The 72,089-nt window shown below is 38.8% G+C and overlaps 1 protein-coding gene and 2 long non-coding RNA genes across 3 annotated transcripts; all 3 read right to left on the bottom strand.

The window, feature by feature from the left end:
* Nucleotides 1-443: 443 nt before the first annotated feature.
* On the bottom strand, nucleotides 444-20,644 carry LOC128579615 (uncharacterized). The gene is made up of 3 exons (XR_008378220.1): nucleotides 20,513-20,644; nucleotides 9,979-10,121; nucleotides 444-575 (listed from the first exon to the last, which is right to left on the bottom strand). It is a non-coding gene; the product is annotated as an uncharacterized LOC128579615 (long non-coding RNA).
* Nucleotides 20,645-30,518: 9,874 nt separating this feature from the next.
* On the bottom strand, nucleotides 30,519-43,819 carry LOC128579614 (band 4.1-like protein 2). Its single transcript, XM_053581601.1, has 7 exons — nucleotides 43,789-43,819; nucleotides 40,914-40,989; nucleotides 39,199-39,423; nucleotides 36,844-36,931; nucleotides 31,896-32,033; nucleotides 31,254-31,351; nucleotides 30,519-30,562 (listed from the first exon to the last, which is right to left on the bottom strand). Exons 1-7 carry the CDS (start codon nucleotides 43,793-43,795, stop codon nucleotides 30,544-30,546), a joined length of 651 nt encoding a protein of 216 aa, XP_053437576.1. The 5' UTR covers nucleotides 43,796-43,819; the 3' UTR covers nucleotides 30,519-30,543.
* Nucleotides 43,820-52,395: 8,576 nt separating this feature from the next.
* LOC128579616 (uncharacterized) lies at nucleotides 52,396-56,310 on the bottom strand. The gene is made up of 3 exons (XR_008378221.1): nucleotides 56,201-56,310; nucleotides 52,850-52,954; nucleotides 52,396-52,523 (listed from the first exon to the last, which is right to left on the bottom strand). It is a non-coding gene; the product is annotated as an uncharacterized LOC128579616 (long non-coding RNA).
* Nucleotides 56,311-72,089: the final 15,779 nt, after the last annotated feature.

Here is a 72,089-nt window from a genome sequence, read left to right as displayed (position 1 = left end):
CTGACCCACTTTCTGATTTATATGCCCCTGAATTAAGAATGATTTTACATTTTTAAATGATTGATAAAAATCAAAAGAAAAATATTTTGTGATTTGTGAAAATTACAGGAAATTCAAATTTCCATAAATAAAAGTTATATTGAAACACAGTCTCCACCATTCTTTTACATATCTATAGCTATTTTCATGCTACTAAAGCAAAATTGGGTAGTTACCAGAAATATTATATGGTCTGTGAAGGCTAAAATATTTACTATCTCTCCCTTTAAAGAAAAAGTTTGTTTACCTCAGGAGCAAACACACTTCTTTATTGATGTTTTAATTGCATTCCTTTTAACTTGAATGAAATTCAAGATCAACAGTTTTCTTAAGGATATCAAATAACTGCATAAATTAATTATGAAACGTGCAAAAAAGGAAGTAAGTGATGCCCATGCAGTCAGCTCAGCTCAGACAGATCACATGTTCACATTGCCCCTTTTCTCTCAGTGTCTGCAGCCAAAGACTCTGGAGCAGCTGGGGATCTTCTGCTCCTCCCGCCACAGCACAGAGGATAAAAGCACAATGCTCTGGAACTATTAAAAAGAGGTTAATAAAGATATGCACAGAACAGAAAATAAAGAAGATACTTCAAAATTTCCTCTTATTTTGTTTCTCTGTGTGCTAAAAACATAATTTTTCAAGTGTACACTTCTAAAATGTGCACAAGTTTTTTGCACTCTGTCTGACATTGCTTCATTTTCTAATTCTGAGAGGCTCAAATAACTAGAATATCTGTACCTCCTAGGGCCTGGCTGTAGTTTTGGGTGCCCCTGTCGCAGTGGAAATATGCATATGCCCTAATGTCATTTGTTCTGGTTATATGCAAATGTAGGTAACTAACTAGGGGAAAAGAAAATAATTATTATATCTCCAAATTAAGGGTAGTGGGCAGCAACTGTGGTTCAGTGGGTAGAGTGCTGGCCCCATATACCGAGGGTGTTGGGTTCCAACCCAGCTCCAGCCAGCTAAAACAGCAGTGACAATTGCAACAAAAAATAGCTGGGCATTGTGGCGGGTGTCGTAGTACCCGCTTCTCGGGAGGCTGAGGCAGGAGAATCACCTAAGCCGAAGAGTTAGAGGTTTCTGTGAGCTGTGATGCCACAGCCCTCTACCCAGGGTAATGAAGTGAGACTCTGTCTCAAAAAACAACAAAGAAACAAAGAAACAAAAAAAAACAACAAATTAAGGGTAGCCAAATATAGACAAAGGTAGATTTTGAAAACTCATACAGTATTACTTAATGTGGTTTCGGAAAACTCGAGATTGCTTAGGTTTTCACAAGTATGGGGTCAGAAAAAGAAGGAAACTAACTTCCCAATTTTAACAAGCAAGATTTACTTGGGGTTATCTGTCCCAAACCCAGAACATGTTGAGGTCTTCAGAGCATTGATTTTCAACTGCTGGGCACACTGGTCAAGAAGGATCTTAGGTGCGTTGTGAAAATTTTTAATGATCATTAAATTATTTTCAATAGAATTTGAAAGCACAGTGTATTCTTTTTTTTTAATCTTTTTTTTCAACACAATTTAAGTGTGTTATATGAGTTTAGCTATAGATTCTAGTGTACTGTGACTTAAAAAGGTTGAAAAGCACTGCTTTCAAGGTTCAGGGGACGGTGAACATACAAAGTACAAAGAACCAGAGAAGGAGCTTTGATCTTGGGTTGGGGCAGTATTCATTCTCAACAGTAGAAAAATTCTGGTATATCACTAAAACAATTCAAGGTTAATTATCATTGTATCATTTTATCCTGATAGCATGCCTGATAGGGGAGAATGTGGTAACCCTTACTGCAGCAGAGAAAAATGTGGTAATTCTGAAATGACTTCCTAAAATGCATAAAAGAAATAACGGATATGGCCAGATGTAAGACCAAGTCTTCTGACTTTAGAGTCATATCTTTTAGAAATATTCTTCCAAAAAATAATACCTAGAATTCAAGAAAAGTAGGAATGCTTTTAGGACTTTAGATCATCTAATTTAAAGGACATATTATTTGGCCTATCAAAATCTAGAATACAGATGTACTTTCTCTTACCTTCTGGAAAAATCTCTTCTCCTCATGTTTAACATGGAATGCATTAGGAATTCAATGAATGTGCTCTTTTTAATAAACGTATGTGCTACTACAGTAGTGTCAGGGGGATACTTGTTTCAAAAACTAGTAATGAAAAGATAAAAATATAAACAATATTTCAAAACTGGCATGATTTCCTTCTGTTTTCTTTTGTGTATATGTTTCAGTGGTTTGGCATTTTTTCTTTCGTATTAGATTTGAAAAATGCAAAATTACTGTACATCTGTTTGCAATCTCATTTTGAAGTTTATTCCATTTGTAAGCCACACCTAAAGAATATTTCTTACTTTGTTTCTTCACGATATTGTGTGTGTAGGACTAGGTATATATAATCCTCTTCTCTAAGATTACCAAGTGATAAAGAATACTATTTGGGGGCGGCGCCTGTGGCTCAAAGGAGTAGGCTGCTGGCCCCATATACTGGAGGTGGTGGGTTCAAACCTGACCCTGGCCAAAAACTGTTTTGCAAAACTGAAGTGTGAAATAGTAGTAGCTCTCTTCTTGGTACTCAAGACATCCTGATTTGATGATTTCATTTTAGAAACTTTACTGGAAAAGGGTCTGAATTTACACAGCAGGCTTAATTTCTTTCTCGAGAATAGGCCCTAAAATGCTGTTTAATTTTATTGATTTACTCTGAGAATCACTGCACTGCCCTTCAGAAAATCTGAGCTGAATTGAGAGGACACAGTGCGGTTGCTTTGTCAGAGTTAGAGCTGTTTGTCTCACATTACACAGTATATATCGAGACTGCAGACACAGTTTGCTGGTCAAAAATACAGCTTTTATATTTAAGTCATTTTAATGGCAAGCGAGCATAAAAACTGATGATGAGATCTTCTGATGTAGATTTTATTGTGACAGGTTTATAATTTGCTTGGCATCCAAAATTTGATTCCTTACACAGATAGCCCTTGAGAGAGTGTTATTTGGTTATCCAAATCAGTGCTCATACGTTTTCAAGAAATCTTCTTAAAAAACCCAGTTCCACGCAGTGTGCCGTATCCCATACTCCTAACTTCCTTTAGCTTGGATACTTCTTTCTAACGTTTCCAAATTGCATAGTTTCCCTGCTCCCCTGGTTTGGGCCTGTTAGAGAGACTGAGTCTACTTAGAGGTCACAGCTTCTGATGTGAGCTTGGCCTTCCCACGGGGATGGAGAGACACTTGACAGGCCCATGTCTTCACTTCCCTACTCACTGGTGAGAATTTAAGAATTGATGTGAAAATAACTGAACTTTGGCACTGATAATATGATTTTTAAGAGAGTTTATGTGAGAATAAAGAAAATGTAATATCCCAAAGTTATAGGTCAGCTTGGTCAAGCTGATTTCAGATAGCTAAATTTTATTAAAAAAAAAAAAAAGAAAGAAAAGCATAGCGGGCTAGAGACACAAAAGAGGGACTCTTTGCACTTTATGCGAACAGCTGGTAGGCTGTGCTTTCTGCTGGGGACACCCGCAACCCCACAGCTCACATGCTCCCTCCAGGAAGTCCCCTCTGAGCCCTCAGCACATCTGGCTCCACCTCCCTTGCTGGCTCCACCCCAAGCTCAGTGCTGCCTCTTGGCTGCTTGTTACTCAAGCTTTTCAGCACCTGGCAGGGACCTGGCACACAGCTCTGCCTAAAGCTTGGTGAATCAGGACCCTGGGGCCAGACAGGGAGCCTCAAGATAAATCAGATGTATGCTGAGAACTACCCCTTGAAGGCTACCACACATCCTGAATTCCAAATGCTGAGGGCCTGGAGACCTGCATTTTGTCTCTCCTATTGGATGGTTCTTATTTATTCCCAGGCACTGGGGAAATGCAGGGTAAAGGGCACACACCCAGGACCTTCTGCTACTGGACCTCTCAGCAGCAAAATCTCTAAAGGGGACAAGAGGACTGGGCCATCCTCCACTACTGAAACTTCCAGGATTCCTCAGAGCTCCTTGTTAGTCCCCTGGGCTCCTTCAAACCCTTAGACCCTTACTGCTTTGGGGTTTACTTCTGATTTTTGTTCTCTGGCCACCTGTCAGTTAAATAGTTATTCAAAAATAAAGAGAAATGCATGCCAAATATTTAACACGTCCCAGGATATAGTTGTAGGGTGGCTGTACCTTCTTAAGCATAGAGCCGGTGGAAGAACACATGATTTATTCTTCCATACAGAAGAAAGGGTGGAGTGACGGTCTAGGCCTCAAATCCCACTGCAAGATGGCCATTCAATAAAAGCTCAGGTCTTTCTTTATTCATTCATTGGCCTTATTTTTTTATTTTTGAAAATTAATACATCCACGGGGTGGGTTATCAATAGCTCTTCTCCTTAACCACTGCTCCATAAATGTCTCTGAAAAAAGAATGATTTCACAGCCACAGCTAGATTACTGAGTGAGGCCCAGGGTGATGAAGAGAAAGAGAGCAGGCAGAAGTGTGTTTATTGGCTGCTGCAGGGACCAGGGTAACTAGGGAGGGAGACCAGGAAAGCCTTGGGCTGGAGGCCCCAGGTGTTTGTGCCCAGAATGAGTGTTGCTCCTGCAAAAACACTCCCGCCCTGAATGGGGGAGGCTGAGCGCTTTCCAAGGGGGTGCCGGTAGGCCCGGGATTGTGAAGTGGCTGTAGAAGGCTATCTCAGCAGGAAAGCCAAGGGCAGGTGTATGTCCACTGCTAACAATCTGCAGACTTGATTGGCTTGACTCACCCAGAGCCTCTGAAAGCCTGGAATTGCTGGTTGATGTTTAGAACTCCAGGGATTTCACATAAAAATATGTTTCTGGCTTCTTGGGAAGTTTCAAAAGGCTTTGGGCTCTCAAGCTGTTTGGCTGACGAGCCATGGTCAGCCAGAGCTGCTGGCCTTCTGACAAAAAGGGTCTGGCTCTAGGTGCCCAGTTCCACCCAGACCAGGTCAGGAATCGGAGTTACATGCTATATGCTCAGGTGGGTGGGCTTCCTGCCACCTGAACATCTGGTCTTTCTTCACCCACTGGGAAAGACTCAGACTAAGGGGAGGCAGGGAAAGCCAGGGAACATGGGACAAGGCAGGGGTGGATGCTGTCTGGTGGAGTAAAGGAGACACTCGCAGGTCTGAAGGCTCAGGTGACCATCCTGGCTCTGCTCTGTTATGCCAGGAGCAAGAGGGGAGAAGGCGAAGACCCATCTGTAGACTCAGCTGTCCCTCAATAGGCCCATTTGACAAATGTCTTTCTACAATCCTTACAGATCCCTAGCCTGCTGGGGGGGCTCTCCACCCCATCCCAGCTGTGCAAACCCCAAGGCAACCTTAGTAGATCTGGGACAAATAGGCCTGTATCCTTTATGGACAGGCAACATCTACTTTAAGGAAGTGAGTGCCCAGGAGGGTCATTACTTGGTTTTTCTGAAGAAAAGGAACCCAGAAAGGTCCTGATTCACCAAGCTTTAGGCACATCTGTGTGCTAGGTTTCTGCCAGCTGCTGAGAAGCTTGAGTTACAAGCAGCCAAGAGGCAGCACTGAGCTCGGGGTGGAGCCAGCAAGGGATGTGGAGCCGGATGTGCTGAGGACTCAGAGAGGACATCCTGGAGGGAGCATGTGAGCTGTGGATATGCAGGTGTCCCCAGCAGAAAGCACAGCCTAACAGCTGTTAACATAAAGTGCAAAGAGTACCTCTTTGGTGTCTCTAGCCCGCTATTCTTTTCTTTCTTTTAATAATTTTTTTATTTCAAATTAATATGAGGGCACAAATTTTTAGGTTATATTGTTCTCACTTCCAAACTAAAGTTCAAGATGTAGAGGAACCTCTCACCAAGGGGGCTTGCTAAACACTCTATCATTGTGCACATTAGGTGGGATCCACCAAATACCTTCTCTCCTCCCATCAACTGCCCTTCCCACATCCCCCTCCCATTTCCTTCCTCACCTCTCCCCCTTTCTAAACCATATTTTTCTTTTGTCATTTATACAAGGATGTAATTGTTTATATATTGGTTTCATATTGGTACTGAGTACATAGGACTTATTTTTTTGAGATACTTTACTAAGAAGAATGTATCTCCATCCAGGTAAACATAAAAGATGTTAAGTCTCTATCTTTTTATGGCTGAATAGTATTCTATGGTATGCATATACCACAATTTGTTAATCTGTTCATGGGTTGATGAGTGTGTGGGTTGCTTCCATGACTTGGCAATGATGAATTGAATTTCAGTAAACACTCTGGTGAAAATGTCTTTGTGGTAAAATGATTTCATAGATGCCTAATAAGGGGATTGTGAGATCAATGTGAACCTCCATAGAGTTTATATTAATTTGCAATCCCACCAGCACTGTAAAAGTGTTTCCTTTTCTCCACATCCACACCAGCATCTGCAGTTTTGGGAGTTAGTGATGTAGGCTAATTTTACTGGAGTTAGGTAATATCTCACCTGAGTGGTTTTGATTTGCATTTCTCTTATGATTAAAGACGATGAGCATTTCTTCATGTGTTTGTTGGCTATTCATCTGTCTTCTTTAGAGACGTTTTTGTTCAAGTCTCTTGACCACATAGAAGTGGGGTTGTTTGCTCTTTTTTGTGGTGTATGATTTGAGTTCTCTATAAATTATAGTTATCAGGATTTTGTCAGATTCATCACAGGAGAAATTTCCTTCCATTCCTAAGGCTATCTGTTTGCTTTGTTTGTGGTACCCTTAGCTGCACAGAAACTTTTAGCGTGATCAAATCCCATTTATTTATTTGTAGTGTTGCTAGATTTGCCATGGGTATATTCCTCATATAGTTTTTCCCAAGGCCAATATCTTGAAGTGTTTTTACCTCAAAATCTCTTCTAGAATTTCTATTGTTTTATGTCTTAAATTTAAATCTTTTATCCAGCGAGAATAAATCTTTTTCAGTGGTAAGAGGTGCTGGTCCAGTTTCAGTCTTTCACATGTGGCTGACACGTTCTCCCAGCATCATTGGTTAAACAAGAATTATTTTTCCTAGTGGGTCCTTTTTTTAGGCTTATCAAGATCATATGGCTGTATGTGGCTGGGTTCCTCTTTAGATTCTCTAATCTATTCCATAGATCTGAAGGCCTCTTCCTTGCAGGTTTTAGGGCAGCACTCTGCCTGGTAGATGCTGGTGGTGTTAAATGGTTTTCTTGAGCTTCTATCTCCTATTGTCATCATTAGGATTCCGAAAAGCCAGCCTGTTGTCTGGTTTAGGAGGCTGGAGACTCCTGCAAACTTTTCTCATTTGATGGCTCCTAATTACTCAGGAGCAGAAGTGGCTAAGTCTTCAAGGTCCCTTTCCATCCTATAGTCGCTTGGTACCCACCCCCGACGGCATTTCCACTGTGTGAAAAAGAATAGCACCCTGGGAATCCACAGTGGTGTCAGCCTAGCCAATATGGACTCTGACAGTCATTAACTGTGTCCTAGAGGAGGCTTTCCTGAAGATGGGGTCACTCCACTGTGTCTTCTGTAAGTGATTTATTCATAATTGACCATGAAAAGAAAATGGAAAATGGCAGGGCAGTCCCAGAAAAGTAGAGTGGAGGGAAGACAAAAGAGCCTGTGTGGCCTTTTGTGGCCTGCTGAGAAAACCAGGAGGAAGGAGCTTGAGGACCACCCAATGCAGAGAAGCCACATCTTCAAATCCCCAAGTCATGGGTCTCACCTACTCCTAACCTGGGCAGTCAGGGGATCAAATAATAATTGGAACTCTTAGAACACTCCCAAGTTTTGGGGTTGCCCATGATCCCACCATGAACTGAGGACTGGAGGCAAAGGTGTGTTTCCCCAGTTTAGAAGGATGTATCGAGTGATTATAAGATGTACTGAGAGTTGCAGAGACAGGTGGCTTTAGTTCCATCTTTTCTCCCTTATTTGTAAAATACTAATTACATTACATCATGTCTTTTGATTACTGAAACTTATTTGGAGTAGTCTATCTGATCCTTCCCATCTCAGGAGGGCAAGTCAGTCCTTCCCACTGACTTTTGAGAATTCAGAGATTTCACTTAAAGCAGAAAAATAGGCCCTTCAGCCAGGAAATTGTGAGTCTGTGATTCTGTGGGAAAGGAGGACTTCACAGAGCTGAGTATTAAAAAAGACAGGCTTCCACCCAGGCCATGCAAACACTGGGCTGCTAATAATGCAATGATCAGATCCTGCAACTTCTTTTCATTCTTCATTTTGTCCCATTTTTGAAAAATCTTACACATATTCCTGACTTGCAAAAGAGTATGTGAAACAAAATTTAATTGAAATAAATTACACATTGCCACATTCCCACATAAAGGTTGTGAGAAGCCAGTGAAATCCACACTTTGATGAATTCCAGCTCTCGCTATGCCAGGAGCCTTTTGCCATGTACAGGACAGGGCATCAAATGGGTGTTTTGCCGTCCTCATCCACCATGAGGAGGTGTTTGTCCTTGAATGCTGAATTAGCAGCCAATATCATGGCCATAGCCACAGATAACGGTGTTGGTCTGTCGGACCTGGCCTCTGTTTCTGAGAAATATGCAAGCATTAGTACCTTTGACAGATGAGAAAACTGAAGTCTTGGCATTAGGAGCTTGCTCAAGAGCATGCAGCTGTTAAGTGCTGGAATTGGAGCTGTCTCCCAAGCTGAGAACCAGGTGCTCTCCTTGCTCCTGGGAATCCACAATGGTGGCAGCCTAGCCAGTTCAATCATTTGAATCTGTTTGAAGTAATTTGGGGCTTCAAGCTAATGCTGGACATGACATTAACCTGTTGTTTTGAGATGTTTATCCATGATGCATAGTATGCTGAAAACTTGTCTGTGTTTGCAGAGAGAGGAGATATGATAGACCTTGCCCAGCCAAAAAAAGCCTTTTTTTTTTGTTTTTTTGGAGGGATGCTCATTTCTCTTTACCCATTCCAGTTTTCTAAACTTCTTTGATAGGGGTGAGGGGGAGGAGTTTAGAGAGTTTAACCATTTGGGTAAGATTTCTGAATGGTTGTGGTCAATGCTGCAACAATATGGCTGTCAGATAGGAAATAAAAAAAGGACAGCCTGGGCCTTGGTCAGGTACATGGATACACTTGTGTGTTTGGAGTGACCATCAATGACCAAGATCAGACTTCCTGAGGCTGCATCCCTGTGCATCATGCAGAAGAGTGTGTGCAAAAGCTCTTAGCAAGTGAGACAGCCGGGTGCTAATAGTGATGGTGAAAGGAAAAAGAGATAGAAAACAAAAAAGAAAGGCTGACATGCTTTTTTATTCAGGGCTTCAAGGAACAGAATTGGGTTTTATTTCTAGATACTAGAAAGTGAAAATTTCAGTGTGGCTTTTTGTTTCGCATGTATTTAAAAAATAAACTACTGGTTGTTTGAAAGCAAATGAGGCTCCATCTGTCCTTCCTGAAACATTTCCCCATCCCCAATTTTAGCCAAACCGTGTGTGTAAACAGTGTCTTAATTGACTTCAGGTTAAGGAAGTCTGGAAAATAAGTTAAAATTTATAAAACCATAATGGACATCCTTGAGACCTCTTCACAAATCCAACTACAGGGATTTATTTACCAACCACAAACTGGGTGCAGGATGTTTGCTACATATTCAGTGGGTGGAAACAAATAGCAGAAAGATTGGACTAGTGTGCTAGAGGACTACATTTGGGGAGAAAAGATTCTCCCTGCAAAGCAGAGGGCCTGTCCCAGATGATCAACAGATGGTCCCAGATGATCAACCCTCACAATGAAGTTGGTAATGGAAGCTCATTTAGATCTCTTTCATCTCTAATCTCTCTCTGTGTTTAGCGTTGTGTCTATTTTGAGATTCAGAAAAGAAATATTTGAATTTGCAAAGTAAATTGTCTTTTGGTTGTTTATTAATGATCATGTACATTTTTCTGTTTGATCCCTTGGAACTAAATCTCAGCCTTTAGGTTTCACCTGTAAAGCGGGATCATGGACTTCTTTGGTAGTTCAGAGAGGCAGCATCTGGAGCCACAATGCCTGGTTTCAAACAACAGCTGCCCCAGTTCCTGCTTCACCTGGGCACATTACTCACTGTCTTTCCTCCTCAGTTTTTGCACCTGAAAAAGGGGAGGATCATAATGGGACTTACCTTTAGGGTGGTGTGAGGGCTGAATGACACACAATCTCTCATTCCATTCTTAAAAGAAACAGATAGTATCTGATTAAAAATAATCTCTCACCCATGAATGATTTTTTCCCCCTTTTGGCAATGTTGTATCTTCTTTCCTTTTCATTTTAGTAAATCATTTTGAAGGATTTCCATAGATGACTGAATATACTGGCTGGCTACTAGGAGTTTTATGACCTGGGGGTGGGGGTCAGTGAGGCTGCTTCTAACAGTCTGAGTTACAAAAGGTAGAAGAACATGTTTGCAGAGGAGTTTAGGGGGCAGGTAGAGGAGATCAATTTGTGTAGACTAGATGCCTCCTGAACAAAATCCCCAGTATCTTAGAAAAGCAAACTAATCCACATGGCTGACTGGCTGGACAGGCAGAGTTTAGCAGCCTCTTTCTGTAATAGGAGGTCACGTCTACTTTCCCCTACTTCAAATACACATGCCAAAAAAGACAGACTTAGCATCTGGGCCATTTATCCCAAAATTTAACATTTGTAGTGCTCCATCACGACTGCACATTGAAAAGTTTAGGCTTCCCCATCATCCCTTTTTATTTTGTAATTGTCTGTTGTTCACAGTACTGATTTGTAGAATTGGACATGATAAAGAGTAGCTATTTTAAATTTATCCAACATGCCCATCTGTATGGATATAGACTGAGGGTATGGACCAAAGTGTCTCATTTCTTTATGAAAGGAGAGATGTGCCATTCCCTCTCACACATTCTAGACTGACGTTAAAACAATACAATGGCCCTGAATGTTGATAAATGTGACTGCTCTTGTGATACTGTTTTTGGTGAGATGAGTACAACCCATATGGGCTCCAAGAAATACATTAATGTTTTCATGAAAGATGTTCACAGGTAGTAAATTATCTGCAAATAACCTTGGGTATCAGCTTTCAGTGGACTGGATATTTATTTACTTAAAGCATTTCGTGTTGGTTTTTTCATAGGTCTGCTCCTACCTCACATGTCATTTTTTAGGAGGCAGTGCACAGCAAAACCTTGGCAAAAGCCAAGTTACAATATTGGCTCCCCTCCCATTTTAAAATTGTATGATGAAACAAACTACAATTAAGGGTTGGTGTGTTCATTTTAAGTGACACAATGCAAAACAGGAAATGACTGAACCAGTAGAGATCACTCACTGGTTTATTTAACTGGGTGTGTACGGGCAGGCAACTCCTCTGCTGAGAGAAAAAGCACACAAAACATCACCCAGTCCTCCTGACATTGGTATTTAGACAAGGGTGCTACAAAGCAGAGATTGGAAACACTTAACACAACAGATGCCTGGCTGCTGAAGACCAGCAGAGATGCCTCTTGGATGCCAGGCAGCACTTATCACTAGGACCTGGCACTGAGGTGGCTGTTTCCAGAAAGTTCTTGACAGACCTTTTCATTTCTCAGGAGAAAATGGACATCCATTTGGTTATGTAATTTTTTTTTAAGTTAATTTGGGCCATTCATTACTTTTTTTTTCTTTAATAGTTTTGGGGACAGAAAAGTAAAATTAAATGTGTGTGTGTCTCCAGCTTATAACCTTTGGGAAGGATGGATGCATTAATGTGTACAGGAGTGATGGGATCTATGATACTGCCACTGGGCCACCATGGGGAAAAGAATGTGGACTTTGGGGACTCATAGTCAGATTGGGCAGACATATCCCTGCCCCATGAGGAAGCGTTAAGGTGGAGGGAGAAAGTAGGGAATGAAAAGGCAAACAGACCCTGATTTGCATTCTCTTCCCCATCCTCTTCAGCACCCCCGTGAGCACATAGGCCTTGCAGAAATGAGCTATTAAATAAACATATCCTGCTGAGACAGGGGATTAGTCCAAAGTTACAGCAGATCATTGTAAAAGGACATTCCTATCCTCAGTTCCCCTGGTAACTAACCAACACCCAACCCTGTAAATCTAACCTGGCAAAGGCTTGCTTTTCTTCCCCACCCCAACTGAAAGAAAGGTATAAAAACTCTCTTCTTTTGTCATGCAGGTGCAGAGAATTTTCAGATGTGAACCTTTCTTGGTCGTCCAGCTGATAAAAGACCTAATACTCAATTGAAACAGTGTGTTGGGTTTTTCTCTACAATTCCACTTACATTGGGTACAGTATTTGGAGGCCCCAGTGAGATCTCGCTAGCTGGAGTGTCCGAATACATGTGACGCCCCCTGGAGATGGCAAAAATTAAGGTGAGGCACATCCCTAGATATTCCAGGCCCTGTAATTTCCTGAAATCCTCTTGAGGGCTCTGAGGAAACTCAGATGGATTCCACCAAAATCCTGGGTCTGAAACTCTCTCTCAAGAGGTAAGTGTTCTTATTCTAAGTGTAGTTTATTTATGTTCAGGAAGTAACCTTACATTACCAAGAACAGGCCACCGAATAGTCACAGAGACTCCAGTGCCGTGGTAATGCTGCTAAGTGCCCCAGGGAGCCACGTTAGTGCACAGGAAGAATGACAGGCACCCAAGAAGGAGGCACAGGGACTCCTGAATACTGCCCAGGAGAGACCCATGAGGGAGAGACAGGAGCTCCTGAGAGTTGGCTCATGCTGGATAGACCTGTCCCAGGTTCCTGAAAACAGCAGGATGCCAGTGGGGAGACTCAGCCTCAGAGGCACATTTGATTTGTTCTTTGTTCATGAGTTTGTTTGTCATTATTGTCATCAGTGTGCTGACTATTCTTAGTGTCTGTTCTGATTTCTATTCTTTTTGATTGGGTTCACAATTGTGGGAACTCAATAAAGTGAACCCCTGACACCCCTCCAGTGCATGTTAAAGAACTCAGTGCTGGCTTCTCTGATGATTATGGAGTCCACTATTCTAAGAACCATCTCTGAGTCCTCTGTGAAGTTCAATGGCCCAGATTCAATGTAGGGTGGCCTTCTAATGGCTCCCTTGACCCAACTCTCATGACTGTGGTCCATCAAGTGGTCACTGGGAAGCCAGGTCATCTGGACCAGTTCCCATACATTGATCAGTAATTGATTTTAGTCCATAATCCCCTTCCCTGGCTTTGTGTATGTGCAGTGGGTACAACAAAGCGAGACCACTCAAGGAGAGAATAGGCTCAGATGCACCGGGTAGCTACCAACTGGCCGGAGGAAACTGGCATCTGCCCTGGGAAATATCTAAGACAAAGTAGAATCGATGCAGGGTCCCCACTATTTTAATGGAATTAGGTGTCTGATCAACCCCTGGATGTAAGATTGCTGGCAGGACTGGTGAGAGGTGTAGGAGAGTGTGTGTGTTTGGTGGGACTGAGACTGGACACGAAATGTAGATTTCCCCATTTCCCCTCACAAATCCTAGGAGAGTGTTGGTTTACCTTCTGTGGCTAAGTGACAGTTTGTGTAAGAAATCGAGGGTACCAAGGTTAAGAAATGTGTTGGAATTGTGTGCATGTGAATGCTTGGAAACTAACTGAGATGGGTAATAATAGGCAGGAGGAGTTCATGCCCCCTTCCCCTTTTCATAGGGAAAATAACTGTGTGCTGGCTGCTGTCTGTATCCCTGTATATAAAGTGTTTGCAGTTTGTCTGAGGGAAAGGGATGAGAAGCATGTGGAGAAAGGCTGCCCTGTTAATAACTGTGCTGAAATATTTTGGAAAAGGGCTTGTGGAGAGACTACTGCAACATGTCTCCGGGAAGACTGAGAACTTTAAACAAGAATAACTTACATGCCCTGATGTTCAGGTGATTGTGGCATTGTTTAAGATAGAATTTGTTTTGAACCTGTTACTAAACTTAAAATGTTCAAAGTTTATAGAACTGCTACCTCTATAATATTTCTAAGTATGCTGGATTTGACCTTGAGCTTGTGTTCTTGATTTTATTTTTTATTTTTTTTTTTATGTTTCTTTTTTTTTTTTTTTTTTATTGTTGGGGATTCATTGAGGGTACAATAAGCCAGTTACACTGATTAAAATTGTTAGGTAAAGTCCCTCTTGTTCTTGATTTTAAATCTCTGAATTGGGTGAGCTCATTCCCCTACTTAGGCCAGCAACTGCAGGGCGCAGATTAGCCCACATGACTCCTTTCTTCCCTGCTCCAACTTTTCCCACTGGCTATTCTGAAAGAAACTGGATGTTCCAGGTTTTCTGCTTTCTGTTTTGGATGCAGATCCTGTCCTTGATGGCCATCTTTACTATGTGGCCGTGTTTGACTTAAGGGAACAATGAAAAGACATCAGACAGAATACTTATGTTATGGTAATGTTGCTGGAGTTTCTTTCTTAAGTGAATACTTAGTCTCATGGTCTAAAAGTTGAGCCTATGGGACACAGATGAATGATAAATTGTGATTTTGTTGGACGGAGGTGCAGGCAGACAGAGTGAAAAATGCCAGAGATTCTGGTCGTAGGGAAGAGGCCCAAGTCAGAGGTCTCCTGTATGGGTCTATTTCTAGGATTAATATTGACACTAAGAGAAATTTTGACCAGGCTTGTTAGATGGGAAGAAGCCTTTAAAGCTGATTGAGTGTTTTAATAAATGAATGAATGCAGTCCCTTCACTGGGGCAAGGTTATTAGGTTTTTGTCATAGGGAGGGGATTAGGATATTTACTCTTTGTTCAGGCTGCTTTAATCCTGGATTTGCTTAGTTCAGAGGGTGTAGTCTGCAGGGTGCAACCTGTTTGTGCCTAGAAATGGGAATGTGATTTCTGAGCTCATCTGAGCCTAAAAAATGGGGTGTCCCTGTCTAGCTCTGAGTGGAAAAATCCTGTATCAATATTATATTCCACAAAATGTCTCTCTTTTGTAAAACATAATAATTTGATTATTTTATTTATTTGGGAAACTGAGTCTTTTTCAAGAATAAGATTCTTGCCTTCTAAATCTTCTAATTATTAGTTTTGCCAAGTGAATAATTAACTTCATAGTAAACTGTGATCTTGTTTTCTATTAAGTAGTTTTTTTGAGTGTAAAAAACAAATAGGCAGAAAGGAAAATAGCATTGTGTAAGAAAAGGATCTTATGTGGTAAATTTTCTCCTGAAACAGAATGATTATTTAAGAAAGTAATAGGCAGGAAAATTTAGAACATTTAGAATGTTTTCAATTGTCTGTGCTGGACTGAATACAGTTCATAAAATTATTATTGAAAGAATTTACATATAATCCAGATGACTATCCAGTACTGCCCTTAAAATCTTTTGACTTGTCATCTTGTTAAAGAAATGTTTTCAGCCTGTAATATTTGACAAACCTTCCAAAATAAAAAGTCTAAATTTGTTCTTTTTGAAATATCAAGACCATTGAAAATCTGAGAAAGACATATTAAACTTACTCAATGTACCAAAAATGTATAGAAAATATTGTCAATTATGAAATAATTTTATATAGATTATATTTGTATGTATATTATAATATATGAAAAATTAGTCTGTCTTAATATATATTATCATTAATAATTTTAATTCATCACAAAAAGTATGTTTTGTAACTGACTGAGTTTAAAGTTTATCCTTCAAGAGAAATTATTAAAAAAGAATGAGGAATTCTCTCCAATTCAAATTTTTGGTGTCTTTGATAATTAAATAGCATTGGGCTAAAGGCAAACTTCTAAGACTTTAATTAGAAAACTAACCTGTCTGTAAGTGTTCTTAACCTAACTTCAAATGGAACAAAAATCAGTTACATGGAACTCAGCTGGTTTGTTATGTTTTTTTGTTTTTAACATTGCTGATTCTTTCTGTGTTCTGTTTTCCAGAAGTCAAGAAAACCATTTTCTGTCTTTTGAGCTTCAGGAATGTATATACTTATAGGCAGAATGTGAAACATTTGTTTTTCCTCTCTCCTTGATTTCTCTTGAATTTGAAAGCCATCTGTAAGTATTCCTAATTTCTGACAATACAATTATTTGCATAAGTTCAATAAGAATATATTCGGTTCTATAGGATATTATAAAAACACTGGTATTTTACCAAGGCTTTGACTGGAATAGCATTTTCAGAGGTGTCCAGACTGCCTTAAGGAATTAAAGTTGAGTTTATAAGGCCAATAAAAGATAAGTTCATTGAAAAAACTGGAAAGATACCCATCAATAACATTTCCTGGTCTGTATTAAATAAAGAATGTCACTTTTTGACAGGTCTGGGAACCAAAATTTGCTTGGGGATCTCAAAAGACAAAGAATTTATCCAATGCATGTAGGTATCTAATTACACATATGAAATCTGGGCTCATGGAAGGCTTTCAACTCTAACCTGAGATTCCTTATAAAAAGTTTCAGCAAAGGCAATTTTAAAGGGAAGAAAGGCCTAGGTAACTAACAATTATTTTGATGCACTTTATGCAAATGATCACACCCAGTATACTGAAAGTACAGCTTATTTTGGCAATTGAATTAGTTCTGCTATCATTTGTTTTTAGTAAGGTGAGAAATTAGAAAGAGAAAAGTAGTTCAAAGAAAAAAAAGAAACTGTAGCCCACCTGTATTAGATTCCAGCCTTGTCTGCAATGCCAGCTCATAAAATGAGACATAGCTGTTTTACTAAACTGATCTGTTCAATTGGGACTAAGAGACGGGCCAAAGAATAAAAAGCTATATACAGTAATTATATTTACTCTGAAGACTTAAGTGTCAACAGAGGTCACCTGTTGGTCACACTGAAAACAATTGTGTATTATTAAACGTTATCTGTTTTGTCTATATAGATACATTGAGAAAAAAAAACTGGAACTTGAATGAGAATTTCCCAGTAAATGATGTGAATGTAACATGGCCTCATAAAAGGCCCAATATTCAACTGATGTGCAAGAATATTCACTTGAATTGTCCAGAACTTTGGATCAGTTCCATAGGAACTCTTAAACCTAGGTATTACTTTAAAAACTGTGCTAAGTCTGTAGATAAGAATACTAATGTTCTCACTGTGAATTTCCAGGTGAATCTTAGCCTTGAAATCCAGAACTTGCTGATATTTATACTTAACTGCTAAATGGTTTCGTTCTCTTCTACTGAACGCAACCTTGACTATGGCCTTGTCAGTATAACAAAGCCAGAGAGCCGCAAACATATCCAAGGTGGCTGCAGGTCAGGCAGAAGCCACATAAAAGCCCTGAGAATTTCTGTGAAAGACTAAATGAAACATACAAACTGGCCAACCATTATATGAAATTAGTAAGGGAGGAGAGAAAGGGTCAATTGAGTAAAAATCAGCCAACCAAAAGCCTTTAAGCTGCTAAAGGAAAAACTATGAACAGCCCTGGTGTCAGGCCTCCCTGACCTGGCCAAGCCCTTTTGAACTATGCATATTAGAGAGAAATAGAACAGCTGAGGAAGTGCTCAACCCAAATGTATTATCCTTGGCAAGACCAGTTGCTTATCTCTCTAAGCAACTTGCCAAGGGCCCGAAGAGATGGCCTCCATACCTAAGAACACATGTAGCCCCTGCCATACTACTGCTGGAGGCTGATAAATTCACTTTGAGACAAAACTTAAGAGTCCAAGTACCATATGAAATGGTCACTGTTATGAACACCAAGGGTATCATTGGTTGATCAACTCATGCTTCACCAAATACCAAAGCTTTCTGTATGAAAATCAGAGGTTGGTTATAGAGGTTGCATATATGAGGCCATACACTTAGGAAAGAAGCAAAAAGAGAATTAAGAGACTTCTTGAGAGACACTTTTACATTCCCCTACGTGCATTTGCTTGATTGTAAGCAAGGAAAAAAATCAATGAAGAAAACACAAACTCTTTTTACAGGATAGCAACTATAAAAAGGAAAGTGGTGGATGCTGAGGGGAAATGGATAAAACTACTGATCAAATTGGATTTGGCAGTTACATGAGACCTTCAGTCCTCCTGCCTGTTCCTGTTCTTTGAAAGGTGGTATCTGTGCTTCTCTGCTCAGTGAATGTGCAGCATTTGTTGAACACAGCTTCCATTTCCCCAGCCTAGATGATGTCATAGAAAATAAACCCCTGATATTACCAGGACCTGAAAACCTACAGGGAGAACAATGTGGAGGGATATATTCTCTGACTGTTACTTTAGTTCTTTGAATTTGCTTTTATCAGATAAACATTTCATTTTTTAAAGAGTCATAAATTTGTAAGGAAAAGCTAAAATTAAACTCCCTTTAGAATTATTGTAGGAATCCAGCAATATACAAAAATTGAAAGAAATGGATCTTGATCTTTAAAAACTTTCTTTACAACAAATGGTGCTGGCACAACTAGATAAACACATGTAAAAGACTGAAACTCAATGCACAACTTTCACCACTTACAAAAATTGATGCAAGATGGAAAAGAGACTTAAATATAAGACACAAAATGATAAAAATCTTGGAAGGAACTGTGGGGAAAACTCTTGACGATGTTGGACTGGGGAATGATTTTATGCACAAAGACTTCAGCGGTCATTGCAACAACAAAACACAAAGACAACTTCAGAACAGGAAAAGATATTTCTAATGTATGTATCTGACAAAGGGTTGATAACTAGAATCTACAGAGAACTCATATTAATCAACACAACATAAACAATCCCATCTACCGCTGGGCAAGAGATATGAACGGAACCTTCTCTGATGATGACAAATGCCTAACATTTGAAAAAAATGCTCATCATCCCTGATCATCAGAGAAATATAAATCAAAACCACCCTGAGACATCACCTAACCCCAGTGAGAAGGGCCCACATCACAAAGTCTCAAAGCTGCAGATGCCGGTGTGGATGTTGAAAGAAGGAAACACTTTTACACTGCTGTTGTGACTGCAAGCTAATAAAACCTTTGTGGAAAATAGTATGGAGAATCCTCAAAGAACTCAAACTAGACCTCCCAGTTGATCCTGCAATCCCATTACTAGGCATCTACCCAAAAGAAAAAACATCCTTTTATCATAAAGACATTTGCACTAGACTGTTCACTGCAGCTCAATTTACAATCACCAACATATGCAAACAACCTAAATGCCCAAACACACAGGAATGGATTAAGAAGCTGTGGTACATGTATACCATGGAATATTATGCAGCCATAGTATTCTTTTGTATTAATTAATTATTATATTAATCTTTTGTATTAACCTGGATTGAGTTGGAACACATTCTTCTTAGTAAAGCCTCACAAGAATGGGGAAGCAAGAATCCAATGTACTCAATTCTCATATGAAGGGAGTAGATGACCTAATACAAGGTGGAGGTGCTTTAAATTAAGTAGGCAAAGTGAAAAAGATACTTCATGATACGCTGTGCTCTTCTGTTTCACATCTAAGGAGTTACTCTACTGGGTGCCTTGTTGGAATGATTACAAAAACATGTTTCTGACAGTGTCTCAGAAGTTGAAGGATACCACCTTATTGGACAGAATTTCTATTGTTTCAAATCTAATGTTTAAACAAATAATATTTCAAGATTAAAGTCAAAAATTCTTTTACAATGAAATGCAAACAATTTAATGTCTCAGGCTATATGAAGCCCTTGTACTTGTGGCATGAGCCAAGGCCCACATGGTCCTTGAGACCTCCTCCATGCTGCATACTAGGGGCTACTGGTATAAGATTCCTCAGGCACTGGCAGCTACTTTATCTGGCAGGTTCACTATAAATTCATGTTGCATGTCTTTGAAATTTTCAAAGTTAGTTTTAGAAAACATTATAAATGCACAGGCTGATTTCATTTTTTTTTTTTTGTGAGTATGCTTACTTCCCATGTTATGTTTAAAAATAAAAGTTACTTTGTGCAGACACGGGAAAGAGATCTGAAGAAATCCAAGACTCTTCAAATCAATATTCCAGTGATTTTAGTCGTAGTTGAAAAACACTTTATAGGTTACTTGTCCTTTCACTATGGTGTATGCACAAAATAAAGCCAATGGCAACACACCTTCTTCTACTCACTCTTCACAAAACAGTTACATTTCTTTAAGGATGACTTGATCAGTTATAGTTTAAAATTTTTCATAAAGAACATCTTTGTTGTTGTTGAAAATTGAAGTCAACATAATTAAAATCACCAAGTCATAGGGTCCACTTTAAAATGTACTTGTAACAAAAAAAAGCTACATTTTGAATCATTTTAGCTTTCATAATTTAGGAATCTTGCCAGATGATTATGAAGACAGTTGAAAAGTCCAGTAAATTACTTACTGGAATTAATACAATTTGCATGAAAATATCTTGCTAAAAAGTTTAGAGACCACAGTGAAAGCCAGCAAGAGCCTACACATATTTGAAAGTGGGAAAATTTTATCAGTTAGAGAAAATACATGGCTAATTTTGAATATTTGATTTCTGAAACAGAAAATGCCACAGATAACCTTGAGTCTAGGCAAACACTTAAAACCACATATGGTACTAATGTTCTGTACCTTTCAAAAAGTGCAGGACTTTAGTCCTCTTGGTGTCTTTCTGCTGGCCCTGTGTCATACGATGGCAATGATGATGACGCCAGGGCCATTTGATGTTATCTCTCCAGGAACGTCCTTCATAGCACTTGTCCAAAGGACCGATTTCATCTAGTAAGGAAGGGAAATTTTCAATTACTTTAGAATATATAAATGTTAACATTTTATGGAAATCCCCATTAAACAGATCAACAGACAGCATGTAAACAATTAACAGGAATGGAAATACTGACTGAGTTCTTTGAAAATGAGACTATATACAAGAAACTTAAGTTTTAGATTTTTACCAAAGTCTGAAAGTACTCTGCATTGTAACCCACTGAACTACATAAGGGTCTCGAATCACAGATTTTTAAAGGATATACCCTTATCATGGAGCAGGACAGTGGGAGGGTCTGTAAAATCAGCTGAAATACCACAATCTTGGCAAAACTTCAGAATTACAATTGTAGATTACAATTCTTTGGAGTTCCTTTGATCTTGCCTGGATACACTTCTGAATCTATCTAGTGCAACAAATAGTTATATATTAAAATGATTCCCTTCAATAAATATTAAAAATTACTCCATAAGGCCATTTTTAATGTGAACACCATTCAAAAGATAAGAAAACCAGGGTGAATTTGAGGAATTTAACTATGTTCATCTTTAACAGTTTTCTTTTTTTAAATCTATGTCTTCCGTGCCTCAATACAATGGACAGTAAATCTAATATATAGCCACCTCCCCCGCCTAGCATCCCTGGCACTCGTGTGGTCTCTCTTCATCTCTCTTACTCGATGACACCATAGGGAAGCTACTCTCATCTTTCCACTGAAGTATTTTCTTAGGCCAGGGACCTGGACATTTTCTAGGCCTCTTCTTCATCCCTCATTACCATCATACCCAACAGGGTCCTTGGATACATTTCTGAATGTGAACCATTAGCCCTTTTCTAGTTCCACTTCACCTTTCAAAAACTCACCAACCCTTAACAAATTTTCAGAGGTTTTCTTTTTAACTTTAATAATATTTTAATAATTTTCCTTTGGAAATTATGTGTACGGCCATGATTAACTCCTTAACTTATGGTTATGATTGCAAAGCACCTATTACAAACACTCAGGAATCTTGGATAATGAAAAAATATGCCATACACAGCAGTTCTCAACGTTTGTGGTCATGACCCCTTTGTTCAATTTGTAACAACGTGGCCTTTAGGAAGGTTGAGAACCACCGCCATAAAGAGAGGGACAAGATGGCTGACCAGATACACTAATGCTGGATCATCTGAGAAAGTATTTTAGATAAAAAAGAAAGAATCAATCACAGATTGGGTATAATTTCTATAGAAAAGCATCAGAACCTATAGATGATTCCATGACAAAGTTTCAGAGTAGAACACAAAGGAGGAAGACATCCTAGTGTACAGTGAGAAGGGTAGAGAGAGCAATTTCTTCTCTTTCCCCCACATCTCTGGCAGTTGATGGGCTCTGTACCTGCTGGAGAGACTTTCTCCCCACATGAGCACACAGGCTGCTGCCACCAGTGAGCTGGGAACTGCTTGTGGACAGGTCAAGGGCCTCCCAACCCACAGAGAGCACTTTCTGCCCCCAGAGACTCAAAAGGGGATGGCAGGTGCCATACTGCTTCTCTACCTAACTTGGGCAATTGTCCTTCTCAGAGCTCTTCAATTCTTCAGGTTTTGTTCTGTTTATTTCCACACACAGATTTCTCCAGCCCAGACTGTGAAATCCACAGGGTTCTAGGTGATTTGCTTGACTCCAGAACAAGGACCTTCTGCCCAGGGTGGGCATCTATTTGTACTCATGCAAACAGACTCTTTTCCTGCCCTTCTCACACATGTCACTGCCAAGAGCAACCCAAAGGCAACTCAACACCAGCCCGTTGTCTCAGAGACATGCCCATAAACAAGCACTAACAGTCAGTAAGTTCTTCAAAAGGACACTTGCAACATGAATGTTTATAGCACCACAGTCCACAACTGGAAAGATGTCAAAACAACCCAAGTGCCTATCAATTTATCAGTGGATAAATAAAATATGATATATGTGTACTATAGAGTAGTGATCATTCATTAAAAAAATGGTGATCATCTATGTTTTTTAATAACCTGGGTAAAACTGGAGGCCATTCCATGTGGTATATCACAAGATTGGGAAAAACAGCACATATACTTCACATTAAATTGCAACTAGTAGATCGATAGTTATGTGCACATCTGGAACTAAATAGAAATCAGTAGGAGGGAGGGGAAAAAGACGTTGAGTAAATTCAACCTAACTGGTCTAATGCACACATTCTGGGTGAAGGGCACACTTACAACTTTGACTTAAAATGTATAAAAGCAAATTATGTAACTAAAACATGTGTACCCCTGTAATATAGTGAAATAATAAAAAAGACCTAATACAGGTTCAAATGTAACATACTAAAATTTGTAGCAATGTCAAAATGAAAGCTGACAAAATGCTGACTCTGCATCCTTTAAGCACTCAGCTCTCCCTCACTTACTCCCTTAGTCCTGCCACCTCTGCTTCCTACAATGCTTTAGAAACTCCGGCCGTTCCACTGGCTGCCTCCTTCTCAGCTGACTTGCTTCTTCCTCAGTAGGCCTCCCTTCCTCTGTGATCCAGTCTAAGTAGCGTCCCTGCTCATACTTTCTACTTTCAGAAAATTATTTCCCTCGCACACCCCATCGGTCACCATGCAGCTTGGTGATTTGTTCTCTTAAATGGTTGACTTGCCTTCTTTTTAGTTCAATTTTCTAATTATGGAGGATTTGCCATTTTAAATTGCTGATCTACATTGATTTGTATTTTGATATTTGTTCTTTAGATAGTACATTTATTTTTACTTTCTATGTAATTACTAGAGGATTTATTTTACCTTGCCAAACTTCAGTCGGAGGATTATTTATATACTTAAATTATTCTAGTGAAGAAAATAATGCTCAGTTCCAGGCTACTGCCTAGCATTTCATGGGGTAAAAAAAGAACACAGCCCTAAACCAAAAGTTCACTGATTGTTTGGTCATGTGTTGGCATCAAAGCCTTCCTTTTCTTTTGCAGACAGATTCTCACTATGATGCCCTGGTCAGAGTGCTGCGGCGTCACAGCTCATAATAACCTTAAAGCCCTAAAGTCTTAGACTTAAACCATTCTCTTGCCTCAGCCTCCCAAGTAGCTGGGACTATACGCACCCGCCACAATGCCGGGTATTTTTTTGCTGCAGATGTCATTGTTTAGCTGGCCAGGGCTGGGCTCGAATCCACCAGCCCTGGCGTCTGTGGCTGACGCCATAACCACTGTGCTACAGGCGCCGAGCCAAACGTATGGGAGGGGGCACCTGAATTTGACTTCCTATTTTTTACAGTAACAATAATGCTTTTGATGACTTGCTCATCAGAAAAATTACAGTGTCCCAAGCACAACTGGAAAAATAAGGGATTACTATGCTGTTTGTTGCTTTTCCTTATAAAAATTATTGTTTTCAGATACAGACCTTCTGTCACCCTCTTTGCTAACTGTCCATACGACATGGTGGGTTTCCCTGAGCATGGTTTATACAAAGAGAAAAAAAATCCATTGGGTTATTGTTCTCCTAAACACTAAAATTCACCACATAGGAGTTACAGAGCCTCAGAGTTTCAAATAACTGCTGAAAACAGAGTTCCAGAAAGAGCTATAATTTCTCATGGGACATTAAACATCAGTGACTTCATTGATTCAGCACTTGCATAAATTCTCTGTGGCAAGGGGTAAGACTTGTAAAATATTTACATGGAATGGCACTTTTCTTTCCTTAAAAAAGGCTCAGAGTAGGTAATGAGGTAAAAGATATTCTGACATATGTAGTACATTCATAATTCACTTTCTTTTTCTTTTTTTCTTTCAGATTAATACTATAGTACAAATGATTAGGTTACAGTGTTTCCATTAGTTAGGTAAAGTCCCTGTTGTAGTTGTGTTCTACACCCGAAAGGAGTGCCATATACCTTTATGTTGTGCCTGTTAGTTGGGGGAGTATAAGTCACTGAATTTCAGTTCTTACTATTTGCAAGTATGGACATCTGTTTGAAGCATGGTTCATGGTTCTCTTATATAGTTATGTTTTTTCCTTTTTGTTCTTTGGAGACAGAGTCTCGCTCTGTCTCCCTGAGTAGAGTGCTGTGGCATCATAGCTCACAGCAACCTCAAACTCCGGGACTCAAACCATCATCCTGCTTCAGTCTCCCAAGTAACTGGGACTATAGGCATGTGCCACCATGCCTGGCTAGTTTTTTCCATTTTTAGTGGCAATTATGTCTTCTTCTTGCTCAGCCTATTCTTGAACTTCAAGCTCAACCAATCCACCAACCTCAGCCTACCAGAGTGCTAGGATTACAGGTGTGAGCCACTGCACCTGGCCTTGTATAGATTTTACGTGGCCTCATGATATTACATGGGGCCTTCACCAGAATCAAGATTTAATAACTATATACAAAAATGCCCAGAAACAAATTCTAGGATAGATCTGTCTCTATGTGTCCACCTGCATCAAGGTGTTTTCTAGGAAAAATAGATCAACACCAATGGATGCCAATACTGCACTGATGAGAGAGCTGTCTTCTCTCTTAGCAGTATCTTGTTTACATTACCTATTATTTAAAATATAAGTTGTTACTTATTCTAAAATATATCAAGAAATAATCAAAAAGATTTCTGCTAATGAACAGTATTAAAATAAAATTTCAAAATTGATATTACATATCTGTGCATATATACATATAAGTATATGTTTCAAAATTATGTGTACATATGAGTATACATATATAAATGGGAATAATCAATGAAAAATGTAGGAAAACTATTTCTTCAGGTAGAATATTGTCCATACTAATCACTTTCTCTTACATAGAAATAAATATTAAGTCCTTCATAAGGCATTCTAATTTAAATCTACTTTTAACTCTTTTATAGAAAACGTATTAACCCCAAACAGACCAGGTAATGAGATGCACATATGAAGTAACATCAGTTTATTTCCATGTGTAACTCATATAAAACTACAAATATGTAGCTGATTATAATTGCAATAGAAAAAAAATTCACATTTAAACATATCTCCCCTTGGGTTGAAGAACAAATAAATTGATTTCCTTTCTTTTTGTAAAAATGCTGTATTTAAAATTATTCTCTTGAAACAATGAACATTTCATACTATGGGAAGTCTTATAAGCTTCAGTAGGAGTTTTTTTAACTCAAAAATGTGATAATGGTAGAAGTGTTTTATGTTAATTTGAAGTAAGGTGCATATGCTAAAAGCCCTTAGGATTTCATTTATTCATTCAAGTTCATTTATCATTAAATCCAAGTTCTAGAAATTGAACCAAATAAACCACACCATAATCAAGTCTAACAACTCATAAGCAAGAACTCTTAAGGAATATTTTTGTTCAATAAGAACAAAGTTGAGTATCCCTTATCCAAAAGTGTGGGTCCAGGAATGTTTCAGATTTTGGATTTTCTCAGATTTGGAAAACCTGCATTATGTACACTTCCTGGCAGAGCATCCCAAATTCAAACACCTGAAATCCAAAATGCTCCAGTGACCATTTCTTCTGAACACCTGTTGGCATTCAAAATGTTTCAGACCTTGGAGCACTTTGGATTTCAGATTTGGGATGTTCAATCTGAACTAAGAGAATGTATATTTAGAGTGACATTTTTAAAGCACTACAAAATTATTTCCTTGTGAATATGTGTAATGAGCATTTTCTTTACTCAAGGAAAGGAATGGCTATCCCTTTATAGTGTTTCTGGTGACACTGTTAACTAGATCATTATATTCTAACCTCAGTAGTTTCAAGAAAGGTAAGTGAAATCCAAAAGTATCATAAATGTATTTACCTTCAATGAAAGGCGCATAGATATACATGGGAGGAGTACGCTTAACCGTTGGTGTTTCCCTGCGAGTAAAGGCGTTTGCCTGGCAGACCTGTGCCAGGGTCCGGCCACTGTATTGAAATTTGTACCAGGCGAGAAATCTGGCTTTAGGTGCCTGTTCCAGTCTATACGGGAAAGAAAGGACATAAGTTAGATGTGAGGGCTTAAAGAAACTTTAAAACTACATAGTTTAATTAGATAATATCTCAAAAACCATGCCACCTAAGCTTTCTCATGAGAAAAGAACATTACAAATACTCCTAAACAGACAGTTTTATGACAGGAATAATGTGAGTAAATTTACATTCGTGGATACACAAATGAGATGTCTTTCTCAACCTAAGCAAAGGACCAGAGGTTGTCACTGTTTATCAAAGGTTATTTATTTGTATTAGATTAAAACATTTCCATATATACCCACTTGAATTCTTCCTGCCAGCTGTACATGCTAAGTAGCAGTCCATTACAATTACTGTTCCTTAATACTTAAGTCTATTTCTTCTGGGGAAAAAAAAACCTAACTTGGGAATTGGCTCCATCCACTGATTCTTCAAGAACACAACACACAGTTGCTCTGCAGAGAAGCAACTGATGCAACTGGAGAATGCAAGATCCTGTCTTGTTAGCACAATTCTACTTTTTAAACCCTGGGTTCACAATAAAATTCAAATTTCCTTGAGGCCAAATATATCCAGACTTTTGTAAAAGCTTATGTTCAGTAAATAAGACAATCTTTTTGGAATAAAATGGACATTATTTTGTTTTCATTATCTAATCAAGAGCTTACTAAACAAAGACAGTCTCAGAACTCTTGTACAATTCATTAAATAAGACTTCAGTTGGTAACACAAGAATATGGAGAGCTCTTTCAAAATTTTCCTATTGTTTGCCCAAAGAGAGTGATTGCTTAAAGAGCTCTTTACCATTTCAAGTATTACTAGACCTTCAGTAGGATTTTTTAGAAATCTTCTGCAATGAAAGCTCTGGAATTCCAGGTGAGTCTAAATGTCATAAATACAAGAAGGGATCCTCCATCAACTCTATTCACCTGGACAAACAGCATATCAGAAGTAATTGATAAAAGAAGAACCCGTACACTCTGGCTTTCCTGGCTTGTATCTATTCATGGAGAGTAATAGAGGTGTTTCCTACTTTTCAAAGGAAACAAAGGTGATGCTACAGAGAAGTGCAATTTGCCAATGGTCAGTGCTTCCAATCGTGCGTTGAAAAGTCTCCCATGAGAATGCTGGAACTGCAGAAATGTAGACTAGTTACAAGACTCCCTTTGTAACATCAAAATCACTAGAGACATCTATCATTTCACTTTGGGATTATAAAAATAACTAAAAATGACTAACCTTTATAAAAAGTTTAAAGGCCTTGAGGAAGATGTGCATATCAATGATGCATCAAAATGGAATTCATACATAAGAAGTACATGACCATTTGAATTTTTTAAATCTTGCCATTATAAATCAAGTATCATTAATAATTTTTATGGAGTATAGAAGAATATTTAAAAATCCACTTATCTGACTCAGCTCCCTTAGGACAGTGGTTATGGTGCTGGCCACCTGCGCTGAGGTTGGTAGGTTTGAACCCAGCCTGGGTCAGCTAAACAACAATGACAACTGCAACAAAAAAATAGCCAGGCATTGTGCAGGCACCTGTAGTCCCAGTTACATGGGAGGATGAGGCAAGAAAATCACCTAAGCCCAGGAGTTTGAGGTTGCTATGAGCTGTGATGCCACGGCACTCCACCGAGGGCAACATAAAGAGACTCGGTTTCAATTTAAATAAAAATCCACTTACTTACTAAAGTTAATTATACATTTAACTAATACAAGTATTTCCACAGAGCTCTCCATGAAGCCACCAGTGACACCAACACACATGGGATTACTCCGGCCCTACAATGCCAAGTTTAAGAGATAGTTTAATGTTAAGCTACAAGACTGTTGTGTTAATCTCTAGTTCAAATGACAATAAGAACAGTTTAGGCAATAAGAAAAATACAAAGAGGATCCTATCTGCTGTTAATAAAACTTAGCAGTATAACATCCTGGATATGTTTATAAACACTTGGAGCCACACTACCTGGGTTTGAATTCTACATCCACCACTTACTACCTTAGGGCATGTTTCATAGCTCTTCTGTTCCTCATTCTCTCCATATGGAAAAGTTTGATATAAACCTTAAAACAATACTTGTACAGCCCTTAGAATTCCATTACATACCCAATCACAAAAAGCAGCTTTATTATATTCTCATTCCACTACTATCAACAGAAAGATTTGTTTATTTAATGACTTCAATCTGCAAGCCTCTATAATTTTCTGGAAAAAAAATCATTTTTCCCTTTTATCTAAAACAAAACAAAAACCACTGATCTGATTCAAAGAGCTCTGTAGACAAAATACATTTGCCTTTTCTTTGTTATCTATACTGTTTTACATAGCTTTGTTACATAATACAATGCTACACAAAGTTTGAAATGTTAAAAGGGCTGTTGTTAACCATTATATCAATGGCTTGCAGGATCAAATTGGTTTACTTTTACACTGGAGTCCATGGTACATTAGCAAAAATAATGAAGGAGAATAATGCTAACATATCTCAGAAACTCTTGCTAGAACAATGTAAGAAGAGGACAACACAGTGGTGGAAAGTGTGGGCTTTAGAGTCACAGGGCTGGGCCTCCGTCTCTGCTCAGTGCCTGGCTGCTGTGTTCTTCTGCAGGCACCTGCCTATAAGCACCAGCTGCCTTGCCTGGGCTGAGAAATAAATGAATCATTGTAATAGAAACCAATCAATTCTGTGTCTCACAACAAGCAATGCTCAATGTATGTTAGCATTTGTCAATCCTTTCTAAAAGAATTATTGCTACTATTACCATTATTGCACAGCAAAAGCTGCTGTCATCTGTCTTACATTTGTGCCATAAGTGTCATTTACTACCTTTATAGAAAACAGGCTACTCTGGAATTGAGCAGAAATTGGTCATAGCTACCAGGAGAAATTATCAACTTGTCAAATTATCAGATCAGTGTAACTGAATCAAATGGATTCAACGAGTTATGTGTTACATTTCTCCTTCAAAAGAAATATGGATGAGTGGTCTCCAAAATATGGGTTATTTTAATTTTACAAAGGAGTAATTTGTGCCAGCTGATAACTCACTTTCAAAATACCAAACTGTGTTATGTTATCAAACTAAGAATAATGGTGATAATTATAATGAAGATAATCTCTATGAACCACTAAAAATAATTCTGCTTTGTATGTTTTATCCTCATTTGATTTTCAGAACAATCTTATCAGGAAGATATTATGGTTATCACCAAAGATGGATGATGAAATTGGAGCTCAGAGAAGCTGAGCCACTTACGACAGTCACACAGCTAGTGTGTGGTAGAACAGCCTTAGCCCCAAGCCCAGAGCAAAGACCTTAAAGACAAATGATTTAGACACAAAGCTGGGTAGAATGGAGTGATAGAAAACTGCAGAAATGGATAAAAGAAGGATAAGCAAACTACATGTAAACATGTGTCGTTGAAGAGAAGTATGAAAGGAGATAGGACATAGCTAAAGATGGATAGTTAGTCAAAGGAATCTGTTTGTTTGTAAAAAATCAAGACATGAACATTTTTATTGGGCAAGGAAGCCAAATACATGCAATGGAGCGTAAAAACTTTATTCTATAAAGCAGGATTCTTTATGAGGCACGAAATGAGGGATCAAGGCATAGAAATCGCTATCTCGGGCAGTGCCTGTGGCTCAAGGAGTAGGGCGCCGGTCCCATATGCCAGAGGTGGCGGGTTCAAACCCAGCCCTGGCCAAAATTAAAAAAAAAAAAAAAAGAAAAGAAATCGCTATCTCCTCTTTGTGACAGGAGATGAGGGGAAGAATGAAAGCTAGTTGGAGAGGAGGAATGATGCTCAGGTCAGGGAAAAAGGGGAGAAAGAGAAGTTGCACAACACTGACAACACTCATGACCCACAGCTCCTACCATCAGTGACCCACACGATGGACGGCATCAGAGGAGAGTGGCAGGGGGGACCAGGAACTCAAGCTGACTGTGGACATCTGGAATGGCAAAGGAAGTAAAAAGACTGCTTGATTGTCCAGTTCCACTGAGGATCTGGCTTATGCTGTGAATTACTTATCTGTAATAGCACTAATCCTCAGAATTGTGTTAGGTTCTGTTACAAAGAATACTTTGCCTGTGTTGCCATCACTGTGCTGCTTAAGGTGGAACTGGTAGCACAGGTACAGAAGGGGTACAGTCAGCACAAAGACTCATCCGGGACCAACAGACTGGGAAGGTCAATGTGAAGACAGGTCTCGGCATGAGAAAGGACAGTTCTGACAATGTAGCCAGGAGGCCAGATGACAGGCCTCAGACTGGTTTTGGAAAGAAGTTAAGCCAAGAAGGAGCTGACAAGATCATCTAAACGGAAGCTAAGCTGAGTGACAGAGAGAAAAAAGGTAGAAGGTGCAGGGCAGTGTGGTAGTGGTGGGAGGAAAGTGGTTTGAGTCAGGAAGTGGACTTCTGGACAGCTGCAGAGTGACTCAGGCCTGAATGGCTGAGTATAAGACAGGGCTTTAGGCCTAAAAATGGACATGGAAGGGACTGCAGACAAAGGAGATAAGGCACAGAGTAGAAGAGAGAACCCAAGGACACCAGGGTGGATGAACCTAATATACTATCCCTGTTACCGTCTCTAAATCAGTAGAGGCTACCAAGGACAATACCACACTACATTTCTAAAATTACCTGAAAAAGGTATGTTGCTCCACACACTGCTTCCAGAACCTTTTGGCTGCCTGGGGACTTGGCATTTGAAATGTAATGGTGCCATCAAATTTGTTCTTCTGGAATAAATACACAAAATCTATCAGCATATTCCCTTAAAAGGCAATGAGAAGCTACTGAGAAACATGGATTTAGATGGCTCTATAAAAAGTCTTTCTTCTTGAAAAAGGTAAATATTGTATATCTAATGTACTCATACAAAATGGACTTTTCAGAGATTGATACACCATTTTCTATGAAAATCAAGTAGAAGTTATTCAACATCAACCAACCGACCAACTTCAGTGTCCACTAAATTCCTTTTATTGCATTCCTATTCATCTCCACCACTGAATTAATTTAACAACAAAAACCTATTGTTCCTTCCTACTGTGTGCTAAGATTTGTGACTTTTTCTGTGCATGTCTCTGTGTGTGTTTTTTTAGTAGCAAAAATATGCATATGCAGGCTGATCTTCAAAAAGACTGTCTTTTTTATAATGGAATAGAGAATAGTTCATTTTCTTAAAATTTTAGTGGGAAAGAATTTATTTAGCTCTAGGCTGTAAAGTAGCAAAGTGACGCAAGCGATTAGATATGCCAACGGTGATGAACGATTGCTTACCTCTTCGAGCCTCAGTCTCAGTAAAAACTCACTGCCCTTACAGGAGACCTTTGCGATGTTACCCCAGTCAAAGCGACAGAACGTCAGCTCTTCTTTATAGATGAACACGCCATTGCCAGACACACCCAGCTTGATGTTCTGCAAAGAATAACCGAATTAACCATAATTATAGCTGTCAAAGTTATATAATCAAGAAGCTAAAGAGCTCTCTCAAAGAAAGAATGGCAACTTAATGCTTTTGTATTTAAATTATAGTAATAGTACACACATTAATAGAAACTGTAAGACATAGGCACATCTGAAATCTATTTATCTTAAGAACTCAGCTTTGATTTGCCAAACAGTTATTGCAACATGAATATAGGACTCAATATTCTTTCTGTTTGTTCATTTTTTGTTTTGAGACAGAGTCCCCTGGTGTCATAGTTTATAGCAACCTCAAACTCTTCGGCGCAAGCAATGATCTTGCCTCAGCTTCCCAACTAGCTGGGACTACAGGCGTCCACCAGGAGACCTGGCCATTTTTAGAGACAGGGTCTTACTCTTCCTCTGGCTGGCCTTGAACCCATGAGCTCAGGCAATCCACCCACCTCAGCCTCCCAGAGTGCTAAGGTTAGAGGCATGAGACACCACGCCTGGCCCTAGGACACAATATTCTTCAAAAGCCATAAGACATATGTTCTCCAGCTCTGAACAATAACAAGGAAGAAAGGAAACAACTGTATCAACTATCCTGAAGGTAAAGAAAATAAAATACGCTTTCCGGAAGGCTATTCAAGGCATTAGGAATGATCTGTTGGTCCACCCTAAGATGCACTCCACCATCTTATTTGAGGCCAATTTAATTCAGATAAATCACCCTGAAGTATTTATTTATTCAGATAAATAAATTATGTGAATTTTATTTAATTCAGATAAAGCTGTTGAAATGATGTCAGTAGTTCACAAAGCACAAATCCACCGCAGAAAATTGCACTCAAATCTCTGAAATCTTTCAAGAACTTTTTCAATAAGTCAGAGTGCTGACATTTACTTCTCATCAAGCATTCCTTTGACTGGCATACTTTAAAAGACTATTATTGAAGCTCTTCGTAGTTTTCTTTCCCCCAGAGCTTTCATTTAAAATAGATGATAATTGAGAATAACAAAGAGCCTAAAGAGCTTTTAGAAAACTAAATCAATGGACAGCCAAAGTGACTAATTGACTCCTCACATTTCAAGTAGTGCTAAGGGTCTAAGATGCACAATCTATAAAGTATACAAATCCCCATGGTCTTTAGGGGAGAACTGGATCTCATCCATGACATATAAAATCCCAATCTTAGGTGCACATCTGGAAGTAAAACTCAATAGAAACCCAGTAGATAGGAGGTGGGAAGATGGGTTAGGTGAGTTCACATTTAACTGGTATAATGCCCCTTTTTGAGATGCAGAACAGTTTTAACTTTGACTGAAGTAATCAAAAGCGTATTAGGGGTAAATCATGTCTACCTCTATACTATTCCCAAACTGAAAAAAGAAATATCATGTCTACCCATTTAGTATTGCCAAACTAAAAAAAGAAATATAAAATTAAAGAATACTACCTAAAAGTATCCACATTCTTAAAAGTCAATAATAGGAAACAAGCTGTCAGAAAATCATGCTGAAACAAACACCATCTTCAGTCTACATGTCACTTCATAAAGCATAATATCTTGACTACCTTTACTAAGAAAAATTCAACAGAATTTACATGTCTAGAAAATACAAGGACAGGTCGAGGAAGTTAATGCCAATTGCTTTCTCTGCTGTGATACTTGAATAATTCATACAAACAAAACTATATTAGATCAACCCAAGCATGTTTTTAAAAATCTAGTCTATTATTTTACTCACCCTGTGCTTGCAGCCACAACTCTCTCTAGGAATAGAATAAAAAGGTGGAGTGAATCAGGCGCATGTGCCCAAGTAACTTTGCCAAAACCATCCCTGCCCACGTCCACAGGGAGCAAGGTGGAAGATTGCCCATGGTGTCATGTTCTCACCACAAGAGAGGAAGCAACCCAAGTGGAAACACTGCACAAGACATCTCCAGTCCAAAGGAATCTTTGGACAGGACAAGAAAGCCATTTTATCTGACTTAAAAATAAGGGCAATGCAGATTCAAGTAAATTGGTTGATTTTGGTATTGCTCTACAGCATGGTTTTAGGATTATTAACATTTGTGTGAATAGAAATTCAAGATAAGTGCCAGGGAGTAAAAGGGGAAAAGCATGTCTTAACCCCTCACATGTGAGTTCTGCCACCGGGCAGCAAAGGCAGAAAAGGAAAGTCTAAAAAGAAACACCTGCTCTGCCTTGCTCACCACCTCAGGACGCTGCCCCATGTGGATAACAGCGGGTCCCTTGATGGCTGGCTGCCAAATGGGTTTGGAAATTGCTCACAAGACATCATGGAGAAAAATGGAGGGGAGGTCAGAGTATTTTACACTCAGATTCCCTCCCTGCATGGTGGCATCACGCTGCCTGTGTTCCTCTGAAACCGGCTCCTCTCAAGACAACCATCTCCACACATCTGCCTTCTGGGTTCAGGTATGCAGTCTGCTCTGCCACCTTCAGACCTGGGGAGGTCAAAAGGGATGCTGTCACAGCCCGGGGGACCACAGACGGTGGTTTGTGCTGCTTTGTGGTTTGCTTTCACCTGTGTTAAGAGTCCTTTTATTCCAGATTCTTCTAATTATCCTAACATGAATGCACCAGTAAGAACTCCTCTAACATTGTATATTTTTTCTTCCATTCTTGAGATACTCTGCTAGAAAGAAAAAGTATCCAATGTACTCAGTACTATTACAAAGCCAATATATAACTAACCACACGTTCACACAAAAGATAAAACACAACTGTAGCCCACGATGAAGAAGGGGAGTGGGGAACAGTGAGGCTAGTGGAGGGAGGGTAATCACTGTGACCTCACCTATGATGCATATTACAAGGGTACATGTCAAATGTATTAAAAGTAGAGTAACAATGTCTTAACATAATAAGTAAGTGAGGTGAAGGCTATGTTAACCTCACATATGCTTGATGTAAGCATTCCAAATTGTATACAAAATTAGCACTTTGTATCCCAAAATGTATTCATGTACACTGTTATGATTTAATAAAACAATTGTTAAGAGGAAAAAAATATACTGTACATATTGCCCTAGCTGAGAAGGGCAGATTAAAAAAGAACTCCTTTAACAGCAATAAATAAATAAATCTGAACTCAAGACAATAAAAAAGGATCAAATAGAAAAAGGAACAAAACTATAAAGTACATAAAAACTTCTTTTCAATTGCTATAGAGAGTCTGTTCAATAAGCCACAAACATCTTACTCATCAAATATTATCTAACAAATCAAATAGCTAACAAACACAATGGTGATTACTTTGAGTTTTTTAGTCTTCTGCTCTTAACTACAAAGCAAACACTGATATTATAACAGGGCCTATAACTTTTTAGCTTTCTTTCTAAGATATCACATTTAAAAACAAAATCTTGACGCTTTGTGACATTGTAATCTAAGAACTGGCTTCTCATGATCACGAGATGCAAGATTTGCTTGTGGCAAGCATAGTAGGGTTTAGAGGAGAAATGTGCTTGGGAGGTCTTTTGGGACCCATGAGTCATAGAAAGGAAATCTGTTTCAGTGGAAGCTTTCCTAGAGATTTCCTAAATCATGCAACCTGGGCTGCTAAACTGCACGTAGGTTTTGACAGAGTCCTTTCAAAGCTCACAACTGTGGGTTCCCTCAGTACATTCCACTGACTGTGGACACATTTCTCAAAACCAAATCCATCTTTCACCTGGGCTCCCATTCTCTTCCTTGACTCTCCCCACTATGTAATTACTTAAGCTAGAATCAGGAAATAGGTGACATTTGTCACTAGTAATAACCATAGTATGCATTTACAGATTTCATTTTCATTTCTTGATGAAGAGGGTTCACCTGTTCATAACACTTATTATATCAAAGTGACTGTCACTAGAATATCTGTGTATCTATGCTCACAAAAATAGGTATATTATCGCCTAGTTTATTGTATGAAATGGCCTATGAAGTATTCTGTCATGTTTTTATGTTTCTCAATTCAAACTCCTTTTAAATATACAAATAAATATGTTTTCAATTTTTGTAATTATTTTTTCAGAAATTTGATCTTTAGGATTTTATTTTTCAGGAGTATGGCATTCAAAATCGTATCTTCTAGATCATGACCGGTGCTCCACCATTATTTTTGAATCCCTGATTTATTACCTCTCACATGAGACTGAGGTTCCTTCATCATGTGAGCCTGGGCCAGTGTACTTGAGATTTCACAAAATCCAAAACAGACCTATAGGAACGAGCCCAAGGCTAGGGCTCCTTCACAGCCCAGAAGCTTTTGGAAGCAGTCAGAACTGTGCCACCTCAGCCCTGTTAGGTTTACTAAGATCTGCTCCCTCTCCTAATACAAATGTGGAAGAGGGAACGGGGGCAGACACAGCACTTCTGCTAGCAGAAGCTGGGACTCAGTATAAACCAGGATAAGAGGTAAAAAAGGCTGCCAAGTTGTGCTTAGAATAACTACCATGAAAAGGTATTCATTAAAAAGACTACTGAAAAGAAGAAGTAGGGGGAGAATAAATGATTCCTCCCATTACCAAAACCCCATGATTAACCGAAGAAATATTGGAAATCCTCAAGGGAAGGCCAACAGTCTTTTTCCAATAGTGAACTAGGCCATCCTTTCGTTATTTCCTTCTTTCCTCCCTCCCCCCCCTTCCTTCGCCTCCCTCTCTCCCTCCTTCCCTCCCTTCCTCCCTTCCTTCCTTTCTCTCTCTCTTCTTTTTTATGAATCTAGGCCATTCTAAAGCTAGAGCCCTGGGAAAACTTCAGTGAACACACTGGAGTGAAGTTACTTTCCATGACAATGACAGTACCTTGGCCTCATGCAGATGAACCCCATACATGGGCAGTCCCCTGGCGTGCTCTATGAACTGATAATCAGCTTCTGCTGAAGCTATGCCACTGAGAATAAAAAGAAACAATATTACGGTTGCTTTGAATACGTGCAAAAAAGAAGTGTTTAAAACAGAGCCAGGGGTGGCTAAGATTATATAGTTTGGAGTAGAGGATGTAACCCCAGGAAAGTTGGCAGAAGACCAGGAAATGGGAAAACAGACTCAACTCTCAACTCTAGCATTTTTCTCTTAAGATCATCGCATCTAGAGCAGCACCTGTGGCTTAGTGAGAAGGGCGCCGAACCCATATACCCAGGGTGGTGGGTTTGAACCCAGCCCCGACCAAACTGCAACAAAAAATAGCCAGACATTTTGGTGGGTGCCTGTAGTCCCTGCTACTCGGGAGGCTGAGGCAGGAGAATAGCCTAAGCCCTAAAGCTTTAGGTTGCTGTGAGCTGTGACACCATGGAACTCTACCAAAGGTGACAGAGTAAGACACAATCTGTGAAAAAAAAAAAATGTAAATAAAAAGGATCCTCTCATCTTAACGTGCTAACAGCAATGAGTCACATACCTCCACCCTTATGATTTGTATGTTAAGAGAGTTGATTTTTATTATTTCTACTGGTGAAGAAAGCCACAGAATTAATGGGTATAAGTTAATAGAGAATTTTTTTTAAGTGACTTCATTTCTATGATATAGAGAAATTCTTACTCCCTACTTTTATGTTGTTAGGACTGACCATAATGAACACTGAAATGACTTGCATTTCATTTTATACCTATGATAGATAATAACATTCTGTCCACACTAGAAATATTTCTATTCTTAACCCTAACTCAACAAATTTTAAGCTCCTAGAGAACAAGTCCATGTCCCATTAATCTTATATTCCCCAAGGCATTTCAGTACCTGATAATTCATATGAGAACTACACAATAAAGGCCTGTTGATCGCAACTTAAACCACAGTAACATTTTCAGAGTGAAATGTTGTATTTATTTTTTAAAGAAAAGTCAAAAAATGTGGCCTGTTTTCTAATATGTGAAAGTTTCTTGCAGAACATTTACAAAGTATTTTATAAAACTACATTTTCTTTCTTTCTTTCTCTTTCTCTCTCTCTCTCTCTTTCTTTCTTTTCTTTTTTCTTTCTTTTCGCCTGTTTCCTAATATGTGAAAGTTTCTTGCAGAACGTTTACAAAGTATTTTATAAATCTACAATTTTCTTTCTTTCTGTCTTTTTCTTTTTTTTTTTATTGCAGTTTTTGGGTGGGGCTGGGCTTGAACCCATCGATTCTGGCTTATGGGGCCAGCACCCTACTCCTTTGAGCCTGAGGCGCTGTCCTATAAATCTACAATTTTAAATAACAGAACGAATTATAATTGTGCAGCTAGCTTTTAAAAACTTGTGTAAAAACCCATTCTCTTTTCACACAGATAGAAACATTCCCAAAGTATATGGTATTGAATTACTAATGTAATTTTAGTAATCTTTAGCTAAGCCAAAGGGGTCATCTTATGTGCATAAAGTAACTATCTGCTTATTGGTAGGTTCCTTCAGATTTTTTTTTTTTTTTGAGATGGAGTCTCACTCTATTGCCCTAGCTAGAGTGCCATGGTGTTATCACAGCACACTGCAACCTCCAAATCCTGGGCTAAGTGAACCTCCTGCCTCAGTCTTCTAAGTACATGGAACTACAGTGTGAGCAATGACATATTGATAGTTTTTCTGTTTCTAGTAGTTTTTCTGTTTCTTGCTCTCGCTTAGGCTGGTTTGGGATGCCTCAGCTCAAACAGTCCTTCCATTGGCCTCCCAGTGTGCTGGGATGACAGTGTGAGCCGCCACACCCAGCCCCACCTCCACATTTCTGTTGCTATTTTCCTGCATCCATCACCACCTACACTTCTAATTCAAATCTCAATACCTTGTCCTTTCTTTTTTATTTACAAATCTCAATGCTTTGTTATCTCCCTGGCATTTTACCATAGTAATAAAAACCATTAAAAGGCAGAAGAAATAGAAATGCCAAACATGTATGTGTATATGCTTGTTTCCAGTGTGTATAGGTTAAAGGAAGAGGAGGTGTCCTAGGGAAAGGTGTATTCATCCGGTAAATGAAGCGTTTGAACATGAGCATAGGGCCTCATATTACAGTCACCCAACCAATGACAGGAGATCGCAGGGGGTGCACGTTGGCTTGATCAGAGCTGGGTTATCCAAAATGAAAACTGGATAATCCCCCAAACTGTGCTCAAATGTCTACAAAGTGTTACAAGAGACACTATTTAAATCTACCATGACCAGTCTCCCTCCAGGAAGCACGACAACGTACATATGTGCTTTGTAGAAATTCAACACCAAGTCCTCCATCTTCTTGGTATCAATGGACCCAAAATAATAATCAGTATGTGGCTTGATTTTGTTGAGGACCTCATCATCCACATAGTTTCCACGTTCCGCTTGGATGGTGTACGATTCCAGGAGGGCACGAGTCACAGGGGGGCAGGGCAGGCGCCCAGAAACAATGTCTGCCCGGATCTGGAGGCATAGGAGGTATCTGTGAGGAGCAGAGGGAAAAAAGGGGAGAATAATTAGTTAAGACTGCAGCACTTCTATTCCTTCAATGCTGATGTCCCTTTGTAAAGAAATATACAACATAGACCCCCTTCATATCCATAGAAAAAAAGGGTATTCTCTATGAAGAAGCCTCCTCTCACTCCTTGGGCTTCTAAACTTTGGTTTATTTACAGAAACTAGTTTCAAAGGCTAATGAATAGAATGGTAATGTTATTTATTTGTTTTTCTTTCTTTTGATATAGAGTCCACCCTGTGTTGCCCTTGGTAGAGTGCCGTGACATCACAGCTCACAGCTCACAGGTCTTGGGCTTAAGTGATTCTTTTGCCTCAGCCTCCCAAGTAGCTGGGATTACAGGCACTCGCAACAATTCCTGGCCTTTTTCTGTTGTTGTTGTTGTTGCAGTTGTTATTGTTTAGGTTTTCTGGGGTGGATTCAATCCTGGCACACTGGGTGTACGTGGCCGGCACTGTAACTAACCACTGTACTACAGGCGCGGAGCCTAGAATGGAAATTCTTAACTGCTGTTCTGGTCATAGTCGATGATTACTGTTAGAATAAAGTAAAAATGCCAATCACATCAACTGTCTTCTTGGATTTAAAATGTTAACAAAAATTAGAATGCCACTCTAAAGTTCTGAAGATTAATGAAATTTTAAAAATAATGAGAGTCTTAATCATTGGCTAGAAGAACCTAAGGTTACCCTTCTTTATCATCTCTACCTCGTTCATGTTACTTTCTCTTCTTCCTAAAAGAACTTTAACAAGTTTCTTGCCTCCTTTCCTTAACAATACAGGAAGGAGCTTATCCATTAAGGCTACAAGACTGTCTCTCCATAGCCCCTGCATTTACAACAAAAGTTACCATTCAAATTCTCAGAAACAGTAAATATTCTCTTCTTACTAAACAGAGTCCTTTATTTTTGCAATTGCAGTGGAGTGTGTTTTAATGGGCCACAGAATCTCAGGAGATGGAACTGAAATAGCTACTGACACTACAAGGGAAAGCCTACTTAGTTTGGTGGTTTGGGTGAGATCAGGGAACAAAAAAAAAAATTACCAGTTTAAATGCCTTTTAAAAATAGTTTCAGTTTTCTATCTTTATATCGCGTTTGTTACATGAGACTAGTGCACAGATCCACGAGCTCTAAAGTAAAAATCACCAGTATTAAAGTTTCAAAGATTAAACATCAGTGACTTTTTAAAAGACCACAAAGAAAACAAAGTTGCTTCATTATATCATTTTTTTATGTTTCCATTTCTCAAATGGAAATCAAAAAGCTAAAGGGAGTAAACTTATTTTGAAATTGACAACATTTCAAACTAATTGGGATTACTCAATTCTAAGGAAACTTTTAAAACTTTCCTTAATAAAAAACTGTTAGGTTTCAACCCTGAAATTACTACTATTCTCCCAGAAAAAAATAAATGCTATACGGAAAGATTAATTTTCAAATGCAAATATAAAGTACCTGGAAATACTCTCAGTCATCTGAGAAGCACAAGATGGATAAAATTTTACATTAAATGTAAAAAGCCAGGAGCGATCTGCAATAATTAAATATCATGATTATTTAAACAATCAATAGAATGATTTTTTTTTTTTTTTTTTTGTAGAGACAGAGATTCACTTTATTGCCCTCAGTAGAGTGCCATGGCATCACACGGCTCACAACAACCTCTAACTCTTGGGCTTACGCAATTCTTTTCCCTCAGCCTCCCAAGTAGCACGGTATACAGGCGCCCACCACAATGCCCGGAAATTTTTCTGCTGCAGTTTGGCCAGGGCTGGGTTTGAAAACACCACCCTCTGTATATGGGGCCGGTGCCCTGACCACTGAGGCACAGGTACCACTCAGAAGGACAGTTTTGATAAAACTTTAAGGTCAATGTTTAAATGGTACAGATCAATCTCACTGCAGATCCGTGTGCAGAATTTTATTTTATTATTTTAAAAATTAACACAATTTACCAAACTAAAAGAAAATAAAAAATAAATTAGAAATCAATTACACAAATAACCCATCATTAACATGAATAGGTTCACTTCCTTAGAAACATTTATTTCTACTTTCATAAATGTTTACGTGGTGATCCATTATGCAAACATTTTAATATGACCTCCAAGTACTAGCTTAGAGATACGATTTCTTTTAATCACAGGCTTTTCAGTTGCTAAATATTCTCTGCCATTTGTTAAAAAATAAAAATTAAAAAAAAGCATTTCAAGATTTCTACTTTGTTGGTGGAAGGGAGTAATACTACTCATTGCATTACTAGTAGGATGCAGTATTTGAATAAAGTGTGAAAGGGATACCAGAAAAGGGAAGGTTTGGTAAAACTTCACAATACTTAAAGACAACAAAATTGTTCCCCAGGCTTTATACAAGAAGCATAAGTACCCTCAAATAACTTCAAGTTTTCTGTGTTGTGATCTAAAGGATAATCATTCATATCATAAATGACTTCTTAAAAATAAATCTTACCATTTATGCATTAAAACTTAATGTTGTGATGTGTCTCATTTTGAATGCTCAAAATAATAAAACTATAGGGAAAGGGGCAGGTGTTACTTTTCTAAGGGGATTCAAATCACTCCATTAGACTGAATTTAGAGTTCTGCTCCAAGTTCACAGGATTTTTAAATAAAAACAAGGCTGTGCATATACACCTTAAAAGATCTTGCCAGATCTCTAATTTCTTGACTTGAAGTTTCTTTAGTCCCATCTTCTTCTTCAATGTGTCATTTTATCTTTTTCTCCTCACCAGCACACTCCCTTTCCTCCAACTCAATAGTCCACAAATAGTTATTGACTGGCTACTGTGGACATAAATGCACTTTTGCTGTATTTGGGGCACTACGTCACTGTTCTACTAATAATATCAATCCTATGTCAGAGTTCACGTTTACTTTACACATATAAAAATAGGATACTGGGATACAGGATTTTTCTAAGTATTGTTAAATATTATGTCTCTTGCCTTGCAGCACTTTGGTGACAGCATCAAGCATCCAAGCACTGTGTATGAAAACATACGTTTTGGAGGTGACTGTCACTCCAGAGTAAAGCAATATCCTCACAGGATTATCGTTTCATAATGGTTAATTTTTGATTTTTTTCTAGGTATTAACACAGCACTTGAGTGCCTGGCTATGACTACAGGAATAAATTTCTAATAGAATGCCTATGTTTTCTAAAAGGTAATGAAATGTATCCATAACACTAGTCTTTTTCTAAAGGGACAAATACAAATTGTATATATTTCTGGTTCATAATACTATGTTGTAAAGTATGAATACATTCTGGGATGGCTAAATCAAGCAAATTAACATAGTTGTTATACCTCAGATATATTTTTGTGTTGAGAACACTCAAAATCTACTCCTAATCATTTTCAAGTTAAATTTTCATTTCATTTTATATTGCCACATCATCATTTTTACCCGGCTATATAGCAACAGACCTTCTAGCTATAAACAGTTTATATATTAATCATATGCAAGCATTCAACAGATGGAGTCTTTTCAGGTAACTTTTAGAAAACAAAGGTTTTAAAGACAAATTTTCAACAAGAACAATGAGGTTGATATTTGTCACAAATAACTCAAAAATTAACGTTTACCTTTGCTAATTATATTTTGACTGAAAGCTACAATGAAATCTTGGCAGAGATGAGGCTTAGAAAACTCATCTGGTGAGAGTGGACATTTGAAGGCACTCAGAGATTCTATGGGTACATGGGAAGAAAGGGGTAAGCAGGCCAAACTATAAACCCAGATTCAAAGAGTAAAAACAGTGGCCCTTGATTGTGGAACTAAGGAGAAGTAAAGACAGTGAAGGTATCAGAGCCCTGGAAAGATGCTCGAGTCCTCACTCTTCCAGAACATCTGCAACCAGTGTTCTTTTACTACTCTGGATCCACAGATATGCTGACTAAACTAATTAGACACTTCCAAATCAAAGCCACACCCATGGTATATGTCTACTAAGAATCAAATCTACAAAAATCATCACAAGATCGCATGTCTTCTTGCATGAGAAGACCATTTTCTCATTCTTTCCCAGAAAAACAAAGTCAGACACTGTGAGGGAACATTTAGGAATGTGAGTCTAGAACTTCCTAAAAAATAGAAGACCCTAAGCCAAGTTCAAAATAGTCACAATTCTACAAAAATATCATTAGCATTATTAACTCCTAAGATGGTATTACATGCAAAACAGAACTGATTAGTCTAGCACTATATTATTATCCCAGCTTATATTCCTATAAATGTTACAGATAATAAAGGGATGAATAGATGTAATGATTAACTTAACAACCCCAAAATATGATTTAAATACTCACTTCGCATTTGTGTTTTTATCTTTCTTGTGGGATCAAGCCATATCTGCAGGAGGACAGAAAAGGTTAATGAACCCAGAAGAAAAACTCCACAGTCACAAATAGAACTATTTACGATTCACCTACTTGTTAAAGTGTAAGCACAATTTCATAAAGTCCTATTCCAAGCAGCTTTCCTCTGTTAGCTTTTCACTAGGCTAAGTAGTGACTTGGTTTTCAGTGCATGTGTTTACGTGTGTTGAGTTTCTGTGTGCTTTAATTAAACACTAAATGCTTCTAAGGTGACTCTTATGGCCTCGTTCTCTTGGATCTGAAATGGACCTACACTTCAGATCTGAGGATGCAACAGTCTTGGTTAACCAAGTCTTCTGACATTTCCCTACAACATTTTAATACACGTTCTCAGAGAAAAAGTGTTCCAAATGAGGCTTGATCCTCTCATGACAGAAAAATCTGGGAAAAGAGCGCTAGACAATGTATCCTAATAGCATATGTCTACTCATAGGATACGAGCAGTGTTAGAAAGAAGCTCAGAATATATGGTTAAAATGTCCACAGAGAGTGGGATTGGTCAAACTCATGCCTAAGTCACTATGAATCCGGGCAGTCCCCTAATTACAGATATCTGATTTGCATAAAGCTTGCACTTATGAATGGAGGCTATTACAGTAGGCCCCGAAGTTACAAACATCTCACTAACCTACAACTCATACTTAGAAATGGAGGCTATCACAGGTAATGGATAAATGTATCTGTTCTATCTTACATACAGATTCAACTTACAAACAAAACTATACAACCTACCTCCTTCATAACCTGTATATTTGAACACTTGTGGGAACACAAACCACATGGGCTTATTAGGACCCCATAACTCTCTTGACTTTTGTAACATTTCAAACTCTCTCATACCTATTTTATCCCCTTCATCAATATTTCCCTAACTTTCAAGTGCATATGAATGAATCAACTGAACATCTAGTAAAAAATGCAGCCTGGAGTTTATCTAACAAGTTTTTACATTGTGCTAACACTGCTGCTCCTGGGACTACCTTTTGAGTAGGACAGCCCAAAATTTCTTTTGACATAGAAATGATTGCTTTTTCCCAAAGCAAAATGTACACAGACAGTTTTCAAGTCTTATTGGCTTATCAGCCTACACTGAGTTGTCAAGTCAGCACCCTACAGAAAGCCCTAGCAGGGAACTGATTCCACATACTGCTCCCCATCCAAATACTGCTCCCCATAATAATAAGCAGCTCTAAAAATGAACAGCAAGACCCAGCTGCCCCCCACACTGATTCACAACTACAAATCCCCACCCTACCGTATTGTCTTCAGTATCAAACCTAATCTCTCTTGTCCATTTCAAATTTCCAGGGCAGTGATCCCTATACCTATCCCTGCGTCCTAAATTTTTTTTTTTTTTGACTTTGATGACAGCAATTTATTTTCTCACAGTCTTGGAGGATGGGAAATCCAAGATCAATCACTATTGTTGAAACTGCAAGGGTTTGAAACAAAGTAACTCTGATTAAATCAAGCTAGTAGAATAGTAATACATCTCTGTGGGAAATAAAACAGAATGTTACACAAATCTATCCAGGAAGAAAAAGCATTCTTTGCCTACGTTACTTTAGGATTGGATTGTGTCCACAACAAACAGGAAGACCTTTTTAAAATTTTATGGAACAAAAGTTAAAAAATCAAATTAGATTATATATGAATAATTTAATTCACTTCCAAATATATTTGAACAATGATTTCCTGAAACCTGATTTTCTCAGAAAGGACATCTCAGTTTTTATTCCCCGGAAGTTTTCAGTTAAAGCCTAGACAGAAAGTATGTGCCTAATGTTTGTGTATTTTCATCTGACATTTTTCTAAGAGGAACTATGATGTATTAGGAATTATAAATTATTATTTAGCATTAGCATATTTATGACCAAGAATGCTATGCTAAACCCCACCCAAATTTGTCCTTATGTTAATATCATCTGACTTAATGACCTTAACCTCTCCTTGACTTCAGCCATAGCCTTCATGGCCACAGGCCAGGTCATGTCATCACACTTCTCAGAAACAGTCATTTCCTCTCATCTAAGTTTTCTAAACATATTACAACTGTGCCTAATCTTCAACATCTTTGCAATTCTACCCCTTCCCTAAGATATTTTTTCAAAGCCAATCTACTATTTCAGATTCAATTACTTTCCTTCCTAAGATCCTCTGACTAATCATCTTGATTACATCTCATCAACATCTCCAATTTTCTCATTGCTTTTTCCTCTAACTGTAACTACCATAAACACAGCCAAGAGAGAACATATCCAATACTCCATTTCTCCACTATTATACCCAGTTTGATGAAGGCAGTTAGAGAAAAACGCACGAATATATTCTATTGTCGTCACAATTTTATGATCTCCAATCTCAGTCAATAGCAACCCCTGTGCTAGCTCTTGGGTGGCTGTCTCTCCTGGTCACACTGCAACCCTACTCACTCGTAAACAGATGGCTTTGCCACTTGTTTCATAGAGATTTTATACTGCACTTTGTACAACTCAAATTTTTTAACCACTACACCACCTCTTATCCTGTTTCTTGCAGACTCTGGATGAGGTCACTCTCTTCACTCCAGGCTAATCATTTTCATGAATTTAGAACATTTTCTCATCATCACTTTCCTCTGTCATCAGCCATCTATGTTTCTTGGTCTTTCTCACAGGAAAGCCAAAGCTATTTACAATAAAGCAAATCCTCCAACCCCCCCAACCGTTAGTCAACTCTCTGCATTGTCCAGTATGATAGCCACCACTCACCAGTCATGCCAGCCATATTTCAAGTGATCAACAGCCCTCTGTGGCTCCTTGTGGATACACCTTACAAATAATACTCTAGAAACAGAAACTAATCCATGTCCCAAGAACTTTCTGACATGAACAGACAGATGGGGTCACATGCTATACTAACTTGGGTTATTTTAAAAACAACATGATTAAAATCCTCCTCTTATATTTCCCTGTAAGAAATTTCAATGTTTTCTAAAAAGCAAAACATGGGGTGGGAAATGGAGATAAAAGTGGAAGGCACTACGACAGAGTGATCAGGGGGAAACCCAAGCATCACTGCTGGCCCTGCATACTAAAAAGGATACTCACTACACAGAACTAGTGTCTCAGCCCTAAGTCATATTTAGCAGTGATGAGAAAAAGGCAAGACAGAAGTGCAGGAAACAAAATGTGTTAAAAGTTCCATCATGCAGTTAAAGATAAATGCCTTGTGTTTTCACCCTTACCCTCTGTCTAAGCTTTGCTCTGTGCTCTATTTTCTCATGCCTGAGACTTCAATAAAAGCCTGTGAGGGACATAGAGAGGGGTGATGGCCTCCCCAGGTCCCTCAGTTCAACACAAATGGACTGAGTAGATGTTATTCATTTGCTGTCAAGTTGCACCAACAGCTACTGGACAGGGCAGGTATTCCAAATTCCCACCAAAATGAAAACGTCTATTGGAAGTACTGGGGTACATCGTCTAATGTCGCCTTCTCTTCTGTTCTTTTCATGGCCAGGCTCTTAAAATAATAGTTCACACATGTGCTGAAATTCTACACCATTAATTTTCTATGGCTTCACCTACTCCTTGATCCCCAAGCATTATCTAGCCAACAACCTACAAACACGTCCAATTCGGCAAAATGACAATTAAATTTACTCTCCAGTGATTAACTCTACCCAAACTGCTACTTTTCCTCCAAAGACCTATGTAAAGTCTCCACAAACTCCCCAGCGTCCAACTTTGACATTTGAACTTACCTTCCATACTCAACATCACACCCCAGAGGTGATGGGTCATACAGCCTGCCAGGCACATTCCCCACACAGTGTCTCTGTGTCTTCCTCTTCACCCCTAATACCACCTCCCTGGTATTCATCACCTCGGGGCTAGATGGTCACAATCGTCTCCTGACCTCCCTGTCTCTGGTCTCAGGTCCCTGTGTAATCGCTTTCAACTCCAGGAACAAGTTCTTTCTGAAATGTAAATCTGACCAAAAATCTTTCTTCTTAAAATCTGGATTCCTTAACATGAGATACAATATATTCCAAAAATGGTCTCTGCCTATCTTTCCAGCTGCTTTCCCAGCATCTCCATCAGCACTCCCCACAGAGCCCCCAAACTAACCTGGGATTCCAGCTGAAAGAGAGCACTTGCTGAGAAAACACGGCTTTAAAACTGGTCCCCAGCTCCTCTTTCCCATATGCCTGTGCCTCCTGGGTCTTTTCTATGTGGAGATGATGACACTGCCACCTCCGGCATCCCCAATAGACAGCTTAAAATGCCTCATGTGTATCAGGACCTTCCATGCTGGAGCCGCTGCTTCTCTTGTGCAGAATGTCCCTTCCCTGCTCACATCCAGAATATTGCCCCTAATTTTCAGTAGCTATGTCAACACTAAACTGTTCATCTCATTCCCAAATTGATAGATCTGCCTTTATGTAACACAAAATATTCATGCCAGGCAGTAAAACTTCAAAAAGTGTCTCCTCTCTACTCCCTAATAAATGTCAGGCAGGTATTTAGGACAGAGTATATTAGGCTCTCATAATGAATAGAGTTAGATTATAAGGAGGTTATACACTTGATAATTTTAGCCTCACCAAATGGTTAATCCATTTTCTGTTCCAACATACCTGAGCAATATGACATCTCATAGTCCACCTGGTAACATCTTACAACATCTTTCAATAAATCTCCAGTCCTATTACATCTCCTGCTATAACATCTTTCAATAAATTACACAAATTATGCAAATTAAACAATGAGCTAGTATTTTTTTTAACTGGGAAGGGGACAATAGTGGCATGCCCAGTAAACATAATCATTCATATGTATTAGTGTATTTGGTGCGTATTTAGGAAGAATGGAGGTAGGATGAGAGATAAATAAGATTCCTAATTAATTAATTCCTAATTCTGTCTCTCCCGTGATTCTGATATGAAAAAGGAAGTCCCTTTTGAATAGCACTGGCACAGACCGGCACACTATCACCATCTGTAAGTTAGCTCAAGTCACACATGTATTAATGTCATAATAGAGTGATCAACAGTCAAACTCATAATAGAAACTCTGCCAGCACCGTCCTTCAACACCCTATACAGAAAGTCTTGCAAGAGGACTTTCAGAATTTGATGACATGGAAAATTCCTCCGAGAAAAGATGGTACACTGCTATATTCCCAGTTATGATAGCTACGAAACAGTGTGCCTATTCTTAATGAACAGGAAGTTCACAATTTTGCATTTTGCTTAAAATCTACTTTTTTCTACCTAGTTTTGCCTGAGTTTCAAACTTATCTATAACATGTTTTGCCCTAGGCACCTTGGATTAAATATTTAACTTCTCTATGCCTCACGTTTTCACATTGTGGCTAATAATCATTACCTTGGAAGCCTCTTCTGAAAACTCCCTGAGACAACATGTAAAAGGTGCGGAGAACTGTGCCGGCCACACAGTGCCAATCCCAGAATGATCAGCTGGTAACAGGCATTTCTACTCTAGTACTAATGTCTTTGTAGTAAATGCCACATCTGGTTCTTAAAAAAAATAAATTATAAATAATTATGCCTAGTTATAGGCCTCAACCCAACAAGTACGGTATTTTCATCCAGAAAAAAAAGCATCTCATGCACTAGGTACATTTGAGATGGATTACAGAAAGAGCATTTTTCATGCTAGATGCTATCTTTTAAGACACATCCAAAATAAAATTCATTTGTTTACTTATTCTTTCCAGAGGTTATCTGAGCCAAAGTTCAAACTGTTGGAAACTATATTCATTCTATCCCCTTCCACGGCCCATCAAGTCTTCCTTCTCCTAAATAAACTCCTCCAACTTCCCAAACCAGGCCTTACTTATTCTTGGTATCTGCCATCCTTTGCTCATACCGGTCAATCATTAGATTGATTCTGTCTAATTGCAAAGACTCTCTTATTCACTTTTCTATTTCCATTGCCACAACCTTAAAGCCATGTTTGTGCTTTCAGTAATCACCCTTATTCAAGTCCCCTTTCATCCCATTCTTAGTGTTAGCACAAGTGTTTTATTTATTTATTTATTTATTTATTTAGACACAGTGTCTCACTCTGTTGCCCCAGGCTAGAGTACTGTGTTATTAACCATCTCACAGCAACCTCACACTTCTAGGTTCAAGTTAACCTCCTGCCTCAGGCTCCCAAGTGTCTAAACTACAGGGATCTGCCACAAGGCCCAGCTACAAAGTGACCTCTTGAAAGGCAAAAGTGCTCATCTCACATACTTGCTTCATCCTATCAATGACTTACCATTTGGTAGGATAAAAGAAATTACCCAAGTCTCAGTGAATAGCCTAGATACCCCGACATGATCTGACCCCTGCTAATGCCCAGCCCTACCCTACAGGCTTCTATAGAATTTTCAAGCAGATAGCTGCCCTAAACTCAGGGTCCCATGTCTGTACTTTCCTATGTTCTGTTACCCAGCCAAGGTCCACTCACACCATAGGTCTCTGCTCAAACAACATTCCCTCTTAAGAACGGTCTTCCTAGATGGAGTCCCGGCACCCCGGCACCCGTAACATGGTGGTTATAGCGCAGGCCACAAACACCAAGACCAGTGGGTGAGTTCAAACGAGCCCAGGCCAGATAAACAATGACAACTGCAACAACAAAAAAATAGCCAGGCATTGTGGCAGAGACCTGTAGTCCCAGCTACTTGGGAGGCAGAGGCAAGAAAATTGCCTAAGCCTGAGAGTTTGAGGTTGTTGTCAGCTGGGCACTCTGCCGAGGGTGACAAAATGGGACACTGTCTCAAAAAAAAAAACAGAACAGTATTTCTGTTTAGTGTCCATAATTTTTCCTGTAGAGCAGGAATCAAAATGTAGTCACTGAGTAATTAGTTCTTTCCTCTGTCTCCTCAACTAGAATATAAGCAGAGACATCTAGGAGGCCAGGGTCTTTGTGTTCATGGTTCTCTATTGGATCCTTTGCCATTTTGCCCATAGGGAGGGGTTTTTTTTTTTATTGTGTAAAAAACCACATAGTATAAAACCTTCCATTTTAAACATTGTTAAGGCACAGTTATGTTAACTATATTCTCATTATTGTACAGCAGATCTCTAAAACTTTTTCATTTTGCAAAACTGAAACCACTTGAACAATTCCCCGTTTTCCTTTCTCACGGCCCTAGGCAACCACAATTCTATTCTCTGTTTCCATGAGTTTGATTCTTCAGATGCCTCATCTAGTAGAATCATACAGTGTTTATGTCACTTAACATTTTCTACATTTATTCATGCTATAACATATGACAAAATTTCCTTTTTTATGACTGAATAACATTCCCTTATACGTATGTACCCCACTTTTTTTTATCCACTAATGGACATGTAGCTACGTAGGTCCACCTCTCAGCTATTATGAATAATGCTACAATAAGCATGAGTGTCCAAATACCTCTTCAAGGTCTCACTTTCAGCTATTTTTGATCTATACCCAGAAGCGGGATTGCTGTGCCATATGATACCTCTACTTTTCATATTTATGACATGTCCATACTGTTTTTTATTAACAGCTGTACCATTTCACGTTCCCACACACAGCGCACAAGGGTTTAAATTTCTCCACATCCTTTTGATACCTCTTATTTTCTTGTGATGACAATGGACAGGGTCTGAGATGGTTTATAGGTAACAAGCATTAGTTAATGTCTAGATATGGTGAGGCAACAAAAATAAATAAAGCAAAATTTGTATCCTCAAAGAGTTCACAGAGTCATAGCAGGAAAGAATAACACACACATAACATTTGTACTACATTTGTAGACCACAGGCAGAAAAATTACCAAATCCCCTCTACAGTAGGCTGAGATTATGAGTAGAATATAAATTAGACACATATATTAGGAGTTATCAAAATAAAATATAATAAATCTCATTATGTAAATATCACTCTTATGCAAAACTAGTGTTCCAGAAATTCTGGATTTCTTAATATAGCATAGTCTATTTCTACTAAAAGAACACATCAGTCTATACATTCGACAACATACTGAATTTTGTCCCTATTTTGCAAAGATTAAATGCTCATAGGAAACTACCAACTGGTAAGTTCAAAAAGTTAGATAACAACAACCATTCTCACCACATTCTCTTTTATGCCTTTGAAGGCCAACAAAGAAGCACATGCTTGGAAACACTATTAAGATCAACTTATAATTTATAGCCTCAAAAATGTCCAGTTTAGTCATTTATGTTGTTTCTTCTGAGAAGAACATTGTACACACAGACCTAGTAAGGGTACTCACACACTCTTCAGCAGGCCGGCAGGCAATTTAATTGCCTCTAGTCTAAACATGAAATTAACACAAACTAAACATCAAGATTAGAAAAGTAAGCAAGTTCAGAAAATGTCCTGTTCTATAATGCCATCCTTCCTACCCTGTATTTTATTAGTGGGACATGGAAATACAAACAATGATGTCATGTAGGCAAATAAAATGCACACTCAGGTTTCTGTACTCACCCTTCTATTCTTCTTTCTGTGATTTGAGTGTTAGGTCTCAAACAGTAATCCCTTTTACTGTCACCATGAGCCTTGGGTATCCTCACATAGAATCCCTCCAATGTGTCTCCATCCCATGTGTCAGGCACCCTTAATACCCACCATGCAGGTGCCTACACAGTGTGAGCTGATTTATCCATCCTTAGCAACAAAAAGGCAGACTGAGACATTGAAAACCAAACGTTTAATGCCATTTTTAAAACTCTGTGTTGTTTTTATGTCAGAACACCAATTTTCAATCGATGACAATTACATTCTGTCTGCTTACAAGTGTAAAACACACACATACAAAAAAACTCCCAAAACGTATAGATCATTTTCTCTACACAAGATAGTTTTTCAATATTTACCAGATTTCTAAGGTGAAGTCTTGATAACACATAAGTTATTTTAAAGATAAATGTTATACTGATAAAAACTTGTTTTAAAAAGTTCTTAAAAGTAAAGATAGAGTCAAAGTCAGTTACCTTCTCCTCAACATTTTCGTAAAACATGAGCCCAAAATAGTCCCTTTCTAGCACATCCAGATGGTCACATACGTTGTCCAATAATGCTTGTCCCACTGAATTTTTCTGAAGAAAAAAAGCAGCATTTTTTACTTTTCAAGCACTAAAGATTTCATGAGTACTGTAACTACAGAACATACTGGCAGATCTACGATACAGTGTAAATTAACCTAACATATTTCCCAATTTTATGACAATATGAAAATGATTCATAATGCTTTTCACTTTAGCCCTTATACCTCCCACTCATAAAAAAGCAGAAAATCTAAAGTGAAATCATAATAAAATGCCCTCTGCTTTATTGATACTAGTCCCCATAACAAAAAGGACTAACAAGGCACTATGCGAGCAGTTCGTTTACTAATGTTAACAATGGTACAAAATCTGCTGAGACTGCTTCCCTCTATTCCTTCAGGTGGCTCATGACATATGACTGGATAGTCCCCAGGAAAATCAATCATCCCCATTATTCAATATATCCTAACATCATGTATTCCACCAACATTTTAGTTTGATGTTTCACTTTTTACCACATTTGTAGACAGAATTTTCTTTATTTTTTTCTACTTCCAAAACTAACACTTTTATTAAATCAAGGAAAGATTCACTGTAGAAAAGTCAACAAAGGTTTTAACAGAACAAAGTATACCTTTTTACAAAATATGTAGATATTAACAGCAAACTGTTTCTGAGATTTGCTTTTATGTTCTTTTAGTTATTTTAAAGCAAACATAAAAATGTTAATTAGTAGGGAATGTGCTAGTAATGATGATTACATGAAGAGCTAATCCACTCTTCATCCTTTATCTGTGATTTAGAACATCTACAAAATACTTTATTATTCCTACTAATGAACTGATTCAGGTTTCACCAAAAAGTAGCAAAACCGACTGGCTGGTAGAATCTGTCTCACTACATCATACTCGCCCATTATCTTTGAGAATAAGAAATAACCACACCACCATATAAATAATTTTTTTTTGTGTGTGTGTGAAAAGTCAGTTTTTAGGTTATAACAGTGGCCAACTAGATCAGTTAGCATGTAACTGACATTTTTGTAATTCTCGTGATATACAACATTTAATCAGAAAACATGAACACTCAGTACCCTGTTGTGTGCCCCGTTTAGAAATACTTAATAGCAATTCCCTAGATAACGCTGGTTGCTACTGCAGCATAACCTAGTGAAAGTTGGCAGTGATCAAGTAAAGACAAATTAAAATACTAATGTGATTTCCCATATATATGATTGATCAAAAGTAATCAGTTTGATAATAAGATATGTTAATGATAATGTGGTAAAATCAAACTTAAATGACTGCTGGTTACAATGTAAGTTATTGGCACATTCACTTTGGCAGTATCTGTGAAAAGTGAAGTGAAACTTCATCAATAATTTCACCACTGTCTGTCTACCCTAAAGAAACTCTTGCACAGTAGATGAGGAAACTCATCCTACAATGTTCACTGAAGGGCCATTATTGTACATAAAGAAGGGGAATCAATGGTTCAGTCATATAAAGGAATACTCCACAGCTGTTAAAACAAATTAAGATTTACATATCATAAAATGATATACAAAGCAAGAAGGAAAAGATGACAATGAGATGAAGCAATGTCCGTAATGTTTTATTTGGTTAAAGATCGAAAACACACAACAAGATAGTAATGTCTGATTAAATGTTTATGGTGGATATCAACTGTCCCTTCTACTGTTTCTGTGTTTTTATAGTTTTTTAAATAATTCATGACTTTTAAGAAAAGATAGAACAAAACTAGATTTAAAAAATAAAGGACAATGGTCACTCCTGTGGTTCACTGATCAAAAGAAATTTATAAATTAATAGGCCTTTTGGATCATCTGAATAGTCCTATAATCTATAGATAAAGAAATAGGCCCAGAGAGATTGAATCAATGATTCAAGGTCACTTAGGATCAAGTTAAATGCTCAAAAATCTAGATTCCCTCACTTTTAGGGTAGGTAGGAAAAACAAGGGATATGGGGTCCCTTGACCCAAGTTCAGAAAATCATTCTTTTCTATTCTTTTCCCTGTATAGGAGCAGCCTTGTCCCTTCCATCAAGGGAAGACACAGCACTTGCTCCTAGAACTTGGTGAAAATGCAAGAAGCAGCAGCCATCTTGGAAGTAGCTCCTCATCAAATACCAAATTTCCTGGCACCTTAGTCTTGGACTTTCCAATCTCCAGAACTGAAAGCAATTAATTCCTGGTGTTTATGAATGACCCAGGCTAAGGCATTTTGTTATGGCAACAAGAATTAAGACATAGATTTTCAATCCCCTTTCGCTTCTCCCTCTCTTTCAACACAATTGAAATATCAAGGTGAGCACAAGAACCACAAATCATCTGAATACATAATAAACTACTGTTCTACTTGATACACTTAAGATGTTATTACCAAGCTGAACTCTTTCATCATTTTTAACAAGAATGTCGGAAGTTAGGAAAAATGTTAATAGGAAATCAACTAGAGCAGCTTTTAACCAGGAAGATCAGTCCCATGTGGGGCAGAAGAAACAGTATCATTCTGTGCTCAGGTCCCTGAGCTCTAGAATCAAATTACCATGGCTACAATATTGATTCAACAACAAACTAGCTGTGGGCCACGTTGTTTCATACCTCTACCCCATATTCCTCACGGTAACACTGGCAATACTAATGATGCCCACCTTACACAGAGTCTCATATATATTAAGTGACATAATCAAAGCATTTCACACAGTTCTTCTGTAAACATTAGCTATTAGTATATGTCATGTAAATTAAGTAATTAGTTGTAAAAAGCACTAAATTCTTCTGATTGACATAAAATGATAAGGTACTGAAGGCTTCAAAAATGACACTGGCTTCTGTCATTGGTTTTTGTCAGGCTTCTGTCAAAGGAATTATCCTTTGTAAATCATGGGTGTTTTCTCATTAAATGAAACTACATAAATAAGCTAGATTTTAGCTATTATCTATCTCAAGGTAAAACATTTGGAGTTACCCTTCATTATTCAGAAATACCAACCTACTACCATAAGGTCTCCTCAGGAGAAACATCTTACAGCCAGAGGTAATAATCAGAATATTTCATTACCATTCAGAACAAACACCGAGTACACAGGACTGGAGGACATTGACCCTGCTTGTTTTAAGGGACAGGTAAATTTTTTTGTAACGGAAATGACTTTTTTCTATTCTTTTAATACAAATGAATGAAAAGTAGATTACAGAAACCTGGTGAAACACATTCACTGTGCCATGCCATGACCACACATCACTACAGCTCTCCACTCAGCTCTGTCTCACCTCTACCTCACAGAGGTATTTGAAACCAGTTAAGAGGACCACAGTACACTTCATCATCTGGGTCTTCTTCCTGCCCTTAGCAGAGGTCTCTGCTTTTATCTCAGTCTTTTCCGGAGAGGCAGAGCCTACTTCCGTGATCATCATTACAGCTTATGCTGTAGATTAAACAAAATCATAAAATGGTACTTTATAAACTCTCTCAATTATAGTTTTGGCAAGGAGTGGAATAAGAAAGGGTGAGAAGGGGAATAGCAGAGAGATAACAGGGAGAAATCACACAAGAGGAAGGTTCAAAAGTATAGGGGAAAATGAAGACTGGTAGTCTGACTCTCAGAATTCCATCTGAGTCACAGAACACAAACCAGCATCACAATAGAATTCTAAATCAGGACAGTTACACCTTAAAGTGAACAAGACCATAGGTATTACTGTTCATTGGTTTCAACTAGTTATAAATGACAACTAACCCCCAAAGTCCAGTTTTGTATAGGATACTTACTTTTTCGTGTACTTACTTTTCTTCCTTCTACATGTGGTAATAGGAAAATGTTATCACCAAAGTATTGAAGCCCAATTTTATTGCAAATTTACACATTAAAACCAAAATATACCACAATGCTAGCAGTTATGGCAACAGATTTTAAATGTAGTGTGCCTAATAGCAATAACATTAAATCTAGAGCAAAGATATCTCATTTTGTGTTCCAGTCACACCATTTTTGCTATCACTGTTTCAATGCAAAAGTTAATTTTCTGAGAAAGGTACTCAAACTATAATCACACTTGTAAAACCTCCATCCTGTCCATTTCGCTTACTCTTTTATTTGTGTACATGATGATAAGACAAATGTCTATGGACCCTAATCCAAACCAAATGAAGAAATTCTAGAGGAGAAAAAACATATCTAATGATTTGATCTTGATTTTATCACAACTCATGGAAACAAAATTTAAATTAAATCTGAAAATGACTGTTGGGTACATTTACACAGGCAAAGGGACTTTCAAAGTGTGGGAACAACTGCCATAGAGAATAGGCAGGGCCTGGCAGAGATAGCAGATCATATTTTTTTTGTTTTTTCTCTAACTAGTCATAAAAGTCCTAGCATCCTGGCCAAGGAGTAATGCCCTGAGTATCTTCAAAAGTGCTACAAACATAGAACTAGGTGTGATGGCACACACCTGTAGTCCCACAGAAGTATTTCTGAAAATATGTATTATATGTGAAACACAATGAAGATTACGATGTAAAGTGGTCATATGGGCATTTACGGTGGGTGGCTTTTGGCATTTAGACATGAGGACCAAGTAGACAGGGTAGGGCACCTCAGAGATGGTCCCTCCAGACATGTCTGGAGTCTAAAAGGAGAATGAGACCCAGCTGATTGAGAAGGTCATTGGGTGTCAGGCTAGTCTCCACGGCCCACCTTCCCCCCTTTTCCTCAACCCCCTTTTCCATGAGAGACTTCTGCAACTGAAGGTGGCTGGGAGGCACAGACAACACTCCAAAGCTCCGTTTCTCTATCTGGCTTTATATTTTTTGACTTTGATTCCGGTATCTATCTATAGGAGGATGACTACTAATCTTGGAATTGTTTTCTCTCATCTCTAGGGATGTGGATATGCCATTTAAACTTTGGGATAGAGATGCTTACTAGGGTTAGCACAGCTCCTCTCCATTTCTTCTGTCTAAAGAGACAAATGGATTTGCCCTTGAGTTTGTTGACTCAAGTGTTCAAGGTGCAATGAGCCTAGAGCCTTAGTGATCTAAAGTAGGTTTCTGTTGCCCCGCAGCAAGGCAGTGAGCAGAAAGCTCAGAGAGGGAATTGGGGAACACTCAAAGAACCTTAGTTACAGTGTTCTCTGCATGAGATTTCTGTTTCTGCTTCATGTTCAGAGGCAATTAGTGAATCTCCACTCCAATTCCTGTGACTCCTGGAGGACACAAAGAAAGATGAGATATTTGTAGACTTTTTGATCTGGTTATTCTTCAACAAGGAGGCATGTTTAGAGCTACAGATATGAAAATACTCTGAACTTCTCTCTATGAAAGGGATCTTCAATAGTGAGGGTTCACAGAAATGTCCCCTTGCTTTTAAACTCCAAATGATTTGAGAAATTTCTTGACACTTAGAGTCTTTTCACATAGGCTATTTTGCCTGCTTCTAGAAAATTATTTCCTTGCTTCTAACTATGCATAATATGAATGCAAACCCTTGTGCATAAAGTCTTAGGCATGCTTATTAGGACTCCATGGCAAATTTGTAGGTATGTAAATCATGTGGCTTTCACTCTCCAAGTCCATTTTCTGCACCACTTACCAGAAAGTCATAGACTTCCTCTTTTACCCCTGGAGAGGGCGCCCTTGTTATCATCAACAGCATTATTTGGGAACATTTCTGTATTGCAAATATCCCCCATAACTGCATTGCTATTGGAGAAGTGGTTAATAAATGAAGGTAGCACAAAATATGATTTCAAATCATTTAATAAAATTATTCATGTAGATTTAAAATAGTTTTTACAGTTGATTGAAGATTTGTGACTGGTTTATACATGATGATATAGGTTGATTTTGTATCTTTCCAATTTTATTTTAATTTGGAAACAGTACAATTATTTTTTTTCCAATAATGAAGCCTATGATAATTAAGCTTGTCTTTTCTTACATTACATTTTATGAGAATGATTTTAAATATATTTCTGAGGAACGTTTACAGGGAAACTCCTTTAATGGGACTTAAAGAGATGATCCTTTGAGACTAGCATGGGTGTTTTTTTTTTTATTAAATCATAACTGTATACAATGATATGATTATGGGGCATCATACACTCACTACATAAACCATTTGACACATTTTTATCACAGTGGTTAACATAGCCTTTCCGGCATTATCTCAGTTACTGTGCCAAAACATAGCATGGGTGTTTTTTAAGGGGAGTTTTTTGTGGGAGAAATGACCTGAGTCTTTTCTAAGGTTTAAGAAATTTCTGAAGTTACCAGAAATGGTTTATTAAAGATTATGAGCCCATTTGAAGTAAACATTCGCTCATACTCAGTTGGTGGCCTGGATCATACTGGGACCAGGCCAGCCGGATCTGTGCAAAAAGACAACTGGCAGGTGCTTTTGGTTTCATGGGCCTCTGAGTGGGTATCTTGGGATTGTTCACGTCTAAGTTTTTGTCTTAGTTCAGTAGATATTATCTTAATAGCTTGGTGACTGGTGTGCAGGTGTCATAGTTGTTCCTGGTTTTTGGTTTCTGAAAGGTCCCCTGTTGTCTTGTGGTGCACCTACAGAGTGCAGCATGGGCTGAAAAGACAGGGTTCTTGTCACTCACGTCCCTGGCCACTGTCAGCTGTACTCAACCATCTGCCATAGTAAGGGGCTGAAGCCACAAAGCCTCCCAGAGTAGCACAGTCTACCTTGGCAAGGACACTCAATACAGCTCCCAGGCCCAGAGCCACAGTAGCGAAGGTGACCCAAGGGAACAGGAGAAGTGGGTAACACGCTGACCCTTTGGCCCTATCTGGCACTGCTTCTTTGATGCTGCAGATACAGATAACTGCACTACTTTGTGAATCGTATGTGATTACAAATGGAGACAATCAATGACTCTGATTCCTTTGTCAATTTATTTTCCCTGGCACAAGAAACCCTTTTAAAATCCCCTGAAGAGGTTGGCACATAAGAAAAAGTCAAGTCAGAGTGTTGGATATGAACTGCCTCCTCTGATTCCGGGGAGATTTTGTGAACCCTGAGTGGGATACTCTGCCCAGGAAAGGGAGGAGGAGCTCTAAGAAAGGCACAGGGGTCCCTGGCAGGGTCAAAGAGACTCAGATCCTGGAGGAGCTGAAAGGAGAGCTGGTACAGTCCAGCCTTTGACTCTGGCTGTAGGCACAGATACCTATGAGGTGCTTTCAAAACTGTAGATTCTGGGCAGAGTTGGCAGCCTCCAGAGCCACCATCCTGGTTGCTGGACCCCTGGGAACATATAGGGAACCTCGAGAGAAATCAGATATATGCTGAGAATCATCCCCTGAAGGCTACCACACATCTTGAATTCTGAATGCTGAGGACATGGGAACATGCATTTTGCCCCTTCTTCTAAACGATGGTTCTTATTTATACCCAGTAACTGGGGAAATGCACCCAAGATCCTCTGCTGCAGGAGCTCTCAGCAGCAAAATCTCTAGAGGGGACAATAGGGCTGGGCCATTCTACACATCTGGAACTTCCAGGATTCCTCAGAGTTCCTTTGTAGACCCCTGGGCTTCTCCACACCCTTAAACACTTACAGTTTTGGGGTTAGTTTTGGTTTTTGTTCTCTGGCCATCTGTCAGTTAAATCTTCATTCAAAAATAAAGAGATGGCTTGGCACCTGTGGCTCAAGTGGCTAAGGCACCAGCCACATATACCTGAGCTGGCAGGTTCAAATCCAGCCCAGGCCCGCCAAATAACAATGACCATTGCAACCAAAAAATAGCCGATCATTGTGGCAGGCGCCTGTGGTCCCAGCTACCTGGGAGGCAGAGGCAGGAGAATTGCTTGAGCCCAGGAGTCGGAGGTTGCTGTGAGCTATGATGCCATGGTACTCTACCCAGGGCTATAGCTTGAGGCTCTGTCTCAAAAAATAAAATAAAATAAAATAAAACAAGTAAAATAAAATAAAATAAATAAAAAATAATAAGAAATGCATGCCAAATATTTACAAGTTCCAGAAAATAGTTGTAGGGTGGCTGTAGCCTTCCTCAGCACAGAACCAGTGGAAACAACAGGTGATTTATTCTTCTAGGCAGAAGAAAGTGTTGGAGTGATTTCCCAGGCCTTAAATCACATTGCCAACTGGCCATTCAATACAAGCTCAGGACTTTCTTTATCCAGGCATTGGCATTTGTTTTCTTGTTTCTGAAAATTAATCCATGAGGTCGATTATCAATAGCTTCTTCCCCTTAACCACTGCTCCAGAATAATCTCTGAACATAGAGTGATTTCAGAGCCACAGCTAGACTACTGAGTGAGGCCCAGGGTGGTGAAGGAAGGAAAAGAGAGGAGGAGGATGTGTCCTTCTTGGCTCCTGCAGGGATCAGGGGAACTGGGGAGCATGCCCAGGAAAGCCTTGAGCTGGAAGCCCCAGCTTCTGGTGCCAGGGCTGAGTGTGGCTCCTGCAAGAACAGTCCCGCCCTGAATGGGGGAGACTGAGCCCTTGCCAAGGGGCTGCTGGGAGGGCTGGGCTGGTAAAGTGGCTGCAGCAGGCAATCTCATCAGGAAGGTCAAGGGCAGGTGTGTGTCCACTCCTAATAATCAGCAGAATTAATTGGCTTGACTGTCTTTGTGGTGAAATGATTTTGCAGATGCTTAGTATGGGATTGTGAGATCAACGTGAACCTCCATAGAGGTTATATTAGTTTGCCATCCCACCAGCACTGTAAAAGTATTCCCTTTTCTCCACATCCACAGCAGCATCACACGTTTGAGAGTTTGTGATGTAGGCTAATCTTACTGGAGTTAGGTGATATCTCACCTAACTGAGTGGTTTTGATTTGCATTTCCCTGATGATTAAAGATGATGATCATTTCTTCATGTGTTTGTTGGCCATTCATCTGTCAAGTTCAGAGAATTTTCTGTTCAAGTCTCTTGCCCACATACAAGTGGGTTTGTTTGCTTTTTTTGTGGTGGTTAATTTGAGTTCTCTGTAGATTCTAGTTATCGAGCTTTTGTCAGATTCATAACATGAAAATTTGTCTTCCATTCCTAAGGTTCTATGCTTTGTCTGTGTTACCCTTAGCTCTGCAGAAACTTTTTAGTTTGATCAAATCCCATTTATTTTTGGTGTCGCTACATTTGCCATGGGAATATTCCTCATATTTTTTTTCCAGGGCCACTAACTTGAAGTGTGTTTTCCTCATAGTCTCTTCTAGAATTTATATTGTTTTATGTCTTAAATGTAAATCTTGTATCCAGTGAGAATCAATTTCTTTCAGTGATGAGAGGTGCAGGTCCAGTGTCAGTCTTCCACATGTAGCTGATAAGTCCTCCCAGCACCATTTTAAATAGGATTCTTTTTCCCAGTGCATGCTTTTGTTAGTCTTATCAAACATCATATGGCTACATGTGGCTGGGTTCATCTCTAGATTCTCTAATCTATTCCATAGATCTGCATCTATGTTTTTGTGCCAGCACCTTGCTATTTTGATCACTATACACTTGTAGAATAATCTGAAATGTGGTAACATGATGACTTCAGATTTATTGTTATTTCTAGCTGGATTTTCCTAGGATGCTAGCATTGAAGCTGGATGGGCATTCTAAGGCCTCTTCCCTGCAGGTTTTAGGGAAGCACTCTGCCTGGTAGATGCTGGTGGTATTAAATTGTTTCTTTGATCTTTTCTCTCCTATTGTCATCACTAGGAGTCCTGAAATCCAGCCTGTTGTCTGGTTAGGAGGCTGGAGCCTCCTGTAAACTTGTCTCATTTGGTCTACTTACTCAGGAGCAGAAGTGGCTAAGTCCTCAAAGCTTCATTCCATCCAATAGTCTCTGGGTACCGCCCCTGCCCTGATGGCATCTCCACTCTGTGAGAAAGAATAGCACCCCGGGATTGCACAATGGTGTCAGCCTAGCCAATGTGGACTCCGACAGTCGTTAACTGTGTCATAGAGGCTTCCCTGAAGATAAAGTCACTCCACTGTGTTTTCTGTAAGTGATTTGTGCATAATTGACCGTGAAAAGGGATGGGAAAAAGGAAGGGCAGTCCCAGAAAAACACACTGGAGGGAAGAGAAGGAAGCCTGTGTGGCCTTTTGTGTCCTGATGAGAAAACAAGGAGGAAGGAGCCTCTGGACCACCCAATATAGAAAAGCCACATCTTCAAATCCCCAAGCCACAGATCTCACCTTCTCCTTACATGGCCAGGCTGAGGATGAAATAATAATTGGAACTCTAGAACACCTCCAAGTTTGGGGTTTGCCCATGATCCCCCCATGTACTGAGGACTGGAGGCAAAAGAGTGTTTCTCCAAAGTAGGAGGATGTATCGAGTGATTATAAGATGTACTGAGAGTTGCGGATACAGAGGGCTTTTAGTTCCATCTTTTCTCCCTTAATTATAGAATGTTAGTTACATTACAACATCGTGTGTTTTGATTAATGAAACTTATTTTGAGTAGTCTACCTGATCCTTCCCCTCTAACATGCTCCACTGACTTTGAGGAATCGACTAATTTTACTTAAAGCAGACAAATAGGCCCTTCAGCCAGGAAATAGTGAGTCTGGGATTCTGTGGGCAAGGAGGACTCCACAGACAGAGTTGTGTATTCCAAAGATAGGCTTCCACCTAGGCCAAGCAAACACTGGGCTGCTAATAATGCAATGCCGAGACCCTGGAACTTCTTTCCATTCTTTGTTTTGTCCCCTTCTTGGATCTGACCTATCTTCCTGACTTGCAAAATAGTATGTGAAACAAAATTTAATTGAAATAAATTACACATTGTCACATTCCCACATAAAGGTTGTGATAAGCCAGTGAAATCTACACTTTGATGAATTTGAGCTTTCGCTATACCAGGAGCCTTTTGGATGTACAGGACAGGGCATCAAAGAGGTTGTTTTGCCACCCTCATCCACCACAGGGAGGTGTTTGTCCTTGAATGCTGAATTAGCAGCCAACCTTATGGCCATAACCACAGATAACAGTGTTATCCAGTTGGACCTGGCCTCTTTTTCTGAGAAAGATGCACGCATTAGCCCCTTTGACAGATGAGAAAACAGAAGTCTTGGCGATTAGGAGGAGCTTGCTCAAAGGCATGCAGTTGTTAAGTGCTGGAATTGGAGCTGTCTGTCCCCCAAGCTGAGAACCAGGTGTTCTCCTTGCTCTTCAAAATCATTTGAAGGTGTTTGGGGTAATCTGTGGCTTTTACCTATTGCTGGACGTGACATTATCTTGTTGCTTTGAAGATTCAATGAGATGTTTACCCATGACACATAGTAAGAGCTCAAATGCTGAAACTTGTCTGTGTGTGGGGGGAGAGGAGATGTGATAGACATTACCCAGCCAAACAAAAACTTTTTCTTTTGGATTGATCCTCATTTCTTCTTACCCTTTCCAGCTTTCTGAACTTCTTTGACAGGGTTAAGGGGAAGGACTTTGGAACGTTTGTTTTTTTGGGTAAGATTTCTGCTTGGTTCTGGTTATTGCTGCGACAAGTTGGTTGTCAGATAGGAAATAAAAAAAGGATAGCCTAGGCCTTGGTCAAGTACATAGATACACTTGTGTATTTGGAGTGACCATCAGTGACCAGGATCACCAGGCAGAAGTGACTTCCTAAGGCTGCATCCCTGTGCATCATGCAGAAGAGTGTGTGCAAAAGCTCTCAGCAAGTGATACAGCCTGATGTCTTATTCCCACACTGCAGAAATTATTTCAAAAAATTCACGAGGATGCAATCTTTCCTAACATGTTCTATGAAGAAACATCACCCTGATAACAAAAAATGGAAAATATCCAACTAAAAATGAGAATTTCAGACCAATATCACTAATAAATAAAGATGCAAAAATTCTCAACAAAATCCTAGCCAGATTACAGCTTATCATCAAAAAACTCACACTATTATTAAGTCAGTTTCATCCCAGTGATGTTAGGCTTGTTTAACATATGCAGATCCATAAACATTATTCACCATTATCAACAGAAGCCAAACGGAAGACCATTTGGGCCTCTTAATAGATGCAGAAATAACATTCAATAAAATCTAGCATCCTTTTGTAATTAGAACACTGAAGAGTATAGGCATATGTGGCACATTTCTTAAACTGATTGAAGCTATCTATGACAACTTCACAGCTAATATATTACTGAATGGAGTGAAACTGAAAGCTTTTCCACTTAGAACTGGACGCAGAGAGGCAAGGGTGTCCTCTCTTGCCACTACTATTCAACATAGTGCTAGAAGTGCTAAGCCAATGTAATTAGGCAAGACAAGGAAATAAAGGGCATCCAAATGGCAGCAGAGGAGATCAAACACTCCTTCTTTGCTGATGATCTGATCTCATACTTAGAGAACCCCAAAGACTGGAACCACAATATTCCTGTAAGTCATCAAAAAATACAGTAATGTCTCAGGATATAAAATCAATGTCCACAAGTCAGTAGCCTTTGTATATGCCAATAACAGCCAAGATCAGAGTCTACTTAAGGACACAACTGCCTTCACCATATCTTCAAAGAAAACGAAATACCTAGGAATAGATCTAACAAAGGAGGTGAAGGAGCCTAAAAAGAAAATTATAGAAACCTAAGAAAGGAAATAGCAGAAGATATTAACAAATGAAAGAAAATACCATGCTCATGGCTGAGAACAATCAACACGGTTAAAATGTCCATACTTCCGAAAGCAATCTGCCGATTCTACAACATCCCTATTAAAATACAAACAATGTTCTTTATAGACTTGGAAAAAAAAAAAAACTCTTTGTTTTGTACGAAACCAGAAAAAAAAACCCATATAGCTAATTCAGTTCTTAATAATAAAAACAAAGCTGGGGTCAACAGCATACCAGACTTTGGGCTGCACTACAAGGCCATAGTGGTCAAAGCAGCATGATAGTGGGACAAAATTAGAGACATAGATATTTAAAATTGAATAGAAAATCAGGAAATGAAACTAACATGTTAAAACCACCTAATCTTTGATAAACCAAAGAAGAACATACACTGAGGAAAAGATTCCCTATTCAACAAATGGTGGTGGGAGAACTGGATATTCACATGTAAAAGACTGAAACTGGACCCGGACCTTTCTCCTGTCAGAAAAATTGATTAGGGGCAGCACCTGTGGTTCAGTGGGTAGGGCGCCAGACCAAAATACCGAGGGTGGTGGGTTCATACCCGCCCCCAGCCAAATTCCAAGAAAAAAATAGCCAAGTGTTGTGACAAGCATCTGTAGTCCAACTACTTGGGAGGCTGAGGCAAGAGAATTTCCGAAGCTCAGTAGTTGGAGGATGCTGTGAGTTGTGGGACACCATGGCACTCTACTAAGTGCAATAAAGTGAGACTCTGTCTCTACAAAAAAAAAAAAAAAAAAAAAAAAGAAAGAAAGAAACAAAGAAAAAGTAAAGAAAAATTGATTGAAGATGGATAAAAGATCTTAATCTTTTACCTGATATTATAACAGGGCCTGTAACTTTTTAGCTTTCTTTCTAAGATATAACATTTAAAAACAGAAATCTTAAAGGTTTGCGACATTGTAATATGAGAACTGGTTTCTCAATGATCATGAGATGCAAGATTTGTATGTAGCAAGCGTTGTAGGGTTTAGAGAAGGAGAGATGTGCTTGGAAGGTCTTTTTCAGACCCAAATCTTTTGTCTCCTCCCTTCCTTATTTCTGCGTTTTGACTAAAGCAGACTGTCCTTATCATATAGGAAATGAGCTGAAAAACAGTTCAATGTTTGGATGATTTGTTTCACTTTCTACAAGAATTTATCCATAGGTAACAGCCAGATGAGACCACTTTATAATATATGGTTTAAGTAAGTCATTCTCTACACGCTGCATTTGTTGCAATATTAAAAAAATTCAAATTGTATGAGAGCATTTTCACTGTGAAAATACTTTGAAAATTAAAGATCCACCACGTCTAGTAGTTACAAATGATGCTGCCAGAAATCATTTAGTGAGATGAAAAAATGTTTATAAAGTAAGTTAAAATACAAAAAAAAACTAATAAGAATGATACTCAGAGTACTAACCTATTTCAGAAAGGCATCAGAATTTAACTGCTCACAATCTCAGAAAAAAATGTATCACAGTATTAACAGTGCTTATTTTCATATGAAGACATGTATGTGCCTTTTATTTTGTTCTGTTTGGCACTATTTTTATTTTGATAGACATTGAAAACCTTAATAATTTAAGAATTATTAATATGAGGCATAGAAAGGAAACCTATGTTTTAGTGGAAGCTTTCCTAGAGATTTCCTAAATCATGCAACCTGGGCTGCTAAACTGCAGGTAGTTTTTGACAGAGATATTTCAAAGCTCACAACTGTGGGTTCCCTCAGTACATTCCACTGACTGTGGACACACTTCTCAAAACCAAATCCATCTTTCACCTTGGCTCCCATTCTCTTCCTTGACTCTCCCCACTACGTAATTACTTAAGCTAGAATCATGAAATAGGTGACATTTGTCACTAGTAATAACCATAGAATTATGCATTTACAGATTTCATTTTCATTTATTGATGAATAGGGTTCACCTGTTCATAACTGTTATTATATTGAAGTGAATATTACTAGAATGTCTCAGTATCTATGCTCACTAAAATAGGTATATTATTGCCTATTTTATTGTATGAAGTGGCCTATGAAGTATTGTCACGTTTTTATTTTTCTCAATTAAAACCCCTTTTAAATATACAAATAAATAGGTTTTCAATGTTTTTGTAATTATTTTTTCAGAAAGTTTTTCTTTAGGACTTTATTTTTCAGGACTATGGCATTCAAAATCGTATCTTCGGGATCATGACTAGTGCTCCATTATTCCTTATTCCATGATCTTACTACCTCTCACATGAGACTGAGGGTGCTTCATCATGTGAACCTGGGCCAGTGTACTTGATCTTTCACAAAATACAAAACAGACTTATAGGAATGAGCCCGAGGCTAGAGCTCCTTCACAGCCCAGAAGCTTTTGGAAGCAGTCAGAACTGTGCCACCTCAGCCCTGTTAGGTTTACTAAGATCTGCTCCCCTCTCCTAATACAAATGTGGGAGAGGGAGTGGGGGCAGACACAGCACTTCCCCTAGAAGCTGGGACTCAGTATAAACCAGGATAAGAGGTAAAAAAGGCTGACAAGTTGTGCTTAGAATAACTACCCATGAAAAGGTATTCATTAAAAAGACTACTGAAAAGAAGTAGGGGGAGAATAAATGGTTCCTCCCACTACCATAAACCCCATGATTAACCGAAGAAATATTAGAAACCCTCAAGTGAAGGCCAACAGTCTTTTTCCAATAGTGAACTAGGCCATTCTTTCCTTATTTTCTTCCTTCCTCCCTCCCTCCCTTCCTTTCTCTCTCTCTTTCTTTTTTATGAAACTAGTCTATTCTAAACCTAGAGCCCTGGGAAAAGTTTAGTGAACACACTGGAGTGAAGTTACTTTCCATGACAATGACAGTACCTTGGCCTCATGCAGATGAACGCTGTACAAGGGAAGACCCCTGGCGTGCTCTATGAACTGATAATCAGCTTCTTCTGAAGCTATGCCACTGAGAATAAAAAGAAATAATATTACATTATGGTTGCTATGAATATATGCAAAAAAGAAGTGTTTAAAACAGAGCCAGGGGTGGCTAAGATTAGATAGCTTGGAGTAGAGGATGTAACCCAGGAAAGTTGGCAGAAGACTAGGAAATGGGAAAACAGCCTCAACTCTAGCATTTTTCTCTTAAGATCATCTCATCTAGGGCAGCACCTGTGACTTAGTGAGTAGGGCACCGGCCCCATAGACCGAGGGAGGTGGGTTTAAACCCGGCCCCAGACAAACGGCAACAAAAAAGAGCCAGGCGTTGTGGTGGGTGCCTGTAGTCTCTGCTACTCAGGAGGCTGAGGTAAAAGAATAGCCTAAGCCCAAAAGCTTTAGGTTGCTGTAAGCTCTGACACCATGGCACTCTACTAAGGGTGACAGAGTAAGACACTATCTCTGAAAAAAAAAGTAAATAAAAAAGATCCTCTCATCTTCACGTGCTAACAGCAATGAGTCACATACCTCCACCCTTATGATTTGTATGTTAAGAGAGTTGATTTTTATTATTTCTACTGGTGAAGAAAGCCACAGAATTAATGGGTATAAGTTAACAGAGAATTTTTTTTAAGTGACTTCATTTCCATGATATAGAAAAATTCTTACTCCCTACTTTTATGTTGCTAAGACTGACCATAATGAACACTGAAATGACTTGCATTTCATTTTATACCTATGATAGATAATCACATTCTGTCCACACTACAAATATTTCTATTCTTAACCATAACTCAACAAATTTTAAGCCCCTAGAGAACAAGTCCATATTCCATTAATCTTTATATTCTCCAAGGCATTTCAGTACCTGATAATTCATATTAGAACTACACAATAAAGACCTGTTGATTACAACCTAAACCACAGTAACATTTTCAGAGTGAAATGTTGTATTTATTTTTAAAAAAAAAGTCAAAAAATGTGGCCTGTTTTCTAATATGTGAAAGTTTCTTGCAGAACGTTTACAAAGTATTTTATAAATCTACAGTTTTCTTTTTCGTTACAGGTTTTGGCCGGGGCTGGGCTTGAACAGACCACTTCCAGCATATGGGGCCGGCACAAACTCCTTTGAGCCACATGTATCGCCCTATAAATCTACAATTTTCAATGACAGAACAAATTATAACTGTGTAGCAAGGCTTTTAAAAAACTTGTGTAAAAACCCATTCTCTTTTCACACAGATAGAAACATTCCCAAAGTATAATATGGTATTGAATTACTAATGTAATTTAAGTCATCTTTTAGCTAAGCCAAAGGAGTCATCTTGTGTGCACAAAGTAACATCTGTGTATTACTAGGTTTCTTCAGTGTTTTTTTTTTTATTTTTATTTTTTTGAGACAGAGTCTCACTCTGTTGCCCTAGCTAGAGTGCCATGGCTTTATCACAGCACACTGCAACCTGCAACTCCTGGGCTAAGTGAAAATGCTGCCTCAGTCTTCTAAGTACATGGACCTACAGTGTGAGCCATGATGTATGGATAGTTTTTCTGTTTCTAGTAGAGACAGTGTCTTGCTCTTGCTCAGGATGGTTTGGAATGCCTCAGCTCAAACAGTCCTCCCAGCTTGGCCTCCCAGTGTGCTGGGATTACAGTGTGAGCCGCCACACCCAGCCCCACCTCCACATTTCTGTTGCAATTTCCCTGCATACATCAACACCTACAATTTTAATTCAAATCTCAATACCTTCTCCTTTCTTTTTTATTTACAAATCTCAATGCTTTGTTATCTCCCTGGCTTTTTACCACAATGCTAAAAACCATTAAAAGGCAGAAGAAATAGAAATGCCAAACATGTATGTGTATATGCTTGTTTCCAGTGTGTATAGGTTAAAGGAAGAGGAGGTGTCCTAGGGAAAAGTGCATTCATGCAGTAAATGAAGCATTTGAACATGAGCATAGGGCCTCATATTACAGTCACCCAACCAATGACAGGAGATGTCAGGGGGTGCAGGTTGGCTTGATCAGAGCTAGGTTATCCAAAAAGAAAACTGGATAATCCCCAAAACTGTGCTCAAATGTCTACCAAGTGTTACAAGAGACCCTATTTAAATCTACCATGACCAGTCTCCCTCCAGGAAGCACAACAACATACATATGTGCTTTGTAGAAATTTACCACCAAGTCGTCCATCTCCTCGGTGTCAATGGTCCCAAAATAATAATCAGTATGTGACTTTATTTTGTTGACATCCTCATCATTCACATAGTTTCCACGTTCCGCCTGGATTGTGTAGGATTCCAGGAGGGCACGAGTCACAGGGGGACAGGGCAGGCACCCAGAAACAATGTGTACCCGGATCTGGAGGCATAGGAGGTATCTGTGAGGAACAAAGGGAGAAAAATTAGTTAAGACTGCAGCACTTCTAATCCTTCAATGCTGATGTCCCTTTGGAAAGAAATATACAATATAGACCTGCATCATATCCATAGAAAAAAGGGTATTCTCTATGAAGAAGCCTTCTCTCACTCCTTGGCCTCCTAACCTTTGGTTTATTTACAGAAACTGAGTTTCAAAGGCTAATGAATAGAATGGTAATGTTATTTATTTGTGTTTTTTTTTTCTTTTGATATAGAGTCATATTGTTTTGCCCTTGGTAGAGTACTATGCCATCACAGCAACCTCCAACTCATGGGCTTAAATGATTCTCTTGCCTTAGCCTCCCAAGTAGCTGGGATTACAGGCACCCACCACAATTCCTGGCCTTTTGTTGTTGTTGTTGCAGTTGTTGTTGTTTACGTTTCCTGGGGTGGGTTCAAACCTGGCACACTCGGTGTACGTGGGTGGCACTGTAACTAACCACTGTAATACCGGCACCAACCCTAGAATGGAAATTCTTAACTGCTGTTCTGGTCATAGTCGATGATTACTGTTAGAATAAAGTAAAAATGCCAATCACATCAACTGTCTTCTTAGATTTAAAATGTTAACAAACATTTGCTTGCCATTCTAAAGTTCTGAAGATTAATGAAATTTTAAAAATAATGAGAGTCTTAATCATTGGCTAGAAGAAGCTAAGGTTACCCTTCTTTATCATCTCTACCCACTTCACGTTACTTTCTTTTTTTCCTAAAAGAACTTTAACAATTATAAGAAATCCCTACTTTGAAGCCCTTACTTATCTACTCAGTCCAGCTAAAGAGGTGCCTCACTCAGTTTAGTAGAAAAGGCATGGGCTTCGGAGCCAGGAAGAGCTGGCTCTCTATGACTTAGTGCCATGTTAACTCACTTGCATAAGGTGAATCTCCTACCTATAAGAGGAGAAGAACTTGACATTCTTTTGAAAGGAAGGGTAAAAATTACATAACATTAATTACATACCTGCCTGGGAATCAATAACTTAGGAAGTTATAAGAATTATTGGCCATAATAGTTATTCTTATTTAATGTTCCAAGTGATGGACTACATGGACAGAAAGAATCTGAAAAGGAAAAAAATGAATTTTTGTTTTCCACCAAGTAACATGCACAAACAAGAGATTTTAAGTGTATTAATTTTTTTTTTCTTTCAGGCAAATTACTGATCCTGCTGACTTCACCACCCATCCTCTGAAATCAATGGCCATACCCTCATTCCCAAAGATCTTTTGGAG

Source organism: Nycticebus coucang, unplaced genomic scaffold (assembly GCF_027406575.1).
Source record: "Nycticebus coucang isolate mNycCou1 unplaced genomic scaffold, mNycCou1.pri scaffold_85, whole genome shotgun sequence".
In the NCBI taxonomy this organism is placed as follows: Eukaryota; Metazoa; Chordata; class Mammalia; order Primates; family Lorisidae; genus Nycticebus; species Nycticebus coucang.
Note: the sequence above shows the minus strand (reverse complement) of the source record. Positions and strands in the feature narration are given on the sequence as shown.

Bases quoted from the DNA above. Each gene is read 5' to 3' on its own strand.
- LOC128579614 (XM_053581601.1), bottom strand. The intron at 36,932-39,198 runs GTACGTTGTCGT...TTTTATTCTCAG, and splicing joins AATTTCTACAAAGCACATAT to TGGCATAGCTTCAGCAGAAG. The intron at 32,034-36,843 runs GTACTGTCATTG...TATTCTTTGCAG, and splicing joins TTCATCTGCATGAGGCCAAG to AACATCAAGCTGGGTGTGTC.